This window comes from Lactuca virosa, chromosome 3 (genome assembly GCF_052849685.1).
Source record: "Lactuca virosa cultivar CGN04683 chromosome 3, Lactuca_virosa_CGN04683_v6, whole genome shotgun sequence".
In the NCBI taxonomy this organism is placed as follows: domain Eukaryota; kingdom Viridiplantae; phylum Streptophyta; class Magnoliopsida; order Asterales; family Asteraceae; genus Lactuca; species Lactuca virosa.
The window spans coordinates 112,280,235-112,352,323 of NC_136428.1; the positions used below are offsets into that span (position 1 = coordinate 112,280,235).

Consider the following 72,089-nt stretch of genomic DNA (forward strand, 5'->3'; position numbering starts at 1 on the left):
TATTATTTAATTAATAATAGTCAAGAATTAATCAGAATTAATTTTGTGGCTAAAAGACATTAATTAAATAAAGGGGACTAGAATTATCAATTGTGTGATAGTTGGATATTGGGCTAATGGACTCCATAGAGGATGGAGTGGACGAAATCTATGGGGAAACCCATTAGAATTCGTCCAAGGCCTCTAAAGGAGGAGTCCATGGGCTGCTTAGGGCCTAAGCAGTCAGATTAGGGTTTACTAGTTCAAAACCCTAATAGCCTCACATATTTAAGGACCCTTAGGGCACCAAAAACGTGGCTAACTGATTCCTTATGGTTTCTAGACGTTTTTGATGTCTTCTCTCTCCTCCTTCTTCATCCTTATTGCTTATGGTGTTTGTGACTCCAGTAGAGGTGTGACACTTGTGACACTAAGCTTTCAGAATCCAATTACAAGAAGGAATTGAGATTGTTATTGCTACATAACAATCAAGGTAATATCTAAACCCTTATTCATATGTTATTTGATTATCACATGCTAGATCTAGGGTTTATGGCTTTGGATGATTATTGCATGTTCATTAGACAAACTAGATCCAGAGCTTTAGGGTTTGTATGTATACCATAGGAATGTTGTAGTGCTTAAAACCCATCACCAAGTTGGTATCAGAGCCCTATTTTGAGTAAACTGGGTGAACACTTGTGGGATTCCAGACTTAAACTATGGATCTGAAAAATATTTTTCATAATTAACTTTAAAATAACTAAAGGAGAGGATGTGATGTGTACAATCAGTCGGAGCTCAAGGAAAGTTATTCCCCAAGATACTCATACTTGTTTTATGTGTATTTCTGATATGTTAGAAATGCATGCTAGAAGTTAGAATAAAGATCTGCTCAGGATGATAGAATGCCTATTATGGAGATGCCTATTAGGGTTGATGCCTTGTTGCATGTAGAGTTCTTCTACTCGAATACTACATGCTTTGTGATTTATGGGACTCATATTGATGCGAGTTAACTATTAATTGAATACGTTAAGTTACATGCTACAAATGTTAAATAATCTTAGACTGGTTGATTTGCCTATTGCGCAACTCTTGTTTGAGTCCAACCGTTGTAGGGTTTAGTCTTTTAGTCGAAGGATTATTTAAGCTTGGTTGCATGTAATTGTATTCATGAAGTAGTTAGTTGACATTGGTAGGGGTCTTTCAGCAGCTGATGGCAGAGTGAGGTGGGGATCCTAGGAAAGCCTAGGAAGTGCTTTAGTGCGAATGTGTGCTGTTTAGCAGGTTTTGGGTGTATCATTATGAGGAGGTGACTTAGAAGATCCAGGATGATTCTTGAGGAAAGTATGGATATGTATGGAAGGTAGTATTGGGCCCATACTACTAGAAGCATAGGATTCATACTCGAAACGAGGAAAGTCACGAGGATTCTAAGAAGCTAGTAGAGAATTTATGTGCGGGTTCTATATAGTGGGTAAAGTGTGATGGATTAATGATGACATTTTGGTTATGAGATGACAGTTTGATCTTGTTTAATAGGATGTCGATGTCTTGGCGGGAAGCAGAGTCCTCCGAGATTTATACAGATAACACAAGGTTACGTGGTTGGATTATCACTGAGGTTTCACAGATACTACTGGAAGAGTTTCCTGGTATCGTTGGTCGAATCACTGACGAAATGATTTCCAAGTTCGAGGAGCGAACTGCAGCCTTTCGGACTATGGCAGAGACTGTTGAGGCTACTAAGGGGAGAGATCTTTATGTGGGAACGCGACACAGAAAGAGAAAGAGGGCTCATGATTCAGCGTTTTTAGTGATTGACGAAGCATTCGAGGTTTCTAACCTGGGTATTGGAAGTCAGAGGGAGTTTGATATCTACGGAAAGTGTGGTCGAACCCACGGGTTTTCTTTCCATAAGTTCAAATGCTACAAGTATGGAGAGAAAGGGCATGTCGTCCGCGATAACAAGAAGGGTCAGACGTGTTTTCACTATCACCAGTCGGGTTATCTCAAACCTAACTGTCCTGCATTCTTTATTCAATGTACAAGATATGGTATTTTGGGGAACTCGCTAAGTTTTGTGCTTACGATTTTATGTTTATGGTTTTAGGTACTTCTGGTTCCAAAGGTAAGGGCCCGACGTGACTGCACAACTTCCCTCAGAGTTTTCCGCATTGGCTATTTATGATTTTTACTCTGATGTTTAAATGATGTACTCACTTTGATTGGTTTTGGAACAACTCGTTGTATGAGTTTATTGTTTAAAAATGAAAATTTTACTATAAATTTTTTGAATGTTACAGTTAATGCAAAATATTGAATGAATGTTTTTTTTTTTAAAAAAAAAGGTTAATATCATGTTTTTTTATTGAAAAACATCAAATTCATTTTTTTTTCTTGATTTTTTTTTGCATTGTTTTGTTTTTTCGGAAAACAAAAAGGGAAAAAAAAAACCTCATGTTTTTTTATTCCAAAAAAAAACTCTTACATTTGACAAGTTTTTTTTCCTTTTCGGTAAAAACTACTAAAATGGACAGATCGAAAAACAATGTAAAAATACAAAGTTTTAAGAAAAAATAAAATTGATATTTAATCCGAAAAAAAAGCATTGTATATAAGATCGTTAATTTATCATATTAACCCTAAAAAAAGACTTTGTTATGGTGTATATATGAATTTTTTATAAGCATCCAAAGATATAATAAAACGTAAAAAAGAACACGAACTAGCAAAGAGCTAGAATGTGAATTACAAAGAGTTCAAAGGGGTTTTAACCTAGTTAAACCCATCTATATTACATTTAGAATTTCTACTGACATACCAATTAAAAGAAAATTGACGAGTACAATCAACGATGTCACTTTGTTTCAAGGTACCACCCGAAAATACTTTAGTGTTTCTAAATCTCTAAATATACCAAATGGCAATACACATGACCACATCTACCACACTTTTCTTCTTTTCTGAGATAAGCATTAAATCGATCCATCCACACATTTCGACCACCGAACCAACTTCAGAAAGAGAAATATCCAACAATTTGAAAATTGCATTCCATGTACTCGCAGCAACCTCACATTTGAGTAACAAATGATCTAAATTTTCAACCTCCAATTCACAAATCGGGCACGTAATAGAAGAAACCTCTAACCCCAATTTAGAAAGATTGAGGAGAGTTGGAAGTCTCTCTTAAAACCCGCCAAATCAAAATATTCACCTTCCTAGGAAGAAAAGCATTCCATCTAGTCACCAAACCCGAATTTGGAAGGATAATATCATCAATCCATCTTCTTGTAGCACTCACCGTAAAAGCACCATCCTCACGAGTCATCCACACCCATCTATCACTTTTATCATCGAGAGTCACCTCCGCTAAAGAGTCAATTAAACTCATGTATTGAAACATTTCGATGCCACCCCTTAAAGCACGCCTCCAATTCCAATAAAATACCCCATCTTTCATGTGTTTTTTAATTAGACAATCTTTATCAAAGTTGAGTTGAAATAATTTAGGGAAACGTTTCTCTAAAGTACTATAACCGATCCAACTTTGCTTCCAAAAAAGAGTATTCCTTCCATTCCCCACAATCCTTTGAAGGATTGAATTCACCACAACACCTTTTACATGAGGCCAAAAAACCGAGGTAAGTGTTCTAGCCCACGGACCTCCACAATGCCAAGTATCAAAACCTCCATTACCACCATATAATTGCTTAATAACTTGAACCCAAAGAGCATTTTGTTCAGTATAAAATCGTCATCGCCATTTCTGGAGTACAGAAAAATTTAAGAAAACCAAGCTTCCAATATCCAAACCACCATGTTTCTTATCCGCCAAAGCTCTATCCCAATCTATCTAGTGCAATTTTCGATTATTATTAGTACCACCCCAAAAGAATTGACTTCGAAGAGCTTCTATATCTTTAGCAACTTGAACTAGCGTTAAAAACAGAGACATATAAAAAAATACCAAGGTTCTAAATAACGTAAGGCGTGACTTGGCGGCACTGTCAAACCTCAAGCTTTTCCGAGCCACGACGTTTGTAAGACGTGACTTAAAGCGTCAATTTTCTATATAATTAATATTTGAGTAAATTACACGAATGGTCCCTATGGTTTAGGGTAATTTGCGTGTTTGGTGTCTAACTTATTTAAATAAACACATCCCCAACCTCATCCCTCACCTTACCTTACATATCCCACCATTTTTTTCTATTTAAATAATAGTCTTTTTAGGTAAGACAAGGACCAAGCACGTAACAAAAACAAATAGTATGGACCTTCCGAGTTAAAAAAATAAGTTAGGGACCAAACGCGCAAATTACCTCAAACCATAGGGATCATTCGTGTAATTTACTCTTAATATTTTTATATGTACTTTCAACTATTATTCATTTTTATACACATATATGAGTTAATGCGGCGTTTTGGTAAAGCTTAGCGGCAGGTGCAAGCCTTGGAGTCATGACGAGCTTTTTAGAACCTTGAAAAATACCCAAAGGACCCAAATTCGATTTCAAAAGCAACGACCTCCCTCCAATAGAAAGCATCGATATTTTCTAGTTAGAAAGCTTTTTCGTGAATTTTTCGTTTATCTCTTTCCATCCAATCATTCTAGACATATTTTGACCCATAGGAAGCCCCAAGTAAGTAGAAGGAAATTTATCAGCTTTACAACCAACCAGGTAAGCATATTGCTCAACTTCTTCAAAAGGAACGAACAGCCCCATAAAGATTCGATTTGTGCATATTAACCTTCAACCCCAAAACTAAGTAAAAACAATGTAAAATTCTAATAATATTGCTAATATTACATTTTACCCAATCACCAAGGAAGATAGCATCATCAGCGTAAAAAGAATGAAAGACTACCATTTCCGACCTTTGTACCAGAAAAAAAGTCAACTTCTTTTGCATCCTCCATTGCTACATGAAGGCTTTCCATTACTACAATAAAAAGAAATGGAGACAACGGATCTCCGTGGCGAAGACCACTATATAATTGAAACTCTTTAATAGGACTTCCATTAACAAGAATAGAAGTCTCAAACGAAATTAAGCATGCTCTAATCCAAGCACGCCATTTTTTCCCGAAATTCATAAAATGTAACATAGTCTCTAGATATGATCAACTCCCAGAATCATAGGTTTTTTCAAAAATGTATTTTGAGAAACATCAACTTTTTCTTTTTCTTTTTATACCAATCAATCAATTCATTCCCCATCAGGTGGCCGTCTAAAATTTGTCGATGCTTTATAAACGTCGATTATTACCGCTAACACCAGATTAATAATTTGATAATCTCAAAGCCAAGATCTTTGCGAAATTTTTATATTGAATACCAATAATACTAATATGACGGTAATCATTTACGACGACCGGACTACTTTTCTTAGTGTATGTATGGATTTAGTTGAAGTATAATAAACTAGAATTATAGAAAAACTCTTCTAAATTTTAAATAATTTATTTATTTAAACTTCTATTTGTTACAAACTTGTAGTATTTAAAAACAAATTCTTTAGTCTCCGGATATTTAGTTTACCTCTTTTTTTATATATATAATTAATTTTTGGTTTACCTCTTATTTTGCGGATCATATTTAGAATTAAAAATAAAAAAAAAAAGGCTTTTAAATTTTAAACTACATCTAAAACTACCATTAAAATATGGACCATGGAAGAAAAAAAAAAAAAAATTATACATATGATGCCAGATTCTATGAATAAGTGAAATATATTAATATTTCCGGAAGACGACATTTGGTCACATCAAACATTACTTGTGATCTAATTTATCTCTTTAAAATCAACATCGAAGACAAAGAAGAGGCTTTGAGATCCACCATTTGGTACCTTCGAAACATAGATTGATTAATTAAATGATATTTATTAAGGATTTATGTTTACTATATAAAGTATAATCAATTGTTATTAGTAGATATCTAAAACATTTTAAGCTGAATTTAAATATCTTTATTAATATATCAAGTCATTTAACATTTAAAACATATATTTTGAGCATTATGATTAAAAACTTGTCACAAAATACACTAAAACTTTCCTTATGTCTAAAAATGACATGAATTTGGTAGTTGGTCCCATTGCAAAATGCAAAATTGAGAAAAATAATCCCCCAAAGGTAATTTTAGAGATTTCATCGTTCTCATGAGAATGTATCTTAAAATCTCTCTTAATCCTAATTTCAAACACCGATTTGACTTAAAATTTTGCAGAATACAAATAAGCCCTCGAAAACTATCTTTAATGTTTTATAAATCTGTAATAGATCTGTTAAAATCGTAATTCAAAGTTCCTATGTGGCACTGCAATCTTCCATTATTTTAAATTTTTAATTTGACAGTAGAACTTTTTTTTTCTAGATATTAACTAGTCTTTTTATGTAAGTATTTTTGTAAAATTATTTACTTTCATGTTGTCGTACTCTGGTTGTTTTGGTTTTAGAAACCTATGTTCCACAATGTTATGCGTCAGTATCATGTGAAATCTTAATTTCGTAGTATAGATTGAAAGGTGTTTGTGTTTGATCTGCCATCATACCAAGAGCAAAAACACTTAAGTAATGATGAGTTATAAGGTGTGTATCTTCTACATAGGGCATATGTCGACAATTAAAGACGATTGATTATATATTCATGCCCGCTGCTGGAATTCGTCAAAAAGGGACATGGATGCCACAACAAATCAACAATCATCTTTCACGTGGGTTGAAGTCAGAGATAAGTTACCCCTAAAGACCACAAATAGTGGCATTCTTTACTACCACTAACTATGAAGAGTTTGTTGCTAACGGAAGCCTCAACAACTTCTTATTTATATAAAAAGTAAAACAATAAACTCTTTTAATTTATTCACCATTTGGATTGATCAAATAACTTATGAAAAACATCTTATCTTATTTAATTGAATACAACGGTCATATATTCCATAACAATCTAACACCTTTTTCAAAGACCTAGGAACAAATGTCTACTTCTTAGATGATGTGGCAACTCGTGTAAAAAATTAGTTCTTGACTCACCTTCATCTAAGTTGTCATCGAACCAAAATATACCTTTTTTCTGGGATCTTTGGATCTTGTACCCCTTATCTTTTATCTACCAAACTTAAATCATTATCTACTCATAATTAGAACGATCAAGTTGTTTCTTGTCCCTCATGCCATCTTTTAGTTGCATGTAACTTCTTCTTTGTTTGATGGCAATGTCGATATAGCTTAACCATTAAGTTGTTTCTTAGTTTTTCTATCATCTTGCAGGACACCTAAACGTTAAGACATAGGTACACCGACTCACGAAGCACTCTCTAAGATAAGATGTTTTGGGTCAATGACCTAAAACCCACACACACACATCATTTTTTTCTTGATCGGATGGTAGCTCTTGATTGAATGGCAACTCAGACAAGAACATAATTGTATATTCTACATTGAAACTATATACACACATGAATATGGATATTTGGTCTTCCAAATAGACATGAAATTTCATCCCAATTAAAGAAAGTTTAAGTATTTTACATTTAAAACTATAGAAACAACACGTATAAATAGGCACAAAAACAATTTGGTAATGGCTACTATAAAAGGCACAAAATGACAACTTTTTTGCAATTAAGAATTTCGTACTAACCAAAATGTTACACTTAAAAGACTCAAAACTTTAGTTTTCTCTCCAAATAAGGATTTAGCAATGCATCCACAATTTCACAGTCGTCCTTACAAAATTGTGGATATTTTGAAGTGTTCGGAAACTTTTAAGATATATTGCGATAAAAATTAAATTAAATTTGTCTTTTTCTTATATTTTACTGTATGGTATACATATTCAACTAATATCTTTAAATATCATTTAATAAACGATTAATTTTATTATGTATAACACTCTTTGGTAATTAATAATCACCATATTATTGGTATGTTTGACAACAAGTTTTTAATGAATTTTTGTTTTTTCAAAAGTAAGTTGAATTAAAGAAATACTAGTAATATTTATTCCAAAGTACGGACTTCAACTTTAGTTTTTAAAAGTTTTCAGTAACTTTTTAGATTTTATGTTTTACGTTATTTTATACTTTTTATAAGTTTATAATTATTTTTATCAAACATTTCTCTCATTCTCTGTGAATAAAAGATATATAATTTCGAGCTTAAAGATTTTAGCTGCCACATCTACCAATTTCCAAATAATAGTTATAAGAAACATACCATATAATCAACTCAATTATATATAAAAGAAAATGTAATAATAAAAAACACACACATTATGATTATCCTCTCCGCCACCAACTCCAATAAAGAGTAGAAAAGGTGCAAAAGCCGTGAAACAAATATTCCCATCATTTTATTTAATTTCTTTAAGAAAAAACAACTTTTGTATTTTTAAATAATTTCCATTAACAAATGTTTCTATGGTTTTTAACCCAAAAACAATACCCACCATCATATTAATTAAATAATTGTCATCCCGTAAATAAGGTATCAGATTTGATAACTACTCAACAGTTTTTTTTTCTTTTTTTTTTTTTTTTTTTTTTTTGTAAACTATATTTTTTCAATATTTATTGACTTATCGATTTTCTTCGATGTTAACATTAATTCGTTCATCTATCAAATAATTCAATTGAAATAACATACTTTATAGAAAAATAAGATGTAATATACAAATCCTTTTTGTTGACGTAATAGATAAGAAAACATAAAGTCCAATAATCATTTCATGTTATTTTGATATTTATCTGATATGAAAAAGGTAAATTAATGCTTCGTCATCGACAAATATAAATATTTCCTTTTATATTTAATTTCTCTTCCTTTTATAAAGATGTCTTGTTACCGTTATTCTGTTATTCCGAAACAATGTAGTACCAGATGTTGATTATACATTTATACTTCAGAATAAATCTAATTATTTTAACGATAAATAATACTATAATATTAAATTCAACAAATAGAATAGTGGCTGATCCCCATGTTAAAATTACTGAACCCATCACTAAAATAATCAAAAGGCAAATACTTTTTTCTTTTTATCCATGTACTATCAAGTAAAACAAATTTTCCTTTTTGTAATATAAATATTTATTCTTATAATGAAATTCATACCCCAATCATTTTACCCACCGACTCCATTATTCAACAAAAAGAATTACTTGATCACTATTTTTTAAGATCAAAATACATCAACATGTCATTTTTCATAGAAAAAAAAAAGGTATGCGTCTAAAAAAAGTAGAATTGATTAAAAGGAATACCAAAAGTATATATATATATATATATATATATATATATATATATATATATACCTTGAGAAAACTATTTTTGAAGACTAATCATTAGAAGAAGTTCCCGAATTTATATTTTATTTTCACTGTTCAATAGTTTTTTTTATTATTATCGAACTGTTTGATATATTTTTTTTACTTTAGTCTGATAAAAAAATTGAATCACATTCGTTTAAATTCGGACTTTTTATACCACAAATAAAACCCAAAAAAAAAAACAATAAATTCTACTTTGACTAGATCTGTGTGTTTAAATTCCTTTTACTAACGCACCTATAAATCTGGAAATTTAGATTAAAAAAAACGATAAACTGTAATCGCTGGTTTCTCTCTCAAAAAGAGCTGCTCTGTCTTTCTCTCTCTACTCGTCAATTGTGAATCAGAACTGTTAGTGACCTTTGTCTTCCAAAAGCTGATAAAGTCCAGGCATACAATTCTCCTCAACGACCTGAGTAATTGCCCAAAACCCTAATTAATACGGTAGCTACTCAATTATGTTTGTAAAGATTTTGGGATTGATGTGCAAACTATCTGTTACTTACATTGAGCGACGTGTTTCATTTCTATTGATTGAGTGCATTTTTTGTTTGGTATTGGATCATCAGATCCGTCGAAATTGTATGAACTGAGCTCAAATTTTGATGCCAGTTGTATAATTCTGTTTTGTTCTTTTGTTGTTTGTGATTTATTGCAGGTTGATCTGAAGATATTTCTGGTGGAATTCATTGATAATTTAAGAAATCTCTAACGTGATTGGTTGCTCGATCTATTTACCTTTTTATTGCGATTTGGATGGTTTTCTGGCATGCGATTTTGCAGTTAGATGTCATGATCTTCAACCGATTAACAAAGACACTGGAATTTCCATAAGCATTGGAAATTAGCTGTTTTACAGTTGAATTTCCAGCAGCTTTTATGTTATGATAGGTTACTGGTTTCGTAATTGGTGGAAATTTAAGGCGGAACTTTGAGTTGGTTGCAGAATCTAGATATGAGAAATCCTTTGTTGAATAAGCTTTCCATATTTTCTGGCACTAGACCACCGTTAAACTGGCTACTCTTGTGTCTTGTTAGTGTTTTTGTGCTTATTGCTTTGTTAGGTTCATCTTCTTCTGGTGCTTTTGACTCTGTCACCACTAGTGTAAAACCAGAAGTTTATACAAACTATAGAAGATTAAAGGAACAAGAAACAAGCGGATTTTTTGAGTTAAAGAGCTTTGCATCTGAAAATAATGATCTGAAAGAGATTAGGTTATGTGGAAGGGAAAGAGAAGACTATGTTCCTTGCTATAATGTGTCTGCAAATCTGTTAGCTGGATTTAAAGATGGAGAAGAGTTTGATAGGCATTGTGAAGTGTCACAAGATCAACCATACTGTTTGGTTCGTCCTCCACGAGACTATAAAAGTCCCTTGAGTTGGCCAGTTGGTAGAGACGTGATATGGAATGCAAATGTGAAGATAACCAAAGATCAATTTCTTTCTTCTGGAAGCATGACAAAAAGGTAATTCTTTAATTTCAATCAGGATTAACCCAACTTCTCAAATCCTCAATCCTCATTCACATCTTTTCCTTGATCTTCTTATAGGTTAATGCTGCTTGAAGAGAACCAAATTTCTTTTCACTCAGATGATGGATTGTTATTTGATGGTGTCAAAGATCATTCGAGACAAGTTGCAGAGATGATAGGATTAGGAAGTGATGTGGAATTTCATCAAGCTGGTGTAAGTGTTTGTTAACCATATGATTGATAATTCATAAGTTTATCTTAATTTCCTTTTATGGTATAATGCAATTTCTAATGTTATTATCAACAGGTGCGAACAGTGCTTGATATTGGTTGTGGTTTTGGAAGCTTTGGGGCTCATTTGCTCTCATTAAAACTAATGGCTGTATGTATGGCTGCATATGAGTTAACTGGTAGTCAAGTTCAGTTATCTCTTGAAAGAGGTCTTCCTGCAATTATTGGCAACTTCATTTCAAGAAAACTTCCATTTCCATCTTTGTCATATGACATGATCCACTGTGCACAATGTGGTGTTCTATGGGACAAGAAAGGTAGTTTAAAATTAAACCACTTCTGGCATGATTATAGATTATGATTTATGAAAATTAATTTTTTTTTTTTTTAATGTGCTACTGTTTTCATGAATCAGATGGAATGTTTCTTATTGAAGCTGATCGGATACTAAAACCTGGAGGATACTTTGTATTACATAGAACTTCATTAAATATGGAAAAAGGAAGCCCAATTGAAGAGTTCACACAAAAAATCTGTTGGACATTAATTGGTCAGCAAGAAGAAACTTTCATCTGGCAGAAAACTAGCGATCCCCAATGCTACTCATCTAAGTGAGACTTTTTTTTCCCATAATTCCACATATACCCTTTTCCATATTTGTCGATATACGATTTATGGACATTTATTTGGTTTGAAATATCATAGCACACATGGCGCCATTCCTGTTTGCAACGAAGAACAGGAAGATTTTGATATTCAACCGTATTATCAGCCACTTGAATCTTGCGTAACAGGGGCATCCAGCAAACGGTGGATTCCCATCCAGAACAGATCTACAAATTCCCAAATTACCCCTGATGAGCTTCAAATTCATGGAGAGTATTTTTCTTAAATGACTTTTATTCTTGACACGTGTTGAGCAAGTATTGATCCATGTTTGTTTATGCAGGTGTTGAGCAGGATGAATTATATCAAGACTTTGAATCTTCAAGATCAGCTTTGAGAAATTACTGGTCGTTACTCACGCCGTTAATTTTTTCCGATCATCCAAAACGACCAGGGGATGAAGATCCGTTACCTCCTTATAATATGATTAGAAATGTGATGGATATGAACGCACGTTATGGGGGTTTAAACGCTGCGTTTTTGGAAGCGGGAAAATCAGTCTGGGTGATGAATGTTGTTCCAATTAGGGCTCAAAATTCACTCCCTCTTATACTCGATCAAGGTTTCGCAGGCGTTCTTCATGACTGGTAAGTATAATTAGCTTCATTTGACTCTTGAAAATAATCAAGTTAGCATGATTTCTTTTCCAAATAAGGAAATGTCACAGATTTTAGAAAAAAACCCTAAAAAAAGCAAAGTGTTTTTTTCTACGTTTTCTGATATTTTGTGTATACATTTTCTGAGATTGGCGAATTTTAAAATAGACCATATATTGGATCCGTTATGATAGTGATTTGAAGGACAAAAAAAGGTGCCAGTACCACCACTTTGTTTTTTGCAAAAAAACAAAGCAAATAAAATTATCAGAATACCATCATCACTCCCATCCCCATGTGACTACGTGAGTAAACTAAACTGCAGTTCTGAACTTGGTTTGCTGAAAATTACACATATGATCCCTGTCTTGAATTTTCTACATTTTTTGTCCCTCAAAGAATCTTCCGTGACCCTTTTCATCCCTGGAATGGATGCAACAGTGTTGACGCAGACAGCGTCCACTACAATGATGAAAAAAAAAAGTTACAAAAGATTTTCAGCAAATGACATTGACGAAATTACCCTTATTTAATTTCCTTGTGATCAAACATAGGTGCGAACCCTTTCCTACTTATCCACGAACATACGACATGCTTCATGCAAATGGGCTCCTCTCAGACCTTATATCAAAGAAATGCAGCACCACAAACTTACTTCTGGAAATGGACCGAATTCTACGCCCTGAGGTTATTTTTTTATTTTTATTTTTATTTTTTTGTACTTCAAACTCCCAATTTTAACTGATATGAAATAAACATTTATATTTTTCACAGGGATGGGTTGTTCTCTCAGATAAAGTGGGGCCTATTGAAGACGCGCGTACAATTGCTACACAAATACGATGGGAAGCAAGAGTAATCGATGTTGAAAATGGCAGCGACCAAAGGTTGCTCGTTTGTCAAAAGCCATTTCTGAAAAAATAAGGTTTTACTTTTTTAAGTTTTATTCTGTATAAAACAAACTCGGTAATTATTATTTATTCAACACCATTCACATTCCACGCAACAATCACGATATCGTAAGCTGTAGATTACACAAAGTTTTGATGTTTCTTTAATTTTTTTTGTAATCAGACCTACGTTTTGTAAGAAACGTAAATGTTAAATTAAATGCACGTGTTGTTATATCATGTTACAATTTGTGAATTTGACCTATCTCTTCTTTTCTCTCTAGTGGCCATTTTCTGACCATATCTTTCAAATATGTCTCCTAAATCAAACAAACCAACTTCTCTTAATTTTTTCGACATCACGTCAAACATAACAACACCTTCTTCGTTGGAATAATAATGCAAGAATTTATTATAATCAAATCTAGGCACTTCAACTCCTCGATTCATCACTCTCTCAACATATTTACTAGCTTCCAACGACTTCCCAGCCTTCACTAACCCTCCAACAAAAATCGTGTCAAAATTAATCAACGGGTCATCTCCTTTTCGCCCTCTTTTACCTAAATGCCCTTGCAATAGCATTACATATGTGTGCATTGTAGGCTCACACCCTCTCCTTATCATCTCCCTAAACACATTTGTTGCTTCATTTGCCTTTTTTAATCTCAAGAGTCCTTTGATTAAACCATGGTAAACGCTTATATCAGGTCTCTCAATTGATTCGGCAATGTTATAAGCTTCACGGATTCTACCGTTGCTTAAAAACCCATAAATTAATGAACCAAGTATTGTGCAATCTGGTTGTATACCTCTCTCACGCATTTCATCGAACACCTTCCGTGCGTGACCAAGCTTCCCCTTTTTACACATCCAATGAATCACAAGCTTGTAAGTTGAAAGCCCTAAATCGTCAATGGATTGAAAAAGCTTCATTGCTTCATCGAATCTATTTGTTTTGAAAAGCGTTTCCATCATCTTTTCGACACCATCGATATCTACATCAAAACCTTCATCCACCATTACATTCCATATCTTTGAAGCTTCAACCAAATCACCGACGTCACAAAATCCACGAATCAAACACTTGTACGTAAACCCATCTGGTTTAATCCATTCCTTCAATTTTAAAACAATGTGTTTAGCTTCTTCAGCAAGTTTACACCCACATAAAGTCTCAATCACTTTGTTCAGAGTTCCTAGATTATACCCGTAACCAAATCCATTCATTACGTGAAAAAACTCGACACATTTCTTCATCTCCCTCGCGGACGCCAAAGTTTTAATCGCTATCTTATACGTTTTATCTGTAACCAAACGGCTATGGCCGATTTCATTGATCAGATCCCATAAAAGGTCGATGTTTCTTGATTTTCCGACGACGTCGAGCATTTTGTTTACTGTGACGGGAGTGTGATTGAAGGTTTGGGTTTGGGAGAATTTGTGAAACTTGTAGACGGGTTTCCAGGAGTAGGGGAATTTGTTGCAGATTTGGAGGAAGAATTCATGGGTGAGGTCGAAGTCGCAGCGGGAGAGAGAGGTGTGGAGTCTTGATTCCGGCGAGTCTTGTTGTTGGTAGAGGATGGTGCAGACGCGGAGGAGATGTGATGGGTTGACTGGTGTTAAGGGATCGGGAGTGGTTGCTGGTGATGGAGGACATGGTGTATTATAGTCGGAGTAGTTGGTGGTGGTGGAGTGAAATAGGCGGTGGTGGACGGAGGAGATGCGTTTGAGCGGGGTATGAAATTGGAGGCGCCTGATCATTTTGTACGAAGATGCTACAAAACTATCCCAACATGATCGAAGTTTATAATATCTTAACAAAAAAAAAATCTTAACAAAAAAAAAAACAGATACAATGACAAAAATAGCCAATTATCCTAATCACTTTGCGGAAAATAGCCAAAAAAAAATTGAATTTGCAAAAATGGCCATGAAAATCGCAGATGGGAATGGTCCATCTGCGATTTGCACATTCCATCTGCGAATGTACAAGTGGCTAAAGCACAAGTGTGCTTTAGCCACTTGTACATTCGCAGCTGGATTGAATTTTTTTTAATTTTTTTTTTGTATATATAGGGCATTTCAGGGTTAAAATCGCAGATGGACTGTGTCCATCTGCGATTTTCTCTGTATTCCATCTGCGAATTTGCGTTTTTTTAAAATTTTTTTTTTTTTAATTTGACTATGAAATCAATTGGTTTGACTACGAAATAATGTTACTATATATAAACTTTTGTAGAAAATTATCAGTTTAGTTGTTATTTGTTTAGGAAATTTCTCTAAAATCTTTCTAAAAAAATGATTGAATATTTGGTTTGTCTTGTAACCGGTGGGAGATGGGAAGTTATTGAAACAAATCTGGAATACGTATGTCCACATGGAGATATTTCTGAATTTGCTTTGATATTTTCTGAGTATATTAGTTATAGTGATTTTGTATCTTTGGTGAGAAGCAAAATTGGTTTGTTAGACAAATATAGAATTAGTCTTCGTTTCCATCATCCTGAATTAAATTATTATATAGCTATAGTTGAAGACATGGATATTAGAATGTTGATAAATGTAATCAAATGTAGTGGAGAAAGGGCTGTGAAAGTGTTTGTAGTGGTTGATGAAGTAGATGAGGTTAATGAGGGTGGTCACAGTGGAAATCAGCCGGTTGGTAATTTATGCAGCTATAAAGGGAGCAACGATCCGATAGGTACATTCAATACTCCTAGTGTACCTCAGTTTCACAGTGTTGCTGAAAATGTTAATGTTAGTTATTCACCTATTAACTATGTGGATCCTGAGAATTACAAGTATGTTGGTGATGATGATGTTGGTACATATCTTAATGATGTGGGTGGTCGTCGTGATGATGTTGCCGAACAAGAAGTTAAAGTTATGAATAGGCGTGTGGTAGATAAAAGTAAAAAAGAAAAAAAATCGAGTCAAAAAAATGAAAAAAAGCATGTTTACGGGGATTATGTTGATGTTGTTGATGTACGTTTAGATATAACCGACCTACAAAGCAATTCAGATAGAGATGAGTTGGGTGATGAAGTTAAAGCTAAGTTTCCCGATAACCTTTTTTACGGTATGCCCCCTGTACCAGCATGTCCAGTTGATATTAATGAAGATATCCCAACACAGATGGTAGACATGAATCTTCAAAAGATTGAATGTGAGAGTATATTTAAGAACAAAGAACTTTTAAAGCGGTGTATTGGTAAAAAATGTCTTCGAGAAGGTTTTCAGACGAGGACAAGTAGATCCACCAAATCAAGGTATGAAGTTGTGTGTGTTTCGAAAAATTGTTCTTGGTTACTAAGAGCAAAAGCAATTAAAAATTCTGATGGACTTTTCCAAGTGAATAAATTTGTTGATGTACACACATGTTCTTCAACAATTTTGCAACCTAATCATCGACAAGCAAACAAATATGTTTTGGGTGAATATCTTGCTGATGTTTTGGCTGAAGACTATAGTAGAGTTTATCGGGGAAAAGATATTATTAATGATATGAATGCTCAATTGAATATCAATATCTCATACCATCAGGCATGGCGTGCGAAGCAATATGCATTGTTGTTGTTAAGGGGTACGAAAGATGATTCTTTTACCAAACTTTCGGCGTATTGTCACAATTTGGTCAAACATAATCCGGGTACGGTGACACATATTAAAACAGATGGTGATGATCTCTTTGAGTTTTTGTACGTCGCACTCGGTTGCTCGGTTAGTATTATAATATTTTATTAATTTTTTCATTTTTATTTTGGTGTATTTCAATAGATATACAATGTATTGTAGGTACGCGCTTTTGTCAAATTTTGTAAACCGACCCTAGTAGTAGATGGAGCCCACCTAAAGGGCGAGTTCAAAGGTACCATGTTACTTGCAGTTACTAAGGACGGACAAAACCAAATATTACCGGTTGCATATGGTATATGCAAAAATGAGTGTACCGATTCTTGGACATGGTTTTTTCAAAAACTACGTGATTGCATAGGAAATATGCAGGAGCTTACAATTATATCTGATAGGTCTCCATCTATAGCAACATCCGTTGCCAACATTTTTCCTCACGCTCATCATGGAATATGTGGTGTCCATTTGTATTTCAACATAGTATCTAGATTCGGGAAGAGTAACACAGTTAAAGGAATTTTTTGGGAGGCTTGTAGGGCGTACACAGTTGATGCTTTTGACGCTGCCATGGATGTTATGAAAAAGACAAAAGAACCAGTATGGGAGTACTTAAAAAGTATAAATCCAGAAACTTGGTCAAGGGCACATTTTAAAGGGAACCGAAACTTGTATTTGTTGTTATGTTTAGAGCATTGTACTTGTTACTTTAAAACAAATGGTGGTGTCGTTCTTATGTTGTAAGTATTTAAGTTATTACTAGGTCATTAAATTCAACATACAATTACATATACAAATATAAGATCCAACTACATAGGACCAAGACTCGACCCCCAATAAATTTTTGTCATCCGTTGGCGAAACTCTAAAGCTGCGTTCCTTGGGTCAATAAGTTCACGTATTGGTTGGCCTGAAACTAATTGTTCCATAAACATACAAACAAATACACCGCAATCTCCCAAATGGCTACTTTGTTGGGGAACATTTGTTTTAAATATGAATTGCATATTCAATGGAATCCTTGGGATGTTCCTCCGGGCCCAATAGTTAATCTTGTCTAAATAATTTGCCACCCGAGCCTCAAATTTGGTAAAGGTTCCATCACGCTTGAAATTTTCATAAGCCACTCTACCGATACTGTCATAAATATGGACTTCCATATTCGCCAATCGAAGTTCCCCAAATAACCAGTGATTAGGGGCTGAATGAATCGGTAATATGACTTGTATAAGGATAAAAAAGAAATAAATTTTGTTTAGAAATAAGAATACCAAAACATAACGACAATAACGATAATATTTGAAAAAAAATAAAATTTAGTTTACCGTATCGACATCCCACCAAGCAACCATGAAGTTGGGGTATTTAGCAATACCAACCATAAACGCCCTCCAATCCTGCCCTTCCTCCACAGCATGGCAAACAAAAAAATTTGCCGGCATTATTGTATGTCAGTCGTTATCAAAACGTCTCTCCATCAGTATTCTATACCAAAGGGTGATATGCTGCACAAAATTATGATACTTTTGTTAATAACTAAAAAAGAAAATACTTTTAAAAAAATAAATTAAGTATTATTTTACCGCTGACTCCAACCATTTGTCGTGTGTATGCCCAAACAAGGCGCTCCAAAATTCTCTATCTAACACCAAATTAAACAAACGATGTTGCACGTCAAATGAATGAAATAAATAATTCTGGATCACAACCTCACCGCCTGCTACGTAAGGTTGCAGGCGCAACACGGAGAAGTCGTGAGCAACAGCAAATGCTGGAGGAGGAACGGGGCTTCTTGATTTCATATCAACCTTCTTTTTTGCTCTTCTTTTTTGTTTCGGTGTTGTGTGCAGCTAAAACAATATTGAAATGTTTACATCTCTATCTTTCAAATAATTCACATAAAAAAATTCTATTATTACGATATAAGTTTTTAAATTAAACGAATACCTCGGTGTACGGAGGGCACAAATACTTTGATGGATTTCGAGCCCTCGGTTTATCGGGTGTAACTTCTTTGCCATCAAAACCATAAGCATCATAATAATCTACATTTCCCGTAATTTGTATTTCATCTTCCTCCGACACCTAAATTAATAAGCAAAAATCTCTAATTAAAACATGTTTCAATCTACTAAATAAATATTAAAATAAATGTAAGTATAACAACCTCTTTAGCTTCATTATCATTTACATCAAACACATCATCATCAAATTTGTTCCTACTACAACCCGCATTCTCATTCCTCTCCTCCAACTCCTACATTAAAATTAACACATTATAGTTATTAACGAAAGAAACATTAAAAATAAATTATTAAAATCGTAAATGTAATATCTATAATAACCTTGTCGTCTTCAATATCACCAAAAATATATTCATTTGTATTATTTTTATTCATCACTTCATCTTCTACAACCTAAATTTGCAAATATAAAATATGAACACAAATATTAATATATGTTAATAAATTAAAAAAAATAATGTAGCGTGTAACTAACCCGTTCATCAAATTTTGTTTGGAATACTGCAGGCTCCTCAAAACTTATGTTATTCCATAGATCTTCATTATTCACTTCTTCAACAAACACCTCTGTAGGTTCTCGGTTCGTAAACACATGTTGCTCCAGTGCATGTAGCTGTTTCAACACCTCCTCTAGGTTGGGTTTTCCGCTGCGCCCACCTCTACCTTGAGAGCGACCACTAGACGACATACTAGACGAAGATTCGTCTTGTCTCCTAAAATGGTCCCGTACTGGGGATGGAACTGATTTCCGTTCACCATATACATACTCTTGAAATGACATATAATAAAAAAATGTCATCTCATCATCACTCGGTGACATTTTATTTCTTGGTGGTTGTACCTCCTAAAAAATAGAACATATTAAAATTGCATATAAAAGTATAATAATGAATTTTATTAATAATTAAAAAAAATTTATAAACCTGTATCTTTGAAAAAATCTTGTTCACATCAACCCATTTCAATTTTTTTTGTCCCACTCCATCGTTTCGTTCGAGGCATGTCTCTATTTTTTCTCAATACAAATCCACACGCACGAACAGCCGGAAGCATCTTATATATCCATATCTACAATTTTTACAATTATAGTAATAAAAGTTAAAATTAAAAAAACTATCATAACAATAAAACCATTTAAATATAAGTAAATTTTTATACCCTAATTGGAGCCGTAAATCCTGAGACAGTGTATTTTAAAGTTTGACGACGCTCAGGAAGTGATAAATATTTATTTATCTTGTTCCATGTATCCTCAAGGTTATCATACGTAAAATCCCATAAATAGCTACCCCAAGCGAAACTAACAAAACAAAACAAATTTAGTTATAATATAACTTAACATTAATAATATAAAAGTATCAAAGTAAAGAAAAAATACATGTTCCAAACATCCAAATTCTCAGCCAAAAAAAACCAATCTTGTGGCACGCGATCATTTATTTCTTTTCCCAAAAAACCTTCACATAAAATGTAAATCAAACATACTCTAACTGCATCGGCATCGTCAACTTCTAAGAATGGTTGATTTAAAATAAAACTTTTCAGGTCACCGATTTTCACCGAACTATTTGTATGGTTCGGAAATAGCCGCTCACGCAATAAACATCTTTTTTTAGTACTAACTATTTTTTCTGACACTTTTTTCCCGATGTTTTTTGGATACTCCGCAAATTTCAACCCGGTTATCAAACAAAACTCTTCCGGCCCATATACCAATTTCGTATCGGCTACTCTAAAATATAACCGTTTTATTCCATCTGGAGATAAAACAGCGTCCGGCCGTATCTGATGAAGGAACATTTTGTGGAACAACAATCCGTCCCCTTGTAAACGAGGGACGTCCAACAAATAACCAAATAATGTATCTCTAAATATTTCACGTCTCACACCATCTAACACTTCAAACACTTCCCATATGTTACACCCCGATCCCTTTAAGTTTACAATAGCTTTCACATCGAAATAATTAGAATTATGCTGCAAAAAACACAATAACATATTAGAAAACTAAACAACTATTTCATTTTAAAATATTTTATTATTAAATGCAATAATAACATAATAACAATGCAAATACAAATATTTAATAAATAATTTATATATTTACGCTAAAAAACAATAAATACTATAACAATTTTTCAACTTAAACGGTAACTATATAAACAATTTTCCAAGTAATACGACAAATATACAAACGATTTTTATCTTTATAATTATATTAAATAACATTTTCTAACCATATAAACAAGAACAAACAAATTTTCAACTAAAACGACAACTAAACTAACAAATTTTCAACTTATACGAGAAATATACAAACAATTTTTAAGTTTCAAATTATATAAAATAACATATTCTAACCAAACATATTGTAAACCACTAACCAAACATATTGTAAACATTATTCTAACAATTTATTTAACTACTAACTTAAAAAAATAAGCATATTCTAACCATTTGACTAAATGTACAACTACCCGATGCACACTCTACGCAGTCTCTACTTGTACATTTATACAACCACTAACAAAATAGCATTTCAACTTCAAGTTTAGTAATAACAAATATTAAAACTATCAAATACAACAAAATTACCCTATCACAAACAATATAATTTCTTTTTTTTTACACTAACTAATACAATAAATAATAAAATAATAAACATAAAAAGAGTTAAAATCTAACCATATTTTCGGGATTGTTGAAGTAATCGTCCATTTTCTTCAAGAAATCGTCAAAAGGAATCCCCGAGAGAGAGAGAGAGTTTTTATATATTGAAGAGTGAAAAATGAGGAAAAAAAATCCTTTTATAGAATTTCCTGCGAAAAATCGCAGGTGTATAGTGAAAATCGCAGATGGACTTTTCCATCTGCGAATGTACAAGTACCTAAAGCACAACTGTGCTTTAGGTACTTGTACATTCGCAGATGGAAAAGTCAAATCGCAGATGGACCATTCCCATCTGCGATTTTGAAGGCCATTTTTGCAATTTCGATTTTTTTGGCTATTTTCCGCAAAGTGATTAGGATAATTGGCTATTTTTGTCATTTTCTCAAAAAAATAATAATAAACGAGCCATAATCCCTAATTACTTATTTATTTTCAGCCAAAAAAATAAGGAAAATAATGGTCTTATTATGTATTTCGATTTTACCATTTTAGTCCTTAAAGTTTTTTTTCCGTGCCTTTTAAAGAAATAATATTATTTTTTACCTGTTCATTTGGTCACCTAACCTAATACAACCGGTTTCATATGTCATATATCATTTTTGTTTGTTGACATGCCTAGTCACACTTGATTATTTGACTTTTTTTAATACAACCGGTTTCAAATTCCTCCAATTAACTCAACTCAAATGAATCATAACTGTTTCTAAGGTTTTTTAACTAGATCAAATTTTCAAACTCATTTATGAATGTTTAATACAATTACCAGCCACAAGTTTACAAGATAAACGAAGAGAAGCCTGAATTTGAGCTTCGGACTGAAATCGCTTGAGGGTTTCGGAGAATCACTTCGATGGAGGTAATGAAGGATGTACAAGTGGAGTATCTCTTTCGTTTCGGGATTAAATATGTGACTTTCCTGCTTCCATCCTCCTTCGAAGTAGTTGTCATCTTGCTTTCCCAACTATGGTTGAATATGAGAAGTTAATAAGGGTTTATAGGTGTTGTAAGTCTTAATAATTCTAGGGTTTTTGTTGTTGCTATGAAATAGGGGATTTCGAGAGAGAGACCTTTTCAGTTCTCTCTAAACGCCGACCAAGGAGGAGTAAAGGGTTTTATTGGATTCGAACTAGGGTTTTTGTTGGTGTCTCGAATCAGACATCAAGTTTTACAAATATTTGTTGGGTAATGAACACAAAGCTATTATTCACACTTTTTGAGTCGATAGAAAACGATTTGGATCTAAAAAGGTCATGCAACCCGAAGTAGATGATGAATAGGAGCTCTGTGTGTGAGAGAGAGAGTGTGTGTGTATGCGTATGAGAGTGTGACAGTGTGTGAGGTAAAAAGACATGTCATTTCGTTTATAATAAACAAATAAATCAATAAATCAATTAAGTGAGTTGGCATAATCTAACATCCCAAAAATACAACCCAAAAATTTTCGTTTGAAAACTTTACTAAACCATAATATCAAATATTAAAAGATAAATCCATGGATCATGCGTCTCAAAATGTCATAATAAGTTTATCAAATCAACTGATGTCAAAACATATCAAAATATCCGAATAAAACTCCTAGGATAAACTGAAGTTGTGGTGTGTGTCATGCCATCATCCCGAGCTCTTCCCCTTACTAGCGGAAGTACCTGAAACCAAAATCTGAAACTGTAAGCACAAAGCTTAGTGAGCTCCCCCAAACTACACATACCATACAATAACATATAAAGCAACTACTGGGCCTTGCCCACTGCATCGGACCGAAGTCCGGAAACTGCATCGGACCGAAGTCCGGGACTAACCAGAGCCTTGCCCTCTGCATTGGACCGAAGTCCAAAAACTGCATCGGACCGAAGTCCGGAACTAACCAGGGCCTTACCCTCTGCATCAGACCGAAGTCCGGAACTAACCAGGGCCTTGCCCTCTGCATCGGACCGAAGTTCGGAACTGACTGAACATAACATAGCATAATCATAACTACTAGCATAAACACAGATACTGCATACTGCATCGGACCGAAGCCCGGAACACATAACACAAAGACATGCTTGAATCACAAAGACCTCAAGCACACTGAACTACTGCATCAGACCGAAGTCCGGAACTACTGCTAACTAAACGGGCCGGCATTGTGGTCGTAGACCCGTTCCTACTGGAAGGAAACTCACCTCTTAACGTTGGCTGCTGAGATGCTAAATCTGAAACGGGCTGATTGCTGCTCCGGAACTCCCCGGCTACAATCCCATAAACACTAAATCAGATACTGATAACTGTTTTCAGGGTAAAGTGACTATTTTACCCCTGGTCAAAGTCAACTTCCTGGTTGACTCTACTCGCCGAGTCCTACTATGAACTCGCCGAGTTCCCGGACTCACACTTCTCTAACTCGCGACTCGACTCGCCGAGTTGGGATGTAGACTCGCCGAGTCCCTCTACTTCCAGATCCTTGTTCTAACTCACTGGGTCCTCTTCCACTCGCTGATTTAACTCACAACTCTAAAATCGGAGAAATCAGGAGTTTACACTCCGACTCGCCGAGTCCAAGAACAACTCGTCGAGTCCTATGCATGTCCTCACTAAACAGTTGATTCTAATCGATTCCAGTGCATCCAATTCATAGATATGAGCTTCTAGGGCCGATATAACACGTAAAGTTGCCAACTTTACGTACATGTATAGAGGTATGAAGCTAAAACACCAAAATAAGCTAGAAATGGGAACCTAGGGTTTGGAACAAGGCCTTGCTTTGCAAAAAGGTAGCTACTTTGAGCTCCTGGGGCTCAAAGATGTCCAGATCTATAGCTCACTACCCTAAGGGAGCTCCAATCTCAAGTTTGGACCTTGAAATGTCCCAAAAATGGCAAAACAAGCATATATGAAGATCTACTAGGAAAATGAACAAGGTAGAGGCTTTATTACCAGATGAAGTAGCAAATGGAAGCTAGCTTCTGGATCTCCTTCTTCTCCTTTGCACCTTCTCTCTTTCCTTCTCTTCTACACTTCCAAGAATACACCAAAACACTCAAAATCAAGAAGGAATCACTCAAGCTCACCAATGGAGGCTAGGGTTTTGAGGGGGAAACGCTCTAAGGGTGCTGGAGGCTGGGATGGGGGCTATAAGGACGTTTAAATAGGGTACAAACCCTAAGGATTAGGGTTTCATCTAGACTGGCCTACTCGTCGAGTCCAGGCGCGGACTCGCCGAGTAGATCACTTAAAACCCGCGTCCAACCTGGCATCTACTCGACGAGTTAGGACTACTACTCGTCGAGTAGCTCTTTATAAAAGACTTTTAATAAATTAATACGTACCAGGAACGGGGCGTTACACATAAGGGGGTAACCGGGTTACCCCTTCGTTTTGACAATAATGACTAATTAGACCCAACAAAAATAACTTTATTCCCTTAAAAGATACGAAAAAATTTTAGGAACTGAAAGAGTAAAGTCAAAATACATAACAAGGCCGTTGTGTCATTTTCCAAAAAAAAATACCATTTTTCCCATAATAGTCGCTATGACTCACTAAGACAGTAGTTTTCTTAAAAAATTACGGCCAATGTAACCAAAAAAAACTGACTACTCTTTCGGACAATGTGTTACTGTTTTGTGGGCTGTCTACTTTTTAAGGGCTTGTCGGCCCATAATACATAAAGTTTTACTTTTCAGATTTGTTCATTTTGACTACTCTTTCAAGTTAGGTGACTACTATTTTCTCTCATTGTAGCCTTTAAAGAACAATCAAGTATCTTTCGATTCTTGATATAATTTTAACGTATTTTTGATTAGGACTAGCTTTTATATATATAGTTTAAAAAAAACGAAAAAAAAATGTGAAAGCGTAGGTTTAATACGAAACCTACAGTGTACAAGTAATACACAAATTGTGCATCAAATATATGTACACCGTGGGTTTCCTTGATGAAACTGTAGTTTTTTAAAAATCTACTCTTTGGGATACCGTAAATCTTAGAGAGTAAATCGTAGGTTTCTAAAAACCTACAGTTTTGATTTCGAATATAGAAAAAAAAAATCATTTATATACGTTTCACTGAAACGTGGGTTTTAGGCGAAAGAGTAGGCAAATTAGGAAACCTACGATTTCAGTGGCAATTATGCAGTGGCGAGGCTATTTGATATCATGGTGGGTCACTTGACCCACTTTTTTTTATATAATAAGTTATATAACTTAAAATTTGTGACCTGCCTAAACAATTTTAAATGAACCATCTTAATATTTTTGACAAAGAAAAAAATGTATAAATCATATTTTTAAAGCCACATTCTATATTTTAATAGCCCAGTATTTGTTAAGATATAATTCAATATCCATAGCCGAATACAAGTTAAACTAAAAACTAATAATAATAAACGTTAACCACGAATTAGCAATGTTGTTTCACAACACATGACGCTTCAACTCTTCACAATCGTCGATCAAATATTGCCTATGGGCTGTTGCAACCGCCGATAAGTTATTCTACTTTGTTAACTTTGTGAGCATTAAATTCATCGTGGATCAAAATCGTGAATTAATGATAGTAATTTAGTTCAACGTAGGCAGTAGGTTTAATTGCATTGGATCAATGTTGTTTTTTCTTTAAATTGTTGCTTGTTAATACTTATTCCATTAGCATTAAAGCTATTGAATGTTTGTTAATACTTAATAGTGATTTTTTTTCACTTTTTTTATTGTTCCACAATACCACGATAAGTTTTTTTTTTATTGTTTCAAAGTTTCAATATTATAAAGGATTAGTAATGATATAAGTGTGACAATATATCTAAATATAAGACATCATCAGGTACAATTGTACGATTTATTATTATTATTATTATTATTATTATTATTATGTTGCTACATTTCAACCCGATACGAACCCGTAACTAGTATTTTTGATTTTTTTTAAATTTTCTATTGGTTTTATTAAAATAGTGAACCATGTGGTTTTACGTTCTAGACTCACCACTGTTATTATGGGTTAAGTGATAATTTTTGGCTAAAAATAGATAAGTAATTAGGGATTATGGCTAGTTTAGTAATTTTATTTATCTTAATTACTTAAAAGGGTAAATTATATGATGGGAAATTTATTAATAAACCCATATAAACAAGAATATTAATAATAATAAACTCATATATCGTTTATTCCGGCATTTATGTTTATTCCGACAAACGATATTCCGAATTATTTATTATCATTCCGGAGTTGATGGTGGTTGGTAGAATTCGGATTCGGAATCTGACACCTCATACGTTCCAGACTGAAAATAGTATTTTGGAATGTACGGGCATTCCAGAATGTTGTTTCGGAGAGGTAAATGCAGGGTATTTGTATGTTCTTTGTTCCGTACATGAAGTATATTTGTCTCTTTGTACCCTAATTCGTCCACAATCAACGTTTTTTATAGGTTTCGCATTCTAAGAGAATGAGAATGTATATGGATATTTTTTGAGTACCAGTTTCTAGTATAGGGCAATGACAGCGTATCGAGAGATTTATTCAGTATATTGTTCCAGACTACACATGTTTTGGTGTAGATAGAACCAATGATATCAACTTCGTTGGGTTAATTACATTGGTAGCTTCCAAGTCCATATTACACACTAATCAAATACGTCTATGTTTTCAATGTCCTGGATCAAGTATAGTTATGCAGATTCTTGACGATAGTGATGAAAAACATTTTCTTAGTTTTGTTAGTAATATGTCTCCTAACACAGTACAATTGTTTGTTGTTAATAATGTTATGAGAAATGGTATTCATCGATTTGTCGGGGAAATCGTTTTGGTGGCAATGAATCTTCCAATGTTAGAAGTAACCAAATTTGTAATTTCTTACCTATAACAACCAACAAAGGCTTATACATGTAACATTCAGTTTTCCGATGTTCCTGATTTCGAGATAGCGGATCATGATTTAACCAATTAAAGGTCTTGGGCTTCAAGGGGATTGATTTTAGACCTTATTGGATGTTGATAATGTTGGTTAAACGATTTTAAGCCCTTAAAGTATGTGTTGGAGCCAAAGGGGTAAAATGAGAAAAGTAATATTATGTACTTTTGTGTGTATTAATAAATTAGTTTTTGTATGCTCTAAGCCAAAAGTAAGTTGATAGAATTGTGGGGCTTGTCAATACCTTCGCGTGCATACAAAGATAACTGAAAATGAAGTTAGAACGAAGAAGTTATGATGGTTTGAAGCTGAAGCTGAAAACAAGAAAAAATCAGGAATTTATCAGCCTCCAATACCCTCATATCATTCTTTGAGTGAAACCCTAGTCTCATTTGAGTAAATTGAGCTTGTCCTTTCTCATTGAACCATTTTTAGTGCATTTTGGTGCTAATTTAATGAAAATTGAAGATTAAGAAAGACTATTTGGTTGCAAGGGATGTTGTTTCAAGCTTAGATTCATAAAGTTCATATCTTTTCTAGACTTTTGTAAATAAAAAGCTTCAACCTTTACTTTCTAGTTGTTAGATCTTGCTAATGGTCCATTTTATGCACTTTTGGTTCATTTTATGGGTGATCTTGGAGTTGAGTGGAGTTTAACATCTTTTGATCAGTTTGGAATGTTTCTTGGACCTTATGGACTAGGAAAGTTATGATCTTTTGCCTTCCCTTTAAGTCATGCAAGTTATCTTGGTCATTTAAGTCATTTTGGTGTATTAAAGTTTAGATCTATAAAGTTTGTGGCATTATTATGGATAAAGTTGAAAACATTATCTATCTAAACATCATATTGATTCAGATCTTAAGGTTGGAGACTTGGACTTAAAAATTAAGTTGAGAATGATACATTCTTGGCCCCTTTGAGACTTAAGGTCTAAATCTTGGTTGTTTGGGCCATCTTAATGGATAAAGTTGGAAACTTTATCCATTATGAAGCTATTAGGTAACATATATGATGTTATGAGCCTTGGTCTTTAAGGATTAAGCTCTTAATGAAGAAAATGACATTCTGCCAGAGACCACGATGTGGTGGTGCTCTGCCTCGCGATTATTTTGTTATTTGGCAGCCACAACGTGGCCAATAGTTAATCATGATGTGGCCAACAGTTAGCCACGACGTGGTGGTCCGCTAAGTTAATTTTGACCATTGACTTTTTGACCAGTTTGATTTTTGGTCAAACCTTGATAGAATCGAGTGTTTAGCTAGAAACTAGTCTCAGTTTGGCATTAAGTAGCTTGTGTTAGTTGTTCTGTTGCTGAGGTTGCTGTTGAGCTTCTACTGGTTAGCTCAGATGAGTTTTCTCACTATACTTTGTACTATAGTATGTATCCTTGTGTGTAGGATGTTGTTATGTTGTATTGACCTGTTAGTCTGGTAGATATGTTATAATTACATGTGTTGTTGGTTTTTGTTTGTTTCTTTGCATATATCGATATATTGTGGTTAGGTTGAAGCGGTCTTGTTGCGTGCTCAAAGGCCAAGATACATGGGCGTTCCAGGTGTACTGTAGGTCTTACGGGTCGGTCCAGTCAGACTGTAGGTCCAAGAAGAGCGGTCCAGCTAGATGTTGTAGGCTCGAGAGATCGGTCCATACATGTGACAACCTGACACTTTTTCCGTTATCCTTACCCAGTTTCCGTTAATAAAATTTGGGTTTTTATTTAATTCCGTCAAATTTCTTAGTTTGGGAAGGACTTTACGTTTTAAATAAATCAATTCGGATTTATTTCCGTTCACGTTAGTATTATTTTTGGTCTAACGGAATATTCTAAGCTTAGTACAATCAAAGTTTGGGTCCAAGAATGAGTTTTTCCAAGTCAAAGAGTAGTATCCGAGCCAAACACCCCTTCGAGAGGAGTTTACGGCTGCAAACTCGAGTTTACGGCCGCAAACTCGAGTTTACGGCCGTAAACCCCCCACCCCACCCCTTGGCCGTAAACTCACCCCTATATAAGGGATGAGTGGCCTTCATTTCACACTTTACACATCTCAGGAGCTTTCTCTCTCTACTCTCTCTCTCTCTCTACAATTTTTGAAATTGCTCAAGGACCCTCAAGAATGTAAGTGATTCTTCACTTTGATTGTGTTTCTATCTCACTTCTAGTGGTAAATCCATGTTCCTATCTCATGAATCTTATCTTTTTCTAGATTTTATCTCTCACCAAGAACACCAATAACACACACTAGTTCTTGGTGGCTAAAAACCTCATTCCAAGCTTCTTAACAGTAAGTAACTACCATCTGTACTTGATATCTACTAGAAACCATCGATTTTCGCCTAAAAATCGACCTGAAACGCATGAACACAGAGGGTTTACGGCCGTACACCCTTCAATGGCCGTAAAATCCATTTTTGGTCGATTATTGGCCTTTAAACTCTTCCTTGAACTGGGCACGAGGCTTAGGACACTTCCAAAAGGCTAGAAAGGACCTTGAAACACCGAAAATCGCACCTTTCACCAAGTGTTTACGGCCGTAAACCCATGGGCCGTAAACCCATGGACCGCAAACACTTGGGCCGTAAACATATGGGCCGTAAACCCTGTTGGGCCGCAAACCCTTGACCGTACACTCCTTTTACGACCACAAACTCCCCATTTTCAAATCACATGCGATTCTAACACTTAGTTTCAAGTGTTTCCTGGTCCCTAGGATGATTTCCTTCCATAACAAATAGTGTTTTGCCCTCACCTAATGCATATATGTACTTTTACATGCTAAATAGGATCCGTTTGTGCCCGAGGCTTTATTTGACACTCAGCAATTCCTAGCAACTTACACTCGAATCCCACGTCAAACAGTGAGTTCATACCCCTACGTTTTTTCCGAGTTTTTCATGTTTTCAGGGGGGGGGGGGGGAATACAAGCAAAAGTACAAGGAAACTTGTGCTCAAAGTATATTATTTTGTTTAAAATAATTATATGTTCAGTATGCTTTTAACACAGAAAACAGTTTTACCAAACGATTAAGAAATCAACTCGTAGAAACAGTTTTCAAAACTAAAGCAATGAACTTGTGAATCTTGTCATAAAATGTGATATTTTATAAAGGATTCATACACATCATAAACAGAATTTTCTGTATTATTACATGCAAATTTTTAGTCTAAAGTTGGAGACACGTCATTGGTAACACTCCCACCGAATTCGAGAGTGTAGGACTAGCACTTGTAACCAGAATCTCTTGTAGGGAGAGCGTGACTGTTATGTATAGATCTATACGGGACTGACTATCCCGCACCTCGCTGCTAGCTACAGTGGGACCGTCAGGTCTACGGGTGACAAAGTCATAAAAAGATACTGGCCCCGTTACGTGACATATCAAGTCTAAGTATGGTTATGACACTCACAACCTAGATAACAGAATTTACTTTTGTAATAATGAAACAAGTGAACTAACCTCAAAGTAATAACCGATTTGATTACTAGAGGGTATTAATAATACCCTTAGGATTTAGTTCACCACTTATTTAATAGTTTTATTTATGTAATAAGGCTAATACACCTCACAGAGAGCAAACAGGGTTTTTCAAGGAAACTACATCTAACGATATAAGTATGGTAGATGCTTGTACACCTCAGACAAGAACAGATAACCAACTGTCAACTTTTAAGGAAAATATAGGATTTTCCTGGGATAACTCAACCTTACATAAACAGGCTGTTTAACAAATAACTAATGGATAATCAAACATATTTCATAAGAAAATATAGGATTTTCTTGGAAAACACTTTTCAAATGATCAAAGAAACATTTCTTTCACCAGAACTAAATACTTATGAACTCACCAGCTTTATGACGATATTTTAAAACTGCTTGTATTATCAGGGCAACAATAGACAGGTACTCTTGCTAACTTTTGGAAAAGACGGAGCATTTTGGAGTCACGTCTTTTACTTTTGTTATATACTAATATGAACAAACTATGTTTTCAAACATATGTAAATATTCATATTATAATGTAACGGTTGTGTTTACTTTGATTGCTATGATACGATTGTTGTGATACTATGCATGACGTCACCGGCCCCCGGACGTTTCCGCCGTCCGTTCCGACGGTTCGGGGGTGTGACAATACATACGGTTGGCCTCGAGGGGCGGTCCAGGCATACTGAAGGCTCATGGATGCATGCATTATATGTGTATTGTATGCGTCAGGTATTTTGGGGAATTTACTAAGCTTTGTGCATATAGTTGTGGATTAAATGTTTTTCAGGTACTTTATCAGTTCCTAGGAAGGCGAAGGCGTGACTGTACACACCCAACAGCAGTTTAATGATTTGAAATTATGCGACACTTTTCTCTATAACTCTTATTTCTAACTACGGTTTACAAATAAAGGATTTTGCCTCGAATATGTTTTATGAAAATATGTGTTTTAAAAATGAAAAAATTATTCTGAAAATTGGGACGTTACATTAAATGGAGGTGATTTTAGGTATAAAGGTAAGGCTGTGAATGATGCTTCTCCAACACTTAATGTTGATGAATCTGCAAATGATGAGGAAAACCTAATGTTGTTGGTTGATGATGGTAATATAATTCCACATGGATAACCACTACAACATTGTTAGAGTTTCACTAAATTTGATGGGGAGGGTACTGAAGGTGAAGAGGAGGAAACTGGACCCTTGAAACTTCGAAAACCACAAGAGGAAAAGTTTCCTTAGTATTATTATTATTATTTTGATTTTGAAGAAACATAAACTACCCATTGGGACATGCCTGAACATTTACCATTGCCCGAATTAGCTCAATAAAAACATAAAGGTGTCACAACCTACAATTATACTTCTTATGTGAAGAAGTACCAACTCTTCAAAAACAAGGAAGAATTTATGCTTAAATTAGGATTCAAATGTGTTACTGAAGGGTTCCAAATGAGAGTGACAAAATCTACAAGAGACATGCTAAAGCTGTTTGCTTTGTGGAAATTTTTAAATGGTGGATATGGGCAACAAAAGATAAAGATATTGATACATTTGAAGTGGTTAAACTATCGGAGATCCACACTTGCTCAAACACACAACTACGTCCCCATCACCGACAAGTCAACAAAAAGGTATTGTGTCACTTCTTGAAGGGCATATTAGCCGATAGTACATATAATATGTTACGGGGGAATCAAATACAACAAAATTTAAATGATTGTCTCAATATACATATTTTATACTGGCAAACATTGAGTAATAAAATGTATGCTTTAAATCTGTTGAGAGGGACCCATGAATAAAGCTTTGAAAGATTTCCTTTATATTGTGTTGCAATTTGGAGAAGAATAATTCAGGGACGTGTTTGTGGGTTTTTGTGTTATCTCAGGGTACTAATCTCGAATGATTTGTGGGGGTTTATAGTCTTTTTTTTTGTTGATATTTTATGGTTTTTTTGCAGGAAGGTACTGATAAAATTGGTCTCCATTCACTATGTTAACTTATTTGGTAAATTATATCATATAATCTATAAAGAATCGCTTGAAAACAGTTTTTTAAAATATAATGTTTTAATTGCAATTGTATAATTGGTTGAATTTCCCAAAGTACATATTGTATTATCTAAAATTAAAAGTAGAGATAGGTTAAAAATATTAATTTTAAACAATTACGGTAAATTTAGCAATATGACATTTAATGTTGTATTTAAAGAAATATTTGAAAATTTAAGATTCAGCATAATTATTTATAATATGCCAATAGATTTTATTAATATAGATTGATATATTACTTATTTATTATTTCGTTTGTATTTATTTCAAAATTTTATTTTAGAATATGTTTAATGTTTACACATTAATATTCATTGATATATATATATATATATATATATATATAATCAACCCATATAATACACAAATATCGTAGCTATTTGTTTAATAATATACAAAAGATGATGATAATAATTTAATGATGCTTTCTAAAACAAACACTTTGTTCCCCTTCTAATTCATTTTACCCCGTTTTGTGATATCATTTTTCCATTTTTTGATAATTTAGTAATGAATGTGAATGTTCGCCTAAACAAAACAAAAGGAAATTATAAATTATAAGTAACATCATAGAAAATAAAGTCAAGAAATTTCAGATAATCAATAATCAAAATGCTAGATTTTTTTAACTGACAAACTAACCTACTCTTAAATATTATCTATGAACCCTAATAAAACTTGAACCGATACTAAATGCCGGGACATAAAACAACTACATTTCTAGGAGTATACATACATTTTTCACTAATGACCATTCGTCTTATTAAATATGCATTTCAAAAAAAAAAATAATAACTTTTTAAATTATTTTTCTAACTAATATTTTTATAAGAAGCTTTTTCGTCAAATAAAAGAAATTTTGAATTTGCTTTTTTGTGAAAATACTATTATTTTACAAAATAAATAGCAATTTTTTAGAATGACCATTCATAAAATAATTTCTTAACAAAATTAATTTTTAAACTTATCTGGAAAACAAACGATTAGTTTATAATAATTTTGTAAAACAATAATCATTTATATTTGGGGCAATTACTAATCTAGCCAAATTAAGGAAGTGATTAGCAATTTTTAGCCAAAAATTAGTAAATGTCCAAATATAGACCACGAAACCGTAGGTTTCTATATTCGTCTACTGTTTCGCCAATTCGTCTATTGTTTCGTGTTTTGTATAATTTTTTTTTTCATTTCTAAGATACAAAACCGTAGGTTTTTAAAACCTACGGTTTCCTCTCGTTTTAGCTACGGTTTCCCAAACCGTAGCCTACAGTTTTGGGTAAAAAATCCGGTTTTTTATTTTTATTTTATTTTTTTAAAGTCTACTGTTTTGGGGTTTAATCTACTGTTTTGTCAAAAAAGCTGGTTTTAATTTTTTTTATTGTGATATAGAGTATTAGAAAGAGTGTTTATAAGATGTAGAATTATTTTAACAATTATTTTATTAAAATTTTTTGAGAATTCAAAACAGTAGACTTAAAAAAGAAAAAAAAACGTATTTTTTCCCAAAACCGTAGGCTACGGTTTGGGAAACCGTAGGCTACGGTTTGGGAAACCGTAGCTAAAACGAGAGGAAACCGTAGGTTTTAAAAATCCTACAGTTTTGTATCTAAGAAATGAAAAAAAAAAATTATACAAAACACGAAACAGTAGACGAATTGGCGAAACAGTAGATGAATTACCACAAAAGAGTAGTCAACGTTGACCGTAATACTCTTTTGTGGACTATTTTTGCTATTATTTGATAAGTAATTAGCAATTATGGCTAGATTTGTATTTTCCCTTTTATATTTTAACACTTCTTATTTTGTTCAATTTTATTGATTGTTGTAGAAGATAATCATATTGAAAGAAAAAATAATAGTTCAATACCTTAACTAATAAGTAGTTGTCTCGTTTTGTAGTGAAGTTGACAAGTTGTAACCACTAGAGTCTAGACCACATTATGGGCTAGGGCCTGCTTTGCTCATTAATAAACCATAAATAATTGATGGCGTAAGAGAAATGTGATACATTAGAATTTATGAAAACAAAACATTAAGAGTTTATTAAAACAAGAGTATTAAAAATTCATAAAATCAAATAAAAAGTTAAAAACCTGTAAATAATTAAAATTTAGTAAAACGAGTAATAAGTATCGTATTTATTCCCGTATCTGTCGCCTGTTGCTTAAACTCAATCGGACGTTCCAGATTTAATCTTACCACCCATAACTTGCTCCTCTTTAATTACCCCCTTCCCCGTTTATAAAACCACCACCTCCGTCAATTTCGTCCTTCATCCCCATTTCCTCTCTGTAATTTCTCAACAATTTTCTTCTTCCTTACAATCGGTTGTTGCTGTTACTCTCCAAATCAACTAACAAAATGTCGAATGATAAAGAGAGGGAAACTCAAGTTTACAGGGCCAAGTTATCGGAACAAGCGGAGCGTTACGAAGGTATCTACTTCAATCGTCGCTTAACTTTCTGTTTTTTTTTTGACGTACATTTGTATGATTTGGAATTTGGATCTTGTGTTGTTCGATCGATTTGTAAATTGTGATGTTGATTTGATTCGTATCATAGCATGCATGAGATGTTTTTAAGAATATGTATTGGTTATTGATCGACAGTTCTGTGTTTGATTTTGTTGATTTAGTTTTACGACATGATTGTGCTATAATATTTGGTTGATTAGATGAGTACATGATTTGGTGAACGAAATTTTGTAGGCTATGTTTGGTTTTGTTAGAGTATTCTGTATAAACGAAATAACCTAAATGTCTGATGCTTAAACCGCCTATGGATTTCAATTGTTTTGTATCTTCAACAGATAGCCACTTGAACATATCTCCTAAGAGACTCTATCGATTAGGTCGTTTATGATTTTCATTTGCGAGTCGTATACATAAGATCTGATTCAAATTTCATCTCGCTGATAACTTTACTAATCATGACCACAATATTTGATATTGTCAGAGATGATTGAAAGTATGAAGAGTGTTGCAAAACTTGACGTCGATCTTACTGTTGAAGAACGCAACCTACTTTCAGTAGGATACAAGAATGTGATTGGTGCAAGAAGGGCCTCATGGCGTATCATGTCATCAATTCAACAGAAGGAGTCGTCAAAAGGAAACGAAAACAATGTCAGTCTGATAAAGGGATACTGCAAAAAAGTTGAGGATGAACTTACCAAGATTTGCAATGACATTCTCACCATCATCGATAAGCATCTTTTACCCTCTTCAAAATCAGGAGAAGCTACTGTTTTCTACCACAAGATGTGAGACATTCGATTTTTACTTTCTTTTTTCTTGATTAAATAAATGTTTTCTTTTACTTTTTGTCTCTTGATGTTCATACAGGAAAGGTGACTACTTTCGGTATCTTGCTGAGTTCAAGACAGATGATGATAGGAAAGAAGCTGCTGATCAATCTTTGAAGGGATATGAGGCATGAATCTCAAATTCTCAATAGTCAAATTGAAATGTAATTCACATGAAATTTGTGTTGTTTGTAGGCTGCTTCTACTACTGCAAATGCAGAACTCCCTTCCACTCACCCAATCCGCCTTGGTTTGGCTCTCAATTTCTCAGTTTTTTACTATGAGATTATGAACAATCCTGAGAGGTAATATTTAGTAAACTCAAGTTTTTTTTTTTTTTGTTTTTTGAATATTGAGTTGTACTTTATGTTAAAACTATTGTACATGTTACAGGGCCTGCCATTTGGCTAAACAAGCTTTTGATGAGGCAATTGCTGAGTTGGACAGCTTGAGTGAGGAATCATATAAAGACAGCACCTTGATCATGCAGCTGTTGAGAGATAACCTCACACTTTGGACCTCTGATTTGCCTGAGGATGGAGGTAGATATAATATATAGAAAATTATATTAATTTAAAAGATTGGTTTCAAATCTTATTAATTTATGTTTATGTTTGATTACAGGTGATGAAAACTCAAAAACTGAAGAAGCAAAACCAGCTGAACAAGAGGTTAGTACTCTAACCTTAGTACACTGAATTTTGCCTCATTTGTGTGCGTGTGTGATTTGAAAGGGAATTATTTATGTGATTGAAATTGTGATGGAGTTGCAGAAGCAGTGACTGAAATTTACTGGTGCGATGAAAATGAAAGTGAAAGGGAGTTGAGTATGAAAAGTGAAAAGTAGTTGAATGAATGATATGTCATATGTCATATGTTTGTGGTTTTTTGGTTGATTTGAGTTGTTCCCTAAGAGAGCTTCTACTACGTACCCCTTTATCTTGATGTTGTATTAAAATGAATCAAGAGAATATAAGAAGCAGCTATTCTGTGTTGCTGTTGCTTAATTATGTCATCTTTATTCTCTATTTGCGTTCAAAGATGAAAGATCCGTCAAGAAATTCAAAGAATGATATAATAAAAACTTAAATCATGTGTAGATCCGAGTATATGTGCATAAATAGTTAATGGAAGTGCACTTGAAAAAAAGGTGAATGAATATAAATGGTTAAATCATGTGTAGATCCGTCAAGATTCACCTCAAGGCTCAACCTAAGTAATCATATTGTCACACACACGCTACACTTTCATCATCATTTTTACATACAAAAATTGGAGCCATTATCACAATCTTTACTCTTTCCAAATCAGAAACAATCGGGTAATTAACCACCACATCAATGTCAATTAACCTGTAATGCAAACCATGAAACCATCCCACTTTTCTTATCAAAATTCATCAAAATTTAGAGGTTTTCCACACAAGTAGTTTACATTTTACAAGCAAGCAAGATGCAAATTGTCATGTGTAAGTTACAACATGCTATGGCTATAATGTCGGCTATGTATAGTGACCATACTTGAAACTACTTACTCTCGTTGAGCAATAGAAGACACCCTCAAAACATTACAAAATCCAACATCTAGTAAGAATTGGTGTTAAAGCTTAGAAAGCAAAGTGAGTTTATGTAACATCTGATAAATTGAATAATACCTACAAGGTATAGTTTTGATCTTTAACCAAGCAATTTGTGGGGAAATGCTAGGAATTTATTGTATTTAAGGGGTGTTTGGAATTGATTTTTCTAAGATTCTAAGGTTGATTATTATTTATTGTGGTTTGATATTGTTAATAATCAGTTTTGAGCAGGAAATGCTATGAAGGGTGTTTGTTATTGATTATTTACGGTGATTATTACTTATTGTGGTTTAACATTGCTAATAATCCATTTTGAGTGTTTGAATGAAATAAAATAATTTATATAAACAATTTTTAATAAGCTGTTTAAAAATACATATAGAGCATAGCTTTGTTTTCTTTTTTCATGACTAGCTACCAATTCACCCTTTCCTGAGCTTCAATTTGGTAAGGCACGTCATAAGCTGATCAGCACTTTTACAAATTACAAAATGGCATATACGTCATTTTGCATCAAGTATAACCGGATCATATAAAAGGGACAGCAAAATTCAAGATCCCATTCAAGTTTTGTTATAAAACTCTAGCTCAAGAAGATATCTTCCAAAGAAAGTCAAGAAAGATGTATATTTACAAAACCTATCTCATTCATATGTCTTCAAGATTCTTCCTTTGTAAAATAACTTGGTGGCAAGCTAAACTCTTCTACTTGATTCAAAATCCCTGTCTCCTCATCATCCGCTTTCTGCAAAATTCACACATAACTTTTATTATAAAATCAAATTTTATACACACAAAAAAGGATCAACTTTGGCACCACACACACCAACATTTCCAAGTTATAGAAACGATCCAGCATCTGCAAGACATCTGAAGCAGAAAACTGCCTATTGAAGCTACAAGGGCAAAAAAAGTAAAAACAAAATGTTAACATCAAAATTGAACAGTGGAAATAGTAAAGAGGGGGAGGAAAAGGCAAAACCTTCTGCGCATGTATTCTGTTAGACCATAAAGAACAAAGTGTCGGTGTATACCTGAAGCAAAAAATATGAAAGTTTGTATGTTCATAAATATGAATCATTCTTGATCAAATTCATCAACACGATGACTTAATTCAAAGCTTTGAAGAAGGGATTCCTTTAAATAAACAAATTTTACCTCGTAACTTTACAGGTGGATAGATTTCAAGAGCTTCTAACAATTTGAGCTCCAAATCAACCTGTGATTGCTCCTAAAATGCCAAACATGAAGAAAAAGAATCACTTCATATGAAATAAAAATGGGAACAAATCAAAAAAGATATCAAATAGCCAACTGCATTTCAATTCTAACAACTGAATAATCGAGATGCCTGCTCAACTTTTAAAATCATCAAGGTTTTAGAAAACGATATATCGATTTTTTTTTCATAAAAACGAGTTACGAATTGCATACTGATCTAATACCTTTTTTTCATGTATGAAAACCATAACCGATCTCACTCATACATACAAAATTATACACATAGAGAAGAGAGAGATGTAACCTTCCGAAGAGAAGAAGCGGACGAATTCGGAGCCTTGCACGGGGAATGAACTGACAATCCATCTTGTTCTTCTTCTTTACCTCCTCCGCTTTTCTTATTTACCCCGCCATTCATCTTTATTTTTACGATTTCTTACAGATTTCAGCAACAATAACTTCTTTTTTGGTGTATTGAGCACAGATTTGGACCAATTTAACGATAACGAAACAAGAATAACGTTGAATCAAATTCAAAATGAGTCGGTGGAAGATTTTGGGTAGGTTTTGATCAGTTCAATCTGTGTAGCTAGGGATTTGGCGTTTGATCCGGATTTACTAACTTTCGGAAAAATGGGTTTGTTGTAGGGCTATTGGGCTGTCTCTTAATTCGGCTTCTACTAGGCTCAAAACCAAAAGAATTGCTTTAAAGTCATTAAGAGAAAAACTACGGTTGGTTTAGTTACGGAAAAACAGTTTTCATTTTCTGTTTTCCGTTTTCTCTTTTTAGTTTTCGTTTTCCGTTTTCGGTTTTCATTGAAAAATTTAGAAAACGTTTAGTTAAAACTTATTCATTTTTCATTTTCAGTTATAGAAAATTAGAAAACGTGTTTAGATGTATATTTTTCTTTCGGTTTTCATTTTTAGAAAAAGGTAGTGGTGGTAGGGTGGGCGTGGGGACTGTGGCGGTGGTGGGGGCAGCGGCGGGGGGCAGTGGTGGTGTCGATGATGGCGACGGTGGTGGTGGCGGTGGCGGTGGCGGTGGCAGCGAGGTGGCGGCGGTGGTGGTGATGACAGGCGGTGGTGGTGGCGGCGGCAATTGTGGCAGTGGTGGTGGTGATGGTGATGGGGTAGTGGTGGTGGTGATGGGGTAGTGGTGATGGTGATGGTGATGGTGATGGTAGGTCGGTGATTGTGGTATTGGTGTTAGGTGGGTGGGTGTGGGTGTGGGGTGGGTGTGGGTGTGAGTTTGTGTGTGTGTGTGTTTATGGGTGTGTGTGTGTGTGTGTTTGTGGTTGTGGGGTGTGTGGGTGGGGGTGGGTGTGGGTGTAGGTGTGGGTGTGGGTGTGTGTGTGTGTGTTTGTGGGGGTTGGTGTGTGTGTGTGTGTGTGTGTTTGTGTGAGTGTGGGTGTGTGTGTTTGTGGGGGTTGGTGTGTGTGCGTTTGTGGGTGTGTGTGTGTTTGTGTGGGTGTGGGTGTGTGTTTGTGGGTGTCTGTATGTGTGTGTGTGTGTGTGTTTGTTGGGGTGGGGGTGGGCTTGGGAGTAAGTGTAAGTAGGTAGGGGTGTGGTGGTTTGAGGGTATTAAGGTGAGGGTAGGTAGAGGTGGATGGGGGTGGGAGTGAGTGTTTATATTTTAGAAAAATTTTAGAATTAGAAAAAATGTGGAAAACAATAATTATCAGCTTTCCAAAAATTTTCAACTTCTTTGTAATTTTAGAAAACGGAAAATTTTCATTTTCCGTGAAAAATTTAGAAAAATAGACGAACTAAACGCGTTTTCAAAATTCTCATTTTTCTTGAAAATTTTTTCCGGAAAGCAGCTCATTTTTCCGCAACTAAACGCACCGTATGGTTTGCCAATTTCGTCATTGTTTTCTTTAGTTTTATTTCATGTGGTTTTAAAATTACAGATTTTGTTACCTTTAAATGCTTTAGTTATGGATTTTGTTTATGATAAAATTGAAAAAACCAATTTATGTTTTTAATATTTATTAAATATTAACTAATTCTAAACTAGAAAATAACTCCCCCCAACTATCCCTTTCTTTACTGGTTACACCCTATATATATATATATATATATATATATATATATATATATATATATATATATATATATATATATATATATATATATATATATATATATATATATAATAAAGACAAAATTGCAAAAATGGTCCCTGTGGTATATATTTTTTTCGAGGTTTAGTCCAAACCTCATTTCTTTTGGCTTCGTAGTCCTTTTGGGGTAGTTTTTTTTGTGGTTTGGGTCCATCGGTAAACTGAAATGACTGTAATGCCCTTCCAATTTTTTTTATGTTTTTTTATTTAATTTAAATGAAAAAGAAAATAAATAATAGAGTTGGGCCCATCTCTCTCTCTCTCCTCTCTTTCTCTCTCTCCGGTATACCCCCTCCTTTACACACTTTTTACTTCATCTTCTTCCTATTTCCTCTTTTATCTCTCTAAACTCTTCTGAAAAATTAGAACACGTCACATATACATACACACATCACACATACATACATACATATACAGACAGACAGACATACAGACATACATACATACATACATACATACATACATACATACATACATACATACAGACAGACATACATACATACATACATACATACATACATACATACATACATACATACATGCATGCATGCATACATACATACATACATACATACATACATACATAACTCAATAAAGATGAAGAGGAGGACAAACTAGAGTCGTCTTCATCCTTTGTTCTCTCAATTCGTTGGATATGATGAAGGATGACAAGAAGGTAGAGACGAGAAAGGACGAAAAGAATGTGGGTGGTGGTCACTGATTGGAAACTCTCTGAAAAAGATCATCAGAAGAACAATCATATCAAATTCGGGATTCAAGTCTTTTATCTTTAGAAATGTAAGAAAATCATATTCAATAGATTATCAAATTTCAAACTCTGAAGAGAAATCAACATACCAATGAATTTATCATGTTAGAATTTGCTTACAACTGATGATTCAAGCTCATTAACTTCAAAATGAAAGCAAATACAACAAAATTGAATAAAAAAAGATAGGGCTCCAACTGAACTGAACTCAAACAATCAACAAAATCGATTGATACAAAGTTACAAATCCAGTTACACTCAACTAAAAGCATAACAGGTGAAGCCAAAAGCTCGAAAACCTCAAAAATCTCGGATCCTACACAAAGCTTGCAGAAACTGAAATTATGATACAAACTAAGTGTTGAAATCAAGTAACAAATTCAATTGATGATGATGAAATAAACTAGAAATCAATCGACTTACTGTTGAATCAAACTTGCTACTTTTGATTTAATACCATGGACCTGCAACTCAAGACAAATAACCCACCAGGAACAACTGCTATTGTTTCATGAAACCCTAAATCAGAGTCGGCTAGATGTTGAAGAAAACATATCCTTACCAAGAAGCTCCATTAAATTGAGGACCCTAAATCAGAATCAAAGTATGCTTTGGTGAGGATGGAGAAGAAGCTCCACTAATTTAAGGCGATACAAAATGATTGTTAATCACCTATGTGATGGAATTCGGTTTTCAAACATTCTCCAGTTTTTAATTCCAAGAAGAACACGACCATTGTGATGGAGAGAAAAATAAGGTTGAGGGAAAACTGGTGAAGAAGAATACGTTGGAGAAGATGAACTGTGAGGGTGCTTCGTACAGGAGAGAGAGAGAGAGAGAGAGAGAGAGAGAGAGAGAGCCCTTATTTTTATTTAATATATAAAAATACTTATAGAAAAAATGGAAAATAAATATAATAAGGGTAATTTAGTCATTTTAATTTTATGAGGGACCAAATATATGTACAAACATGGCCAAAATGACTATGAAGCCAAAAAAGTCGAGGTTTGGACTGAACATCGGAAAAAATGCATACCACAAGGACCATTTTTGTAATTTTGTCTTATAAAGAGTTTATTTTTACCATTTCAGAATTTGGCCACATTAGTTTCTCATATTGGCGGTATTGGTCCCTTGACTGGGTGATCAATGCATGTGTGCATGTCCTGGACATTTGTTATTTTCTTGCCCTCTTCCAGTTACTGTTATTTTTCTCGAATCCGCGTTCCATCATCCTTTCTACCTCTAACATTTCACCTCACTTTCAGATATCGAGCTATTGAGGTGACCAATTCGATTGAAGCTTCTATCATCACCGATATGTATTTGGAATCTCCGATATTAGCCGAATACCTCCTTGCAACTCAAATTGGTACACCGATTACTTTCGTTTCACAATCCTAGAATAGTTGTGTTCACTACAAATGGAATTTTAGGCCTCTGGTGTATCTCTCCCTTGCAATTCCAATTACCACTTTGATTTTGCTTCACAAGCCTCGAATTCCCAAATTTACAGGTTAGTATCCATATTGTAACATCCGGATTTGTAGGGATATTATTGTGTATGTTAATCTTGAGATTGAAGGAGAGACTCGACGAGTTGAGGGTCCAACTCGTCGAGTCGAGTCGAGTTACTCGCGTGGATTTAATGAATGGACTCGACGAGTCAGAGGAGGGACTCGCCGAGTAGGTGCTGGGCAGAGAAACCCTAATTTCCCGGGTTTGGGACCTATTTAAAGGCACTTATGGCCTCCCATTGCGGCCACACCTTCCAGAGAGCAACCCTAAAGAGCCTTGAGCGTGTAAAGTGAGAGAGAAGCTATCTTGAGCAAGTTGGTGTGATTTTGCAAGAAAGAAGAAGGTTCAAGCTAAAAGGGAGGGCTAGAGAAGATTGTGGATTTGAGTTATTCAAGCAAGGAGCTTCAGTTGGAGGTATCAATTCGAAACCTTTCTTCCTTATTGTGTAGATCTCATCTCTTGAGGTTTAGGGATTGAATTACCTTCTTGATGGGGTTTTGAAGTGCATCAAACCCCTTTCTGTGGGCTGGTATTATAGATCTGGACCTTGTTAGGTCCAGAGAGTCCGAAAGTGTGAAGCCATAGTTGTGCAACCATAGAGCTTCGAAGCTAGGAAGCATTAATGGAGTTTTAATGGTATATAAAGCAATATACACCATGCATGGACACCAAGATTGAAGCTTTGCGTGTCTATTGAGCCTTGAGATGATAGATCTAGTGTTTGGAGTGATAGATATGATTGAAATCGTCTGAATGAACATTTGGTCTGAATGAACTCGCCGAATCAATGAGCCGAATCGACGAGTTGGCTAGGGTTTGTCCCGAAGAGCTGAATCATGCGATAGCTCGACGAGTTGGGGGTCAACTCGATGAGCTGAGCTGGACTTTCAGGAGACTTCTGAGGAGATAAGTGGACTCGACGAGTCACAAGGGTGCACTCGGCGAGTCGGGTCAAACATGGACTGTTGACTCGAGTTTGACTTCTATTGACTTTGGGGCTTTGGTCAATATAAGTAATAGAGACCATGGAGGGGTAAAATGGTCTTTTACCCAACCTGAGGGTCAAAAGAGGATTTAAAGTATAAAGGGTAATAAGGCGGATAATGATTGAGATGCTTGTCTTATGTGATAGGCGGAGGCTAGTCCAAGATTTCCTAGTGCTTGTCGGTTACCTGCTAACCGAGGTGAGTCTTCTCACTATACCTTACCTAGAGTGGTAATTATGTGTGACCGGAAGGTCTTATGTGCTATGACGAGTATGCGATATATGTTTCTATGTGATATGTATGTGTTATGTATGTTATGAGTAATATGGTATGGACCGGAAGGTCAACATGGTATGGTCCGGAAGGTCAGCAGTGGATGGAGCGGAAGGTCAATATGGTATAGACCGGAAGGTCGACAGAGTAGGACCGGAAGGTCTACTCAGATTGTGGGACCGGAAGGCCCCTGAGACACATTGACCGGAAGGTCTCGTAGAGCTACAGCCTCGAGTGGCTTATGTGCTGTATGTAGTATTTTGGGGAACTCACTAAGCTTCATGCTTACCGTGTTATGTGTTATGTGTTTCAGGTATCTCAGAGGATCGCGGGAAGGCACCGGCTTGATTGTACACACCAGAGAAAGAGTTATGTCTTGAGGATCTTGGATTGTTAATGGAGTGGTGTTTTGTAATTTGAATAAACGAGATTTCTATACAATATGTTATGAAAAGTATGCGATTTTAAAATGAAAAATTTGTTTGAAAAATTACGTCGTTACAAGTTGGTATCAGAGCCTTGGTTTGAGGGATTCGGATGCACCTTCGTGTAAATCTGGACTCAAACTGAGGATTTGAGAAATTTTTTCAAAGAAATGATTTTTCTAAAAACGAGCAAGAGTTTCCGAGAGAAAACGAGAAGGAGCAGTGTGTACAATCAGCCAGAGCCCGATCGGTGATTTCCCAAAATACCCTTACTTATGTATTATGTGATATTTATGAGATATGTTATGAGATATTATGCATTCTAGAGATAGGCTAGGTATTCCATATTTTAGGACTAGAGTGGCCTGATTTATGATGCCTTAGCCTAGGAGTTACTGTTATCTGTAATGTGCTTTCGAGTATGTGCTGAGTAAGAGTATTCAGCAGGAATCCTTTTTAGAGAGGAATTTGAGTAGAGGAGTAATCTAGGAGGGATACCTAGACGAGCATTTGTGGAGTCTACTGAGAGGGTAGTCTCATGCCCACAGGGGGTGAAGTTGCTTGAGTTCGGTGGTATCCTACAGGTATGAGGAGAGCAAGTAGGATAATAGCCTAGAGGGGTTTTACGTGCTAGTGGAGATCATTCGATGCCTGAATGCTGCTTACTCCGTGCTTTGTGGAACTCTCGATGATGGGAGTCAGCTACTAAGTGAATATGACGAGATTCAAGAGGTAGATGGCTGACATCATTAGGAGTTCTTCAGCAGCTGACGGTAGAGAAGTGTGAGCACCTAGGACGAGCCAAGGGGATGACCGTGGCCAGATGAGTGCGCGGACAGAGTAGAGCATTTTGCTGGGGAGCGAACACGTGTAACGGGATGGACGAACGAGAAGGCTGCGCAGCTACTTAGGAAATCTGGGATGGTCCGTGTGGAAAGTATGGGTAGATGTGGCAGGTAGTATAGGCCCGTACAACTGAAAGCAGAGGACCCATACTTGATGCAGGGAGCATTCTGGAGATTTTAAGTAGCAGATTGAGAGGTGGTGTCATGGTTCGAGTACCATGCTTTGTAGCGGACTGAGAAGAGAGAACATGGTTCGAGTACCATGATCCATTGCAGATTAAGAGGATATAACATGGATTGAGTACCATGAGTCATAGCAGATCGAGAGGTGGCCACATGGTTCGAGTACCATGACTCGTGGCGGTTAGTGCTTCTAGTTTTACCGGTTATTCCGTGGTGATTGACCAGACTGGGATCAGATGAGAAAGAGTATGGGGCCAGAGGGTCATGACGAACGAGTTTCAGTGGAGCATCCCTTGAGAGGGAAATAGAGTTAGCTCCGAGGGATTGTTGGTGATCTGCCAGTTGGAGTCGTAAGACTCAGGGATGAGTAGGGAAGGTGCGTTATGGGAGAATACGGTCTGGGCTGAGCGACCGGCCGATAGTGGAGACGACACTTTCTGTGACCTGAGTGGTGCTATTTCAGTGTTCTGCGGGAAGCAGGAGAGATATGGAGTTTCTGGTTTAGAGTTGAAGGTAAACCCTGCGGGGTAGCAAACGTGATGACCTCTTCACCAAATTATTTGGGCAGTATGTTGGCTGCGAGGTATTCTTATACCAAGAGAGAGTCATTAGTAGGACTAAGACGGATCGATGAGCTAGAGTCGAAGTGCGTGATAGGGCACTATCTCCGGATTTGAGATAGATTGGATTCGGAACAGTGGGGTTCCGATGGTGTGTCAGTCTGAGGCTTCAAGGTGGCTAGATGCAGTCATGTGTGGAGGATTCCAAGATTTTGCCAGGAACGGGATATTGGAGATTGTTTGGTTTCCTTTGGGAAGGCCCTGGGATGATTGCGAAATACGTTTAAGAGTCAAGTGTGAAATGACTGGTGAGACAATCTACTGAGTAGACTGTGGATGTGCCAATTAATGATTGTTCGAACCCTGAGTAGGGGAGAACTGGTTCTCCAGTTAGGGGATCAGTGATCCATTCATGTGCGGTCAGAGGAATGATTATGGGAATCTGCGGTGCGGACGCATGAGCCGAGGATGAGGCGAGGTGCCAGACGGGAAGATGTAAGAGTTTGTGTTTAAGAAAGGATGAGTGGATTGCGGATGCAATAGCTGTGATTTGCAAGTGAAGGTATAGATTGTGATCTATACCCCTGGAAGTTTGTCGATCAATTTCAGGGTCGATATGAGTAGTTCTGTATGGGTAGTGACCAGTAGAGGGGGGACTTCGGGTTTTCGTCAACATGTTCGGAGCCATTGACGATGCCTCTGTGTTTCAAATTGGGAGATGACATTCTCTGAGGTTCTAGTGGTGCGAGAGTAAGACCGGTTGAGAGACTCTGAAAGAGCAATGTAGTATCCAAGTTCGGTGTCGTGAGTATGAGATCAGTGGTTTGGGCAAAACATCATGAGATTCTGTGTTGGTGTACCGAGGTATCCAGGTATGATGTCCTTATTCCAGGTTATTTTTAGTTATGAGTTGAGAGCTGGCAAGTGGTGTAGCAAGTAGCTATGGTTCCGGTGGGAGCACTCCAGCTAATTGATGTTAAGTGAGATTATTCAAGAATGGGGATTGCAGCAGGGAAAGGTGTTTCGTGATGTCGGATGTCGTCAGATATAGGAATGCATAATTTAGGTAAGTGTGTGTACCTATCTATGATTGGTCCGCAGGGTACGAGTTAATGATCGTAGTGTGGCGTCTACCTGAGGATGAGATTGTGAAGTGGTAAGAGAAAGTGTGTTAAGACTGCGGAGAGGTGCATACTCATTGAGTTAGTGCAAAGGGGTGTGGTGATGCTACGGGGAGCCGTAGTACTCACTATTCAGTGAGAGATTGTGGTGATGCTACGGGAAGCCGTAGTACTCACTATTCAGTGAGAGGTCGTGGTGATGCTACGGGGAGCCGTAGTACTCACTATTCAGTGAGAGGTTGTGGTGATGCTACGGGGAGCCGTAGTACTCACTATTCAGTGAGGGGTTGTGGTGATGCTACGGGGAGCCGTAGTACTCATTATTCAGTGAAAGGTTGTTGTGATACTGCGGAGAGCCATAGTACCCTCTAGTCAGCGAGAGAATGTTATGATGAAGTACTCTCTGATCAGAGTATGACGCATAAGAGTTTTAGGCTTGGGTAGCCCTAATATTTGAGTTTGTGGGAGCCTGGTGGTCGAACCAGGGGTGAGACTGGGGTCTCCATTTTTGTCTGGAGTCGTTACATTCTGAATTGTGTAGTGGTTGTCGCAGCCAAAGGGAAGTGGATAAGTGGGGTACGCATGGGTTGCGTGTCATGAGTCATGAGTTGAGTGGTTCATTGGGACGAGTGGTTCCAACTCTGGGTCAGACCAGACTCTCGAGTTTGAGTTTGACTCTGGTAGTGCGTCGGGTAGGCGAGATGAGATTGAGAGGTGGTGTCATGGTTCGAGTACCATGCTTTGTAGCGGACTGAGAAGAGAGAACATGGTTCGAGTACCATGATCCGTTACAGATTAAGAGGATATAACATGGATTGAGTACCATGAGTCATAGCAGATCGAGAGGTGGCCACATGGTTCGAGTACTATGGCTCGTGGCGGTTAGTGCTTCTGGTTTTACTGGTTATTCCGTGGTGATTGACCAGACTGGGATCAGATGAGAAAGAGTATGGGGGCTAGAGGGCCATGACGAACGAGTTTCAGTGGAGCATCCCTTGAGAGGGAAATCGAGTTAGCTCCGAGGGATTGTTGGTGAGATGCCAGTTGGAGTCGTAAGACTCAGGGATGAGTAGGGAAGGTGCGTTATGGGAGAATATGGTCTGGGCTGAGCGACCGGCCGATAGTGGAGACGACACTTTCTGTGACCTGAGTGGTGCTATTTCAGTGTTCTGCGGGAAGCAGGAGAGATATGGAGTTTCTGGTTTAGAGTTGAAGGTAAACCCTGTGGGGGTAGCAAGCGTGATGAACTCTTCACCAAATTATTTGGGCAGTATGTTGGTTGCGAGGTATTCTTATACCAAGAGAGAGTCATTAGTAGGACTAAGACGGATCGATGAGCTAGAGTCGAAGTGCGTGATAGGGCACTATCTCCGGATTTGAGATAGATTGGATTCGGAATAGTGGGGTTCCGATGGTGTGTCAGTCTGAGGCTTCAAGGTGGCTAGATGCAGTCATGTGTGGAGGATTCCAAGATTTTGCCAGGAACGGGATATTGGAGATTGTTTGGTTTCCTTTGGGAAGGCCCTGGGATGATTGCGAAATACGTTTAAGAGTCAAGTGTGACATGACTGGTGAGACAATCTACTGAGTAGACTGTGGATGTGCTAATTAATGATTGTTCGAACCCTGAGTAGGGGAGAACTGGTTCTCCAGTTAGGGGATCAGTGATCCATTCATGTGCGGTCAGAGGAATGGTTATGGGAATCTGCGGTGCAGACGCATGAGCCGAGGATGAGGCGAGGTGCCAGACGGGAAGATGTAAGAGTTTGTGTTTAAGAAAGGATGAGTGGATCCACGGCAGGTACATACCAAAATAGTTATGGGCTTAGACACCTAATCCAACAGTCTCCCACTTGGATAAGTCTAATAACTATTTTGCATATGACTTCAGAACCTGATCAGCAATCGTAGCTTTTAAAAGCCGCTTTCAACTCTGATCTTATCAGTAACATGTCCTTTAGATAAGGGATAAAATATTCCTCCATTCTAGATATTGTATAAACATGAGATATGGATTATAATCATTCTCTCAGTCTATGTGTTGTTTCCCCATTTCCGATTTATGACGAATGACAACAGACTACAATTGAAAACATCAACTTAGTCCCGGCTTGGCCAAGCGCTTAGGGGTGTCATCACTAAATCATCGAGGGGCCCACATATATCGCTTTTATCCCACTTTGGGTAAAAGGAACGGATAAACTTCGACTCAAATGATCGCTTGTACCTACTCATCAAATCACACACAATAATATGTTTTATAACACCAAGTTACTGGTGCGTTTACATATTATCAATGTGCAACCGACTTGCAAGATACAACTCATACGTCTCCGTTTCAAGAATATAAGATATTATCGTCTCACTAATCACTCGTGATAAAATCCATGAAGTGATTCAAGTGAGCGTGGGTTTAATCCAATACTCTAATCTTATTAAGAAGTACTCATGAACTTTGCAACAAACTTTTGCTATGTCTAAACACTTTAGACAATCTACAGACGGATTCATGACAATCTTCATTCATACCTACTCCCACAGTATGATCGATTGTGGAAGGTTTGAATAACCTAGTTATTCTGGAAGTCAAAACATGCAAAGTGAAACACAAGAATAATTCTTAATCCTATATGGCCCCAAACTTGTGAGTATAAATAAAACACCTTTATTTAATCACCATATTGATTACTCATTATTCATTGTATAATGTTTCAGATAATCAACTTATTATTTGAATTATAACAACAGTTGTCCCATGCTCCAAGCATGCACACTATGTTTACCTATGGTCCTTACTTTGTGAAATAGATCAATTGAAAGCATTTCCAATGATGCTCATTTTACAATTCCTAATCCTTATCACTAGTGTAAGAATACCAAATTCTTGCCACTATTAGTATATGCTAGATTTTAACATTTTATGCAATGATCCTTTTCGTAATGTCATAGAGCTAAAGTCACCAAGAGTTTGCCAATGAAATTACAAATTTCTCTACTGGAGTTTGTTACAAGACAATTCCATAGATACAAAGTCTCACATTCAAAGTACATTCCTTTGAACATCCTTCTTGCATAAAATTTTCTGATCTACATAGATTCTTAATATCCAACTCCCAATATGGAAACATTTCCATATTTGCCATATGACAACTCATTCTAAATAGAGTCTTATCTATTCATCATAATGTCAATATGGTCCATCCATTACTATACTTCCAACTGTCCATAAGTGACCATCCTTGGTGAACCTTAGATCGTCCTTGACAGTTGTTTAATTATTTTAGTCAAATCCGGTTCTAGTCCTTTTTCCCTCTTAATGCCCTAGGCATTTGGAAAATTTAGAACGTTCGAATATTACAACATATTCAATCGATCCTATGCCCGAAGCGTATGGGACACGATTCATAATGAAAAACATGATACTTTACCAGTTTCTTGCTATAATATTGCCATATATAGAATTCCTTTATGTTGAATCTTTTCAACATAAAATCCATATATGTCCTTTGACTAAATTTGATTAAAATTTCTCAATCCAAGCTTTTAGATTTTGAAACGAAGTATAATATTCTCTCCCTTAATTATAGCAAAACAACTTTTCAACCCCTACAACTTTGCAAAGTGAAACTTTTGTTTTCTATAGTTAATATTGCTAACTTGCAATACTTAAAATAATAATCATGCTCCCACTAACATGATGATTATATCCATACCATCATAACATTTATGCTCCCACTAGCTTTGACATGTATTTAGAAATCAGATGGACTTCTAGAAATCAATACTTATTAACTTTCTTACCAAAGTTCACATTTCTGATACGAGATGCTTGGATAAGCCTTTATCTAAGCTTCTCAAATTCATACACCTTTCCTTAGATAACCTATATGTGTGTCCAAACAATTCTAGAACTTATAACAATAAATTCCAAATGTTCAGACCTATTTTCCATTTCCCACAATTCGAACTATGAAGAGGGATGTCGTAGTCATAATCGAATTCGAGAAATGCAAACTACATAATGTTATCTTCAAAATCTCTCTTAGTGAAAGCGTTTCCCACAATCATTTTCATGAAGGAGAGAAACCTTATGACCCTTAGATTTTGTGGTGTATGTGTTCCTATCGATGTGAATTTGTCATAACCATAATCACAAGATAATGTTTGTGGCAAATCCAAACTGTTATGGATAGAACTTATTCATTCTTAATTTCTTGCCATCAAGGTAGTACGAATGCCCACCATTGCTTCCAGGTCTTTAAGCAGCTCACCCCTACTTATCAATGTACTCTCTATTGATCAGGGAGCTTTACCTTTATGCAGTCAAATGAGAACTCATAGAACTCACATGCACAATTGACTTAAAAAATGGAATGACACAGAAACAAGAGTATACCAAAGTGATAGTTTTACACTTGATTAGTTCTTGAAATCCTTTTCAAGATCTTTAAGACTCCCACTATCCTCTTGACATATCAGATTCTCTTATCATTAAACATTTCTTGACAAACAAATACTCAAGAGTTAGTGCGTCTTTATCAAGATAAAACTATACACAATTTGTATTGGTTGGTCTTTGTCTTATCCAAGGCATCACAACTTACCAAAATGTGCAAGTGTAAGAACATTCCTACTTAAGATTATGTCACTCAAGTCACAATCTTGGAGTGTGACTCTAAGACTTGATTTTGGAACGAAGTACGATTCGTCTTATTCACTTAACCACTTCAATAATTCCCGATTCCTCTTCTTAGCCATACTAGTGCACTAAGGTATCCTTAGAGGATGAATTGTAATATGGTTCTTATAATCACTAAGACGATCATAAAACACGATACGAAAGTACTCTCCCTTCTTCTTAGATTGGAGAAACTTTTTATCTTTCTGCCTTATTGATTCTTCTTATTCGTTCTGCCATTCATTAAAACTTTTCAATGATTCAGAATTACGCTTAATCTTGTAAGCATAACCACATTTACTAATCTTTTAGTAAATATGACGAATAACCTTCTTTGTTAGTTGTGGCGGACTTGATCAGCACACAATAATGCGTACTAGATCTCCTAGTCCTTCACTTGACTCACATTCTTATTTGAACAAGGAATTAGTCTTAATTTCCCAAGTACCAAGATTTCCATACATCACATGACTCAAATCATACGATTCCAATCTCCTGTCCAATTGAAACTTGGGCGATGGGAATCTTTCCTTACTTAGAAAATTACGACACTACCATTAATAACATAAGTAAGAATCATATCCACTTATTATTGCTTATAATAGAAACATACAAACATCAATTTTCACAACAATGCCATTGCAAGGATATATATATAAATAAGACAAAACTCAAAAATTTATTTTATTTATAAAAGGTGCGGAAAACTTGTCCTTACAATGCAAAATCAAATGAAAACTATGCTATTACATATTCATAAGCAATCTATCATAAATCCAAGTAGCTCAAAAAAATCCAATCATCGAACCATGCGCTCGAAATCAATTTCTTCGTGATTAGATTCAGCTTACTCTTCCTTTAAGCTTCCTCTCTTTTCTTCGATCCTACAAAACATCAAAATGTAATCTTATCACATCATGTATTAAAAATCTATGAATAGGAACTTAATAGAGTTAGATAGTGGATTTTACCTGAAGTAGAGTCATACATCTTGACTCTCCTATCTTTGCGATCTTTTAGGTAGACACGACAACTTCGTAACCAATGCCCATTCTCTTGGAAATAGAAACAAGTGGACTCTTTTGGAACAGCACACGGGACAATCGCAGACCTAGCCTTTCTCTTGCGTAGAGAAAACTTTTCTAGACTTCTAATGTTGCAATTGTCAATGTCTATTGAAGCATGGGAGTTTTATTTACTAGATAAATTTGCTTTACCATTGTGCCAAATCATTGCTGATTCAGCAGCAATAAGCATATAAGTCAAATCAATGAGGGTCACGTCGTGATCCACCATATAGTACTCTCTTATGAACTCACTATATGATTCGGGAAGCGGCTGAAGAACCCAGTCAACACCCAACTTCCCCGGGAACACAACACCCATCATCCTTAACTTGTCAATGTGTGACTTCATCTCTAGGACGTGTGCACACACCGACTTCCCATCTTCATGTCTTTTTGCCAATAGGGCTTGAGTGATTTTGAACTTTTCAAGCCTTTGAACTTGTGGGTTAGGGAGAACAATTGGAGGAGGTGGAGGAAGTGAAGTTCTACTAGTCCACAAAGAAGGGATTGATCTTTCACCTTGATTGTTAAGTAGACTTTCACTTTGATTAGGAAAACTTTTTCCAAGGGATTTGGGAATACCACAGTTATAATCAGACATCTACAAAACGGGAGAAAATTTAAGTTAGTTGATTGAGTCCTTAATAAAACACCCAAATGAGATATTAAGGCTTGGACCCAACACAATATTCTACAAATTGGAAGAGGGACGCCGTAATCCAATTCGCAGAACATTTGAAGGTAGGTAAATGACGATTTACCAGTTTCCACCATGAATAACGAAAATTTAAGGTTTAAGTTTTAAATGAATTGAAACCCCTAGATCTTTTGAGATTCATTGAACTTTTCAATGGCATGTTTAATCTCAATTGTGCCTTTCACGTTTGTGACTGGGATGCCGAGGATCACAAACAAAGGTGTGGATAACCATGCAAATTTTCTTGGTACTCTTGAAGATGTCATCACCTAATCAATGTGTCGGTTAACCACACACGCTCCATTGATCTATGATAATCCACGAGCTACCCATTGCCATCCTTCATTGGTACCATATTAGTGTGTCGGTTAACCACACATGCTCCACTAATCGAGCAACAAGGTGCAATGTGCAATTTCATGGATTAGCACCAACTCCACATTTTTCCTAAAGTAACTAAGATTTGGGAATTTATAAAAGTGTTTAGTTACTTCGTATTTCATTATACTTATAATGGAAAGTTGTATCTTATCCTACCCGTTCGGCTAACGACCCTCCACTAGTCAAGAGTGTGGTGGGTAAGAGTGGATACCCATTCAATCGCCATTTTATAGGAAATTTGCTTAAACACCCCTTATAGACCGGCTTCATGAATGAGGCCTACTAACGGCAAGACTGACTCTTTACTCATACATATATAATATTAAACTTTTAATTCTATATAGTATAATGGTGTATTTTACACTTTTAAAATACTAATTGGTTTAATCTATTAATAAATTATACTTTTAATTTGATTAACTTAAACCATATAATTATGGATTTATTAATTATCTCTTTTAATTAAACTCTTAATTAAATTAATAAAACCATAAGGGTGTAATTTGAAAATTTCAAAATACTAGGGTCCTAGAATTTAATATTTTTAAAATTAATACCTTTTAATTAAATTTTAAATTCCAAAACTTGAGGATAAATTTTGAAACCTTTCAAAATATTAGGGTTTAACTATTTAAATTTCAAGACTAAAACTTTTAAAGTTCAAATTTAAACTATAAAACCTAAGGGTGTAAATTGAAACTTTTTCAAACCTATTAGGTCAAATATTTGACTAATAATAATCCTATATTATCCATATTTAACCAAATCCAACAATTTTGATGAGGATAACCATTCCAAACATAAAAAAATCGATTTTAGGCAATAAAAACGAGTTTTGGAAGCAATCCTCAACAAAATCTGGTAAGAAAATCGAAAAATCCGGCAACAGACCCTTGGACTCGTCGAGTCCATTCATGGACTCGGCGAGTCTGCCAGTCAGAAACCTTAAAATTCGATTTTCAAGCAAGCAATGAACAATTAAGCATCAAATACATCAAACAAACAACCTAGGCTCTGATACCACTGATGGGTTTTGAGCACTACATCAATCCTATGGTGTACATGCAAACCCTAAAGCTTTGGATCTAGTTTGTCTAATGAACATGCAATAATCATCCAAAGCTCATAAACCCTAGATCTAGCATACAATAATCGAATTAACATATGAATTAGGGTTTAGATCTTACCTTGATTGTTATGTAGCAATAACAATCTCAATTCCTCTTGATCTTGACTTTTGAAAGTTTAGTACCTCAAATGTTGCACCTCTAATGGAGTCACAAACACCATAAGCAACAAGATGAACAAGGAGAGAGAGAAGATGTAACGCCCGCAGATTCGGGCTAGTCAATTTAGAGACGATGAGCATCAAAAATGAGTTTTTGATGGAAGATTATTTAGAAGAATTAATCTTAACCAAGTTGTAGTATATGTTACAAGGGTTCCATACATATAAAGAATGCCGAAATCCGAGTTATAACGAAGAAGTTATGGCTCGTCGAAGTTTTACGGCAAAACCGACACGGCACCGGGAGACGTAAATAGTGAATTTATGGTAGAATACTTTTTAGCCTTAGTGATCTAAACAAAATTTGTAGTATACGTTAAACCGAGAACATACAAAAAAAGAACGACCAAATCTGACTTCGTATGAGGAAGTTATGAATTTTCTAAGATTTGGCCTAGCAGTGCACGGCCCGAAACTCGAATTTTAGTTCGAGCGGTTTTTGGCCTACGCGACCTAAATGAGAGTTGAATATCTCATTAATAGGAACTCAACGGTAAAAAGACAGACGAAAACGGAGTCCGTATGTAGAAGTTATGAATTTTACGCAGACATTTAACAATATAATCTCCTCCTACTGTTAAATTTAAGATCGATCGAGAATTAGCCGACGGAGTCTAAATGAAAGTTTTAGATCTTGTTTTTACCTACGCGTGGATATAAAGAAATTCGAGAATAGAGCTCATATGTTAAAGATATGGACAAAACTTGGTCCCTACTCTTCGAGCGCGATAAATTCGATACCGTTTTGTAAATCTGAGATAGAATGAGAATTAGCTGACGACGTCTAAATGAAAGTTGTAGTACTTGTAAATACCAACGCGTGGATATAAATAACGTCAAAAATGGAGTTCGTATGAACGAGTTACAAATTATAATAACATATTTACGTATTAAAATAAAGTATAAATCATATATACGTACACACATATATACAAATGTATATATCATTAGAAAGGTATCGACGATGCGGTTATTTTAAGACTAGTGTTGAGTACTTTCGACATTAGTTTAGTACAAATATCGTTAAATCTATTTAAAATAGTATTATGGAGGGGTGTTTAGTCGTTTATATAACTATAAGGTCATTAAGTAATTATGGAAGGTAGTTTTTGTAAATTCAATTACTATAAATAAGAGGCTTGGGCTCTCATATTTCTTGCATCATTCTCTTGATTCAAGAGTCTTTCTCTTCTTATCCCCCGAGCATTTCGGTCCCTCGTGATTCGACTTCTCTTTCTGTAGTTTTAGTATAGTAAGGTGAGCGTTGAAGCGCTGCACGAATCTTTCTTAGAAAGATTCAGCGACGAAGTTCTGCCCCTACAGAGACTGACTCCTAGCTAAAACCCTCTTGTAAGTAAGTTATGCTTACCTATTTTAATATAGCTTATATTTTAAAATTAGTATTGTTATTATGAACTTATAATAAATATTTGAGCTATTATTATGACTTATATAAGTGTCGTTATAATATCTTTTTAACTACTCGTGGTACGGGGAATCTGGTTTAAAGGGCCGCATAGGGTTGTTGGATTTCAGAAGTGCTATATGCCAAAATGGTCCTGCCCTCCGATGTTTTATGTCTGGCCCCTGTCTGTACATAGTGGTTGGAAAGTATTGTTTAAACGCTTATATAATAGTAATAATAATAAGACTAATAATTAGTCACGGTAAATATTAGATTAAAATCTAGTGGTAATAATACTAGGTTTCGTCGAAGGAAATTATTTTAAAGTAAACGAAGCGCTATCCGAGTACCGAGTCACCACCTTATCAAGTGAGTGCATAGTTACTTTCATCTTACACATAGATATGAAGTATTTTATATAAATTACGTGCTATGTGTGTATACTGTCTGAATACTTGTTGTCTATGCTGGATGAAACGTTTTATACATGTTTTAAATGATCTAAACTGTATATGTATTTTATATCTACAAAATGTGTTGGGTAAAACATGGGTAGATTAGAGGTGAGATAAATGATGAGCGATGAAAGATGAGATAAATGATGAGAGATGAAAGATGAGCGATGATATATGAGTGATAAAATATGGTGCGAAGCGATGTGCCAAAACGATGAGCCAAAGCGATGAGCCAAAACGATGAGCCAAAACGATGAGCCAAACGATGACCCAAGCGATGGCCCCTTCATCTAGCAGAGTATGGTTGACAACCACGGACTATTCTAGACAGTCTAGTGGAACACTAGCAGACTCGCAACCTATAGGTGTTGTGAACGATGTGTTCACCTGGTGTACTCTAAAAACCCATTGACAGGTATTACGAGTGGACTCTCGAAAATGATACTGTCAATAAATGAGATAAACCCTGGCGACTATGCCGACTTAGTGCCGATTCCTTAGGATACTCCTTAGGAATGAATGAACGAGGAATAGCTGAATCTTAGGGTAGATCCTTAAGAGTAAAGAAGATAATGGGGATGAGTAATTGGGTTGATTGTTTGATGTTTAACATAATAATTATATTATTGTGGGTTGAAAACCCTATGTACTCACCAGGTTTCCCAACCTGACCCACTCAAGCTTATTTGTATCACATGTGTCGATATGAAGTTACTTTACACGGAGGGATTTAAAAGAGATGTAGATCACTAGTGTAAATGAATGTAAGTTCTGTTTATGCTTATGTTTCTGTATTGACGATGACATCCCAAATGTCTTAAAATGGAGAAAAATACATTTCTTCGGAAATGCTTTGATAACGTATTTATCATGTTTTTCTGGGAACAAATTCCGCAACATTTTTATTAAAAGAGGTACTCTGATTTTTATAAAGCATAAACAAAATCGGTCTTTTCTGGCCGTGAAAATGGGGATGTCACAGAAGAGGCTCCAAAAAACGTCCTAGGGTTTCTCTTAGAAGATTAGCCATGTTTTTGGGAGCCTTAGGGGTCTATATATACTTGTGTGGGCTGCTAGGGTTTCAGGTGAAACCCTAATTCTCTGCTTAGGCCTTAATCAACCCATGGAGTTCCCCTAGAAAGCCCTTAGACGAAAATCATATGGGCTTCCCATAGATTTCGTCCAATGCCCTTTCCATTAGGAATCCATAGCCTAATTTACAACTATCATATAATTGCAATATCAGTCCCCTTTATTTAATTAATCTCTTTTAGCCACAAAATTAATTCTTAATTAATTCTTGACTAATATTAATTAAACAATATGATTTCTCTTTTAATATATTATTCTTATAATATATTAATAAATCATTATTAATCCTCTTTCTCCTTAATTCATCCTATCAGTTGCTATGGTGAACGCAACCCAAAAGGACCATGCTCACAATCGGGTCAAGTACATACCAAAATAGTTATGGGCTTAGACACCTAATCCAACATTAACTTCTAACTGAAACTTGTTGTTTGATTTTATATATGATTGACTGTACAAAATGACTATATTACCCTCAAATAACATTTTTTATAATAAGTCATTGGGCCAATGGTTCAAGTAAACCACAAATGAAAAAGGCAATTATCTCAAAAACCCTTCCATAAACAACAAAACAAATCAACAACACATTAATTAACTTCTACACGTTTCATATTGCAGTTGTAATTGTTTACAAAAAAACAAAAAAAAAAAAAAAACAAAAAAACAAAAAAAACAAAAACAAAATATATTCTATAGAGTAAAAATCTTGCAACCGTTCAAACCACAACCAACTTGTTTAAAACAAAATGCTTGTAGAAACAGTGGTACCAAATTTATTCTTAAAGATCATCCATCATCTCATCATTGTTGAGATGGCTCATCAGGCACTGTAGCAACAACCATAGCTGGTTCTGGTACCCCATTGCACTTCACTAGGTTTCTTCACATCTTCATACTTTGACAAAACTTTATGGATTTCATCATTCACACTCAATTTAACAAACTTTCTGAATGCTAACAGCAACAAAACATAATAACACTCATCATCCACTCATATAAACTATCTACAAAAAATTAACAGCAACAAAAAAAATTAATAAACAAAACATGAACAGAAATAAAATTAACAGCAACACCAAAAGCTTTTGTTGGAATGGAAAAAACGGGAATGAAAATCTCAGTTGGAACAAATCAGAGCAACAACGAACCTCATCAAAAACGCAGAAAAATTCACCAATCGAAAATCTCAGTTGGAATGGAAAAACAGGAACAAATTGGAAGAAAAGCGCACCTGGTCATCGGAAGTGGGTTTTCTCCGGTTGCTTCGTCGGAGGAAGAAGACAACTGGATGTGAAAAGCGATAGTAGTAAGCATCCCAACAATTTCGATTTGGCTATTCTCCGGTGGAGGCATGACAAAAAAAATAGGGCAATTATGTAATTGAATACTATTGTTCCCGGTCCATCAACAGAAATGGGGAGACCGAATCATATGAAAACCTTGGACCGAGTCCACATTTTGGACCGAGTCCTTAACATTCAAATCCTTATCAAACATGCCAATTTATTTTTTTTGGACCCAATCCCACTTTGGACCCGATTAGAACTTATATCAAACGACCTTGTTGATTTTGATAGGACATCAGCTTCATTTGAAAAACCCTAGATAAACACATGTTCATTTTCTGGAATCGATCATAAAGGAAGGATCATGAGTACTCCTTTAAACGAAGGTGAAGATGACGATGATGTTTTTGTTGATGAATATAACATCGTAGAAGAAATCAATGTAGTGAATAAGGAAATTTTACTTTCTAACCTTGAATTTACATACCTTCTCTTTCAAATCCACATATCACAAAACTTCTTTCCCTTTTCTCAGATCTCCCTGATGCAGACGATGATATAGATTCTGATGTTAAAGTTTATTGTTTGTCAAGACTCTATAAACATTTCTTTTTCTTTTCTCTTCTGTTCTACTCAACACTTTTTTGTTTCAATTGCCTTGTATATATCAGATGAAGATAATGATTTAGTGCACATATTCGATGCCACACATGACTTCTATGATTTATATAGGGATTGTGGGAAACAAGTTTATTTAAGTAAGTAATTTTGATCACCTTTTGCCATTTGCTATTTGATTCTCTTAGTTCTTTCTATTTCAATTAGGATATGTGTCCATTAGTTCCTAATTTGATTGTTCTATCAGAATTCTCTATGCTTGATTTTGTAGGTGGATTCGACATTGCACATGTTGCTGCAAGGTAAATAGTTCTCTACTAGCATCACCTTTTGAACCGTCATTTGTATATAAATTTTCTCTTCATTATACATGGCATATCATGAAGCCGCCATTAGATTCTCATGATTAAACTTTGATATCAATTTCAACATAAACGATTACCATGAACATCTTAAACAAGTTCAACTAACCTATGAACAGATCTTTGATCATATTCAGACTAAATCGTTGTTGTATAAAACGTAGCAATTGTTTTTTATTTTTAGTAAACTTTGTTGATCAAAAACTTAACAAAGGAAGAGTTTGTTCATGTTCTTTGTCGTCAAAGCACTTGATTCTCTAAAGGTGGCTCAAAGTACATAGGCGTTAACCTACACAGATGTGGTCAATGGGAAACTCCTATAGACCAATTTCTCAAAAAGAATTAAGAATTTAAGAAGTTTAATCAGTGAAATTGGTTCAATTTTCATCATAATTTGTATTTTTAGGTACATCTGCCTTGGATTATTCGAGAAGCTACAAGGTTCATTCGTATCTTAATCTTCTTTCTCTTTTTTTTTTTCAATTCTCTTATTCTAAATTCCATTTAAATAATCAGGGCTTATGAAAAAAATGCTATAAAATCCAATGGAAGAGAAGTAGGCACAAACTTTGAACCTTTCTCATATAAATATGAAGATGAGATCAACGAAAGAGGTAAAAACTACAAAATACGAATTAATTCTATATAATTCATGATGTTTTTATTAATTATTTTGTAATAGGGAACAATGAATTTTACCACATACATTGTATAATCTTCTTAAGTTTTCTGTCTTATTTACATTATGTATATGTGCAATCTATTCAAGTGTATCTTAGAAGTCACTAATAGCTCTAATCTCATTAGGTTCAATGGTTCTTCTCAAAAACTTGAAGTTCATCATGGGCCTGCACTACAACCTATTAATCTATCACGTAAGCTAATAACTGAGTCTCCTGCCAAAATCAAGTTCAAGATTTGAAAAGAACAAGATCACCACCTTTACTCCCTACCTATAAAGACATCATGCAAAACTCAATAACTGTTAGAGTGAGGCAAGTTATTTTCTTTCTTTTCTTTTTCAGTATAATCAATTACACTTGATGCTTGCTATCATTATTCAGGTTATTGAGCAGTGAACAATATTCCTTTTGTTCTTTGTCTATGCCTTATGTATCTCCTCCAAGATCAAAACGGAGAAGATTACCTTTTACAACATCAAATGATCATGTATGTTACAAATACAAATTGACAGTGTTCTTGACTGTTTAATCAGGTGGGAATTCTTTGGTGTTGTTGGATGTGAATCCTTGGGATGATGAAACTGGCATGAAAAATCTTGAGGAAGTTGTTAGAAGTGTTCAAATGGAAGTTTTGCTATGGGGCGCATGAGGAAGTTGAACGTGTGGTTCCAATTGCAGCTTCAGGAACAAATACCAGTGTGATGTAAGTTCAAACCATATGGCCTTTCATATTCCAACATTAAGTTATGTTAGAGTACATGAAATAGTCTTAAATTGACATTTATTTATGCTTTCAAATAATACCATATAATATGAATGTGTTTTTTTTGTCTGATTTCAAAATTTTGTGCATGTTTATGGATGCAGTCGTATTTTGGGATTAGCTTGGCCTCCGGGTGCTTGGAAAACCATTATTGCTTCAGAGGTGGCTAAGAGAGTAAACAAATTATTGCCTCAAAAGTCATTTGCATTCAACTCACAGGTTGAACCTATAGAAATTGTTGTTGTTCTTCCTATGGATGGTTTCCATCTTTATTGCCACTAACCTTATTCAATGGAGGTGCTTTTTCTATCAACTTCTTCTTTTTTGCATTTAATAAAAAAGACACACAATATTAATGCCATTAAGTTGTTGTATTTATTTAAACAAGTTGAAATTTTTACGAATGACCTAAATTTGGTTGTCTGTTAACAAATTCACTTTCTTGAAGCTACACCCACGTGACATTCCTGTTTTTACGGCCAGTTTAAAACTTTTTTTTATGCTTATTTAAATAGAGTATTCTTTTATTAGTTTGAAATTTCTACCAAAACATTGTTAGGGTGAAATAATATCAAAATCAAAAGCATTTCTGAATAAAATGTTTTTTTGTTAATGTTTAAAAGCTTGGGATGTCATAACTGATACCGAAACATAAGCATAAACTAGTCTTAACATGCCTTATAACATTTTAGACTAATAACTTACATCTCCTTGAATCCCTCAGAAGATATATACATCACTATCCAAGTACCTTCATGTAACATCCATCTCTGACACGTATCACAATATTGTCCGCTTTGGGCTCCCGACACAGAAACTTCCTAGGTGGTCACCCATTCCTAAATTGCTCTCACTCGGGCACACTTAACCGCATAGTTCTTATGGGATCTGCTACCCACACAACATTAAAACACGTTGTGACAAGGAAGGTATCCACACCCTTTTTATGGAAATGTTTCGTTCTCCTTCCAAGCCGATCTGGGATTTGGTGCAACCCACCTTCACCCCCATTATAGGGTTCGACATCCCTATCGAACACATTGACCTGTGCCATAGCTTTACTACCATTTGTAACATCCCTCTCTGGCACGTATCACAATATTCTCCGCTTTGGGCTCCCGACACGAAAACTTCTGAGGGGGTCACCCATCCCTGAATTGCTCTCACCTGACTGCAGAGTTCTTATGGGATTTGCTACCCTCACGACTTTAAAACACATTGTGACAAGGAATGTATCCACACCCATTTTAAGGAAATGTTTTGTTCTCCTTCCAAGCTGATATGGGATCAGGTGCAACCCACCTTATTCATAAGATACGCGCATCATAACATGTCATGAACACCACCAACCTTAGATACCCAAAATCGCTCCAGAAGGCCTTAAGCCCTCAACTATCTTGCATTAAGTAAGCCTACTGTTTTACCATTACCTCATCTTTTACAAACTCTTCTTTCATACCTTCAACCTGAGTGATGTAACCCGGAAATCATCACGAGGCTGATTGAGTCGAGATCTTGGATGTGTGCTTCGTTTCCGCTAGCGAGCTCCAATTTGATTATTGTTACACTCATAAACAAGATTCTTAGAGTTGCCCCAGGACTTGTGTCCAGGGAGCGGCCTCCACCGGTCAAGTTAGTATCGATACGAAACGAGGTCGGGTCCTTCCAGTGGAAGGAACCCGATTGTATGTAGAGAGAGAGAGAGAGAGAGAGAGAGAGAGAGAGAGTTGGAACCTGTCTTTGAAGTGTCTTGACAGGTGTATATATAGTATAATCAGATGTACCATATTTCTTGGGGAGGAAGTTTAACACCTGGATATGAGAAGGTTGAAGTGACTGATGTACTTTTCACCTCGGGAAGGAGCAAGCCGAAAATGACCGAACTTCCTACAACTTGTTGGATAAGGTGTCTAAGTCCGTAACTATATTTGGTATGACTTGACCCGACCCAGCATGGTCCATTTGGGTTGCACTTCACCTAACAATTTGTATGGATATATTTTTGAAAATAAGATGTTTATGATCCATTAATATATTATTTGTTATAATATATTAATATTGATCAAGATTTGATTTATGGAATTAATTCAATGATCAAATGGAACTAATTAAATATGGACCCTTGCATATATATGGAATGGGATAAGATTTATTTAGGATGGGCTAAGAGTATATGGAAGTCCATGGAGCTTTTAACCCATGGCTCCTAGGTAAATGAAGAGTCATGGGTGTTAGGGTGTAACCCTAACCCTCCATACTATATAAAGAGGGCCTTGGTTCTAGAATTGGCACTAGAGTGTGTGAGAAACAAGGGTGGGCCGATTTTAGCAAGCATCATATTCTCTAAAGTATTTCCAAGTTGTTTTGGGTGATTTGTGACACCACTTGAGGCATCCACACTATTGGTGCTAGGCTCTAAAACTCCAAGCAATCAACCACAAAAGAAAGGTATGTTATCCTACTTAAAGTTTTGTATTATAAGTACCCATAACATGCTAGTTAGGTTGTAAACCTTGGAAATCAAATTTGCATGTATTTTAGAGAAAACATAGATCCAAGGTTTCTAGGGTTGCATGTACACCATAGGAGTGTTAGAATGCTCAAAACCCATCAGTGGTATCAGAGCCTAGGCTTGTTTTCTTGATACTTGATGCAAACTTGTTGAAAAAACTCAATTTTCTGCATTCTGAAGCATGAACTCGCCGAGTCCATGGGGGGACTCGACGAGTCCATGTGATAATTCATCCTACTCGTCGAGTAGGTTCTTGCACTCGACGAGTAGAAGCCCCTGAATGCAGATTTTCGAGTTTTGCTGCTGGAAATGGACTAGAAACATTACCCTAAACTGTTTTGGTGTTTTAAAACTTGTTTTAGATGGTGTAATGCTTATTCTAATTCATTTACAATGGCTAATATCAAAATTCCATGTTTTATATGTGTTAATATGGTTCTTGAAATTTTGATATGAATGTTCATGTTCTTATGAGTTATGGTTAGATCATAGGAATTATTTGCTGAATTGTTTGATGATTGATTCTTGATCTTAATGCCTAATGATGGAGTCCATAACTTGTCCTCAAGTTATGGATAACCAAAAGTCACTTCTTTAAAATTGTCATTAAAGAATAAGAGGTTACATAAAGTGAAGAGTCTTCACTTTAATGGACCATTAAAATCATAAGTTATGAAATGAAAAGTCTTGAATAGTTTCAATACTTGCCCTCAAGTTTGGAATTTGTAAAGTCTCACACATTAATACTTTAAATTCGAAATTCTACCTTAGAGTTTTAAAAGTTTAAAATTCAACCCTTATACTTCTATAATATTAAAAGTTTAATATATATATATATATATATATATATATATATATATATATATATATATATATATATATATATATATATATATATATATATATAAGAATAAGTCAGTCTTACCGTTAGTAGGCCTCATTCACGAAGCCGGTCTATAAAGGGGGGGGGGGGTATAAGGTTGTTGCCTATAAAATGACAGCTTAATAGGTGTCCACTCTCACCCACTGCTTCCTTGACTGGTGGAGGGTAGTTAGCCGAACGGGTAGGATAGGACCTTAATCCTCATTAAAAGTATAATGAAATTATAAAGTAATTGAACCTTTATTAATTCCCAATCTTAGTTACTTTAGGAAAATGTGAAATAGGTGCTAACCCATGAAATTACACTTTGTACCTTACAAAGTCGTTAGTAGAGCGTGTGTGGTTAACCGGTACACTAATAAGGACTAGTAAGAGTGGCAAAGGGTAACTTGATTTTATCATAGATCGGTGGAGCGCGTGTGGTTAACTGGCACATCGATTAGGTGATTAAGTTGAGGGTACCAAGTCAATTTTCATGGTTTTTGACACCTTGTTTGTGATCCTCGGCATCCCAGTCACAAACTTGAGAGGGCACAATCGAGATTAAAACATGCCATTGAAAGTTCAATGTATCTCAAAAGATCTAGGAGTTTCAAATCCAATTAAAAACTTAATAATCCTTTTCGTTTTTTCATGGTGGAAACTGGTAAATCGCCATTTACCTACCTTCAACTATTTTATAACTTGGATTACGACATCCCTCTTCCAGTTATAAATAGGTTGTCGGGTCCTAGCCTTAATATTTCATTTGGGTGACTTATTAAGGACTATTTATCTAATAAAACTTGTCTTTCTTTCTTTCAGATGTCTTCCAACACTGCTACTGGCTCAAACCCTACATGATCCTTTTCCCTAATGAACTTGTATGGGAAAGTCACTTTTGATGGTTCAAATTTCAATGAATGGATTAGGAACATCAGAATGATTACTCGCTCTGAGGGAAAGGAGTATGTCCTTGACAGAGAACTGAAGGTTGTTGATGAGTCGAATGCTACTCCTGAGGAGGTTGCTGAGTACATTACCCATGAGAAGGATGCCACTAAGGTGTCTTGCATCATGTTGGCCACAATGATAGTAGAACTCCAGAAATCCTATGAAGATTTCTACCCTTTTGAGATGCACCAGGATCTAATGGATAGGTACCATTAGAGTGCTCGTCTGGAGAGGTATGAAATCATTTCCTCCATGATAACAGCTAGGATGAAGGACGGAGAATCCCTCACCGGTCACTTGCAGAAAATGCAAAGGTTCGTGGACCGGTTACTGAAGCTTAATGTGGACTTCCCTGAGGACATGGCGATTGACATCATTCTACATTCCTTACCTCCAAGTTATGATCATTTTCGCATGAATTATCATATGAACAAGGAGGAAGTCACACTCAGCAAGTTTTAAGGACTTTTAAGGACCGCTGAAAGTGGCCTAAAAAGTACATCAGCTGTTATTCCTACTCCTACTACTGCCCCTGTTCTGGAAATTGGGCAAGGAAAAGGGATGAAGAGGAAGACCCCTTCGAAGGGTACCAAGGGAAAGTCCCTTGATGGCTCCTCTTCAAGTGGAACCAAGAAAGGTTCCATTCCTCCTTCTTCAAACCCTAAAGAAGCATAGTGCTTCTACTGCCAGGAAAAGGGGCACTGGAAACGAAGCTGCCCCAAATACTTGCAGGATGTAAGGGATGGGAAAGTTAAACCCACCCATGCAGGTATTTATACTATATTGTCTAATAACTCATTGCGTTCTAATTCTTGGGGTACTTGATACAGGTTGTGGTATTCACATTTGTACTAATTTGCAGGGCCTAAGAAGAAGTGAAGAAATGGAGCACGGGAAGATAAACTTAATCATGGGCAATAGGAAAGCATCACCTGTGACCAAGATTGGAGTTTATTCTTTATTGCTTAATAATGGGTTAAATTTAGATTTGAATAAATGTTGTTACTCATCAGAAATGGCGAGAAATATTATTTCCTTTCACAGTTTGTACAAGCAAGGATTCACATTTTCATTTGATAATAAAAATGGTGCTATTGATGCTTTTTATAATGATGTGTTTTATTTTAAAGCATTACCTTGTGATGGTGTATATGAAGCTGTGAATGTTGTAGATAATCTAGGAAATAATGTATTGTGTATTGATTCTTCAAATAGTCTAGATAAAGCATCCTTGTGGCATTGTTGTCTTGGACATATTAACAAGAAGCGCATAGGCCAACTCCAAAAGGCTGGAGTTTTAGAATCATTTAACCTAAAGTCAGATGATAGTTGCGAGTCTTGTTTACTTGGAAAAATGACAAAGTCACCCTTCACTGGTTCTTGTGAGAGGGGTGAAGATTTGTTGGACCTCATACATACAGATGTGTGTGGACCCTTCAAAACCACCACAAGGGATGTTAGTCGCTATTATGTGACTTTTACAGATGATTATAGTAGATATGGATATATCTACTTAATCAAGCATAAGTCAGAGACCTTTGAAAAATTCAAAGAGTTTAAGAAGGAAGTGGAGAATCAACTGGGCAGGAACATCAAGATGCTTCGATCCGATCAGGGATGAGAGTATCTTAGTATTGAGTTCCTTGACTATCTTAAGGAATGTGGGATTGTCTCACAATTGACACCTCCTAGGACACCACAGCTGAATGGTGTAGCTGAGAGGCGCAATCGAACCTTGTTGGATATGGTTTGTTCCATGATGAGTCGAGCTTCGTTACCAATCTCATTCTGGGGGTATGCTTTAGAGACTGCCGCCCATATCCTTAATCTAGTCCCCACAAAGAAGGTTCCCAAAACACCTCATGAGATGTGGACCGGAAAAGTTCCCAATCTGGACCACATCAATATTTGGGGTTGCGAGGCTTTCGTGAGGCGCGAGTCTCACGACAAGCTCGAACCTCGAAGCGAGAGATGTATTTTCATCGACTACCCACATAAATCCTTTGGTTACCTCTTCTACAGACCTAGTGAGAATGTGGTCTTTGTGGTTAGGAGAGGAGTCTTTCATGAGAGAGAATTTATAATCCAAGGAGACAGTGGGAGGCAAATTGACCTTGAGGAGCTTCAAGAGTCAAACGGTGAAGGAACCTCAAACACTAGCGACCAACCTGAGGAGGAAACTCCTGTTGATTCGATAGATGAGCCCATACCTCTGAGACGTTCCACAAGAGTTAGGAATGCACCTGAGCATTACTATGGTTTCCATATTATTGCGGAAGGTGATACGCTTATCAATGATAGTACACTGGTAAGTCTGGACGAACCTATCAGCTACACGGAATCCATGGCAGGCCCTGAGGCTGCTAAATGGAAAGAGGCTATGGACAGCGAGATACAATCCATGTATGACAATCAAGTTTGGAACTTGGTTGACAATGTACCAGGTCGTAAGACAGTTGGGTGTAAATGGATCTTCAAGAAGAAGACCGACATGGATGGTAATGTACACACTTATAAGGTGCGACTGGTTGCAAAGGGCTTTTCTCAAACTCCGGGAGTTGATTATGATGAGACATTTTCACCAGTGGCAAAGATTAAGTCTATTAGGGTTATGCTAGCCATTGCTGCATTTCATGATTATGAAATATGGCAAATGGATATCAAAACCGCTTTCCTCAATGGAAAGTTGGCTGAGGATGTTTACATGGCTTAGCCAGAGGGTTTTGTCGATACAAAGTACCCTAATAGAGTGTGTAAGCTTGAGAAATCCATTTATGGATTGAAACAAGCACCTCGCAGATGGAATCTTTGCTTCGATGAGAAAGTCAAAGAGTTTGGCTTTTCGAGGAGCGAGGATGAGTCCTGTGTATATGTTAGGGCTAGTGGGAGTATAGTTAGCTTTTTGGTGTTGTATGTGGATGACATACTACTCATAGGAAATGACATCCCAACTTTGCAGGAGGTTAAGTCCTGGCTTGGGAAGTGTTTCGCTATGAAGGACCTTGGAGAAGATGCCTATATCCGAGGGATAAGGATACTGAGAGACATGAGTAAAATACTAATTGGACTTAGTCAGAGTACCTACTTGGATAAAGTGTTGAAGAGGTTCAACATGGAGAATTCCAAGAAATGAGAGTTACCGATCCAGCACAATGCTAGACTGAGTAAAACTCAGAGTCCGAGTACAGAAGCTGAGATAGCTGAGATGAGTCGATTACCATATGCTTCCGCTGTTGGCTCGATCATGTATGCTATGACTTGTACTCGTCCTGTTGGGGCCTTTGCTTTGAGCATGGTCAGCAGATATCAGGGAAACCCGGGGAAGGCTCACTGGACTGCGGTAAAGAACATTCTCAAGTACCTACGGAGGACTAAGGACTGGGTTATTACCCTCGGTGGGAGTGATGACTTGAGAGTAGTGGGGTATAGCGATGCTAGTTTTCAGACTGATAGGGATAATTTCCGCTCTCCGTCTGGTTGGGTCTTTACCCTGAATGGAGGAGTAGTTACTTAGAAAAGTTTCAAGCAGGAGACAGTAGCTGATTCTACTTGTGAATCAGAGTACATAGCAGCAAGTGAAGCGGCAAAGGAGGCGATATGACTGAAGAACTTCATTGGAGACCTTGGAGTTGTACCAGCTATACAAGAGCCTATGGAGATTTTCTATGACAGCAATAGTGCGGTTGCCTTAGCCAAGGAACCACGTGATCGTGGCAGATCTAGACACATTGATCGAAAATATCACTTCATAAGACACAAGATAGAAGAAGGACTCCTCGTGGCAAAGAGGGTATCGTCAGAAGATAATCCTGCAGATCCCCTCACGAAGGGACTGACTAGGATTAGGCATTTGCAACATGCAAGAAGCATCGGGCTGAGGGACGATATTAGTTTTAATCATGGTTGCAGAAATCGGGATTAATCGGCGATTAATCGTGGATTAATCGCTTGGCGTTCTCCAACCGTCGAGGATTAGGGCATTAATCGGAAATTTAGGATTAATCGGGTTTCGCGGGATTAATCGGGTTTGGCGGGATTAATCGGTCAACAAAAGTCAAAAAAGTCGAAAATTTCAAAAAAAAGTCAAAAAAATCGAAAAAAAAGGTCAAAAAAAATTTTAAAAAATTCAAAAAACCAACTTTCTTTTTTTACTCCAAAATTTTAAAATTTTCAAAATTTCAGATATTATACCAAAATGTTCATATTTTCGTATTTCCAAATTTCCAAATTACAATTTTTCTTATTTTCTAATTTTGAAGTACTTGTTTTTCTTAAGATATATTAATATTTAATTAATTTTAATATTTTATTAATAATTTATGTTCCCCGATTAATCGTCGATTAATCCCCGCCATGACCGATTAATCCCTTAACACCAGTCGACCGTCGAGCTACCGTCAAACGATTTTTACAACCTTGGTTTTAATAATTAGATAGTTTTGAAACTTGTAAAATGTAATTGACATTTGATAATTAAATAAAAGTTGTTATTTATTTATGAGTAAAGTGTTACTATCCTATTTTGATCATTTACTATCGTTTCGTTTTTGCATTTTTTGACTTCCAGGATAATTATTTTATTCAAAACTCTCCACAGTCAGTCATACGTTGGAAGTAGGTATTGAATTAAGACTGTCATGAATCTGGCTTGTAAGATTTGTCTAAGGTGCATTAGACATAGCAATTGTTGCTACAACATTCATAAGTGCTCATAAGTTCTGAGTATTGGATTAAACCCACGCTCACTTGTATCACTTCATGGAATTTATCTCGAGTGATCGTGAGACGGTAATATCATATATATCTTCAAACCTAGAGATATGAGTTGTTGACTATCAGTTGGTTGTCCATTGATTGCACGAAAACGCATCAGTAAGATGATGTCATAAAACGTTCTTTTGTGCATAATTCAACTAGTAGTTAGTACAAGCATATGAGTCGAAGTTTATATGTTCCTTCTAGCAATAGAAGCGATATTTGGGCCCCTCGATGATTTTGTTTTGACCTATGTACCAGGCCCGGTCAGAACCTAATTGATGTGTTCAGTTTAGTTCTATGTCAAACAAATCAGAGATCGAGAAACAACTGCTGGACAATAAGTACGACATTGTTCCATGTATTTGTCCGGCTGAT

General features: G+C 35.8%; 4 protein-coding genes and 1 long non-coding RNA gene across 7 annotated transcripts; 2 read left to right on the forward strand and 3 right to left on the reverse strand.

The window, feature by feature from the left end:
• Positions 1 to 9,583: 9,583 nt before the first annotated feature.
• QUL2 (QUASIMODO2 LIKE 2) lies at positions 9,584 to 13,420 on the forward strand. Of its 2 annotated transcripts, none has more exons than XM_079085354.1 (9): positions 9,584 to 9,768; positions 9,983 to 10,791; positions 10,876 to 11,011; positions 11,105 to 11,345; positions 11,444 to 11,639; positions 11,734 to 11,902; positions 11,977 to 12,281; positions 12,845 to 12,977; positions 13,065 to 13,420. In XM_079085354.1, exons 2-9 carry the CDS (start codon positions 10,280 to 10,282, stop codon positions 13,212 to 13,214), a joined length of 1,842 nt encoding a protein of 613 aa, XP_078941480.1. In that variant the 5' UTR covers positions 9,584 to 9,768; positions 9,983 to 10,279; the 3' UTR covers positions 13,215 to 13,420. The 2 variants fall into 2 exon arrangements, with proteins under 2 accessions (XP_078941480.1, XP_078941481.1); XM_079085355.1 differs by having other exon boundaries at positions 9,584 to 9,740.
• Positions 13,414 to 15,023, reverse strand: LOC145166393 (Pentatricopeptide repeat (PPR) superfamily protein). Its single transcript, XM_079085357.1, has one exon. The coding sequence runs from the start codon at positions 14,942 to 14,944 to the stop codon at positions 13,418 to 13,420; it is 1,527 nt and encodes a 508-aa protein (XP_078941483.1). The 5' UTR covers positions 14,945 to 15,023; the 3' UTR covers positions 13,414 to 13,417.
• Positions 15,024 to 18,866: 3,843 nt separating this feature from the next.
• On the reverse strand, positions 18,867 to 19,354 carry LOC145163157 (uncharacterized). Its single transcript, XR_013739611.1, has 3 exons — positions 19,313 to 19,354; positions 18,981 to 19,070; positions 18,867 to 18,898 (listed from the first exon to the last, which is right to left on the reverse strand). It is a non-coding gene; the product is annotated as an uncharacterized LOC145163157 (long non-coding RNA).
• A 15,795-nt stretch (positions 19,355 to 35,149) lies between these two features.
• On the forward strand, positions 35,150 to 37,254 carry LOC145166394 (14-3-3-like protein GF14 iota). Its single transcript, XM_079085358.1, has 7 exons — positions 35,150 to 35,378; positions 35,899 to 36,205; positions 36,288 to 36,375; positions 36,443 to 36,552; positions 36,641 to 36,789; positions 36,872 to 36,918; positions 37,021 to 37,254. The coding sequence occupies exons 1-7, from the start codon at positions 35,306 to 35,308 to the stop codon at positions 37,027 to 37,029; spliced, it is 783 nt and encodes a 260-aa protein (XP_078941484.1). The 5' UTR covers positions 35,150 to 35,305; the 3' UTR covers positions 37,030 to 37,254.
• Positions 37,255 to 38,357: 1,103 nt separating this feature from the next.
• Positions 38,358 to 39,623, reverse strand: LOC145166395 (chromatin modification-like protein). 2 transcript variants are annotated; one of them, XM_079085359.1, is made up of 5 exons: positions 39,352 to 39,623; positions 38,985 to 39,057; positions 38,809 to 38,860; positions 38,653 to 38,722; positions 38,358 to 38,571 (listed from the first exon to the last, which is right to left on the reverse strand). In XM_079085359.1, exons 1-5 carry the CDS (start codon positions 39,463 to 39,465, stop codon positions 38,485 to 38,487), a joined length of 396 nt encoding a protein of 131 aa, XP_078941485.1. In that variant the 5' UTR covers positions 39,466 to 39,623; the 3' UTR covers positions 38,358 to 38,484. The 2 variants fall into 2 exon arrangements, with proteins under 2 accessions (XP_078941485.1, XP_078941486.1); XM_079085360.1 differs by having other exon boundaries at positions 38,657 to 38,722; positions 39,352 to 39,604.
• Between the last annotated feature and the right edge of the window lie 32,466 nt (positions 39,624 to 72,089).

Coding starts and splice junctions, on each gene's coding strand:
- QUL2 (XM_079085354.1), top strand. CDS start 10,280: ATGAGAAATCCTTTGTTGAATAAGCTTTCCATATTTTCTGGCACTAGA. Junction 11,346..11,443: donor TGTTCTATGGGACAAGAAAG/GTAGTTTAAAAT, acceptor TTCATGAATCAG/ATGGAATGTTTCTTATTGAA. Junction 11,640..11,733: donor CCCCAATGCTACTCATCTAA/GTGAGACTTTTT, acceptor GAAATATCATAG/CACACATGGCGCCATTCCTG.
- LOC145166393 (XM_079085357.1), bottom strand. CDS start 14,944: ATGATCAGGCGCCTCCAATTTCATACCCCGCTCAAACGCATCTCCTCC.
- LOC145166394 (XM_079085358.1), top strand. CDS start 35,306: ATGTCGAATGATAAAGAGAGGGAAACTCAAGTTTACAGGGCCAAGTTA. Junction 36,376..36,442: donor AATCTTTGAAGGGATATGAG/GCATGAATCTCA, acceptor TGTTGTTTGTAG/GCTGCTTCTACTACTGCAAA. Junction 36,790..36,871: donor TGATTTGCCTGAGGATGGAG/GTAGATATAATA, acceptor GTTTGATTACAG/GTGATGAAAACTCAAAAACT.
- LOC145166395 (XM_079085359.1), bottom strand. CDS start 39,465: ATGAATGGCGGGGTAAATAAGAAAAGCGGAGGAGGTAAAGAAGAAGAA. Junction 38,861..38,984: donor TCCACCTGTAAAGTTACGAG/GTAAAATTTGTT, acceptor TTTTTGCTTCAG/GTATACACCGACACTTTGTT. Junction 38,723..38,808: donor ACAGAATACATGCGCAGAAG/GTTTTGCCTTTT, acceptor TTGCCCTTGTAG/CTTCAATAGGCAGTTTTCTG.